Source organism: Cebidichthys violaceus, unplaced genomic scaffold, assembly GCF_023349555.1.
Source record: "Cebidichthys violaceus isolate CVI_PGR_0920_01 unplaced genomic scaffold, fCebVio1.0.p SCAF_35, whole genome shotgun sequence".
Taxonomy (NCBI): Eukaryota; Metazoa; Chordata; class Actinopteri; order Perciformes; family Stichaeidae; genus Cebidichthys; species Cebidichthys violaceus.
In genome coordinates this window covers 765,427-837,515 of record NW_027176539.1, presented here as the reverse complement: position 1 = coordinate 837,515, position 72,089 = coordinate 765,427, and the positions used below count along the sequence as shown (strand labels likewise).

The 72,089-nt window shown below is 39.9% G+C and overlaps 4 protein-coding genes across 8 annotated transcripts in view; 1 reads left to right on the top strand and 3 right to left on the bottom strand.

Moving 5' to 3' along the window:
* Positions 1-25,432: 25,432 nt before the first annotated feature.
* Positions 25,433-26,870, bottom strand: slc10a4 (solute carrier family 10 member 4). Its single transcript, XM_068725274.1, has 3 exons — positions 26,208-26,870; positions 25,723-25,933; positions 25,433-25,486 (listed from the first exon to the last, which is right to left on the bottom strand). Exons 1-3 carry the CDS (start codon positions 26,723-26,725, stop codon positions 25,433-25,435), a joined length of 783 nt encoding a protein of 260 aa, XP_068581375.1. The 5' UTR covers positions 26,726-26,870.
* A 1,609-nt stretch (positions 26,871-28,479) lies between these two features.
* On the bottom strand, positions 28,480-46,148 carry slain2 (SLAIN motif family, member 2). 4 transcript variants are annotated; one of them, XM_068725319.1, is made up of 9 exons: positions 45,419-46,148; positions 42,012-42,154; positions 35,118-35,285; positions 34,853-35,026; positions 33,799-34,155; positions 33,552-33,707; positions 32,536-32,637; positions 30,569-30,812; positions 28,480-30,274 (listed from the first exon to the last, which is right to left on the bottom strand). In XM_068725319.1, exons 1-9 carry the CDS (start codon positions 45,862-45,864, stop codon positions 30,211-30,213), a joined length of 1,854 nt encoding a protein of 617 aa, XP_068581420.1. In that variant the 5' UTR covers positions 45,865-46,148; the 3' UTR covers positions 28,480-30,210. The 4 variants fall into 4 exon arrangements, with proteins under 4 accessions (XP_068581420.1, XP_068581421.1, XP_068581422.1 ...); XM_068725320.1 differs by having other exon boundaries at positions 32,536-32,634; XM_068725321.1 differs by lacking the exon at positions 32,536-32,637 and adding an exon at positions 31,230-31,268.
* A 913-nt stretch (positions 46,149-47,061) lies between these two features.
* On the bottom strand, positions 47,062-56,831 carry anapc4 (anaphase promoting complex subunit 4). Of its 2 annotated transcripts, none has more exons than XM_068725440.1 (28): positions 56,575-56,831; positions 55,402-55,517; positions 55,212-55,317; positions 54,979-55,111; positions 54,816-54,890; positions 54,705-54,731; positions 54,562-54,606; positions 54,400-54,484; positions 53,519-53,626; positions 53,264-53,434; positions 52,620-52,684; positions 52,442-52,484; positions 52,254-52,330; positions 52,061-52,161; positions 51,918-51,969; positions 51,188-51,243; positions 51,016-51,062; positions 50,886-50,942; positions 50,712-50,768; positions 50,535-50,628; positions 50,347-50,444; positions 49,530-49,591; positions 49,402-49,440; positions 49,193-49,294; positions 49,032-49,109; positions 48,768-48,935; positions 48,517-48,640; positions 47,062-47,382 (listed from the first exon to the last, which is right to left on the bottom strand). In XM_068725440.1, the coding sequence occupies exons 2-28, from the start codon at positions 55,507-55,509 to the stop codon at positions 47,155-47,157; spliced, it is 2,406 nt and encodes an 801-aa protein (XP_068581541.1). In that variant the 5' UTR covers positions 55,510-55,517; positions 56,575-56,831; the 3' UTR covers positions 47,062-47,154. The 2 variants fall into 2 exon arrangements, with proteins under 2 accessions (XP_068581541.1, XP_068581542.1); XM_068725441.1 differs by having other exon boundaries at positions 56,727-56,831.
* Positions 56,832-60,056: 3,225 nt separating this feature from the next.
* palld (palladin, cytoskeletal associated protein) overlaps positions 60,057-72,089 on the top strand; it is a 54,716-nt gene continuing 42,683 nt past the window's right edge. The window contains 2 exon segments of the mRNA XM_068725273.1: positions 60,057-60,356; positions 62,145-63,128. Of these exon segments, the coding sequence (XP_068581374.1) occupies positions 62,146-63,128 (983 nt within the window). The 5' untranslated portion in view covers positions 60,057-60,356; position 62,145.

The following is a 72,089-nucleotide window of genomic DNA, read 5'->3' as shown; positions in this document are numbered from 1 at the left end:
TTTTCGACATGCTATACTATGACTTTTTTCGACATGCTATACTATGACTTTTTTCGACATGCTATACTATGACTTTTTTCGACATACTATACTATGACTTTTTTCGACATGCTATACTATGACTTTTTTCAACATGCTTTACCAAGAGTCTTTTTCAACAAGCTATCCTATGACTTTTTTCGACATGCTATATTATGACTTTTTTTAACAAACTATACTATGACTTTTTTCGACATACTATACTATGACTTTTCAACATTCTATATATTATGACTTTTTTCGACATGCTATACTATGACTTTTCAACATTCTATATATTATGACTTTTTTCGACATACTATACTATGACTTTTTTCGACATGCTAGACTTAGACTTTTTTCAACATGCTATACCATGACTCTTTTTCAACATGCTATACTATGACTTTTTTCAACATTCTATATACTATGACTTTTTCGACATGCTATACGATGACTTCAAAATTCTATACTATGACTTTTTTCGACATGCTATACTATGACTTTTCAACATTCTATATATTATGACTTTTTTCGACATGCTATACTAAGACTTTTTTCGACATGCTATACTATGACTTTTTTCAACATGCTATACTATGACTTTTTTCAACATTCTATATACTATGACGTTTTTCGACATGCTATACTATGACTTTTTTCAACATGCTATACTATGACTTTTTTCAACATTCTATATACTATGACTTTTTTCGACATGCTATACTATGACTTATCAAAATGCTATACTATGACTTTTTTCAACATGCTTTACCAAGACTCTTTTTCAACAAGCTATACTATGACTTTTTTCGACATACTATACTATGACTTTTCAACATTCTATATATTATGACTTTTTTCGACATACTATACTATGACTTTTTTCGACATGCTATACTATGACTTTTTTCGACATGCTATACTATGACTTTTTTCAACATGCTATACTATGACTTTTTTTGACATGCTATACTATGACTTTTTTTGACATGCTATACTATGACTTTTTTTGACATGCTATACTATGACTTTTTTCGACATGCTATACTATGACTTTTTTCGACATGCTATACTATGACTTTTTTCGACATGCTATACTATGACTTTTTTCGACATACTATACTATGACTTTTTTCGACATGCTATACTATGACTTTTTTCAACATGCTTTACCAAGAGTCTTTTTCAACAAGCTATCCTATGACTTTTTTCGACATGCTATATTATGACTTTTTTTAACAAACTATACTATGACTTTTTTCGACATACTATACTATGACTTTTCAACATTCTATATATTATGACTTTTTTCGACATGCTATACTATGACTTTTCAACATTCTATATATTATGACTTTTTTCGACATACTATACTATGACTTTTTTCGACATGCTAGACTTAGACTTTTTTCAACATGCTATACCATGACTCTTTTTCAACATGCTATACTATGACTTTTTTCAACATTCTATATACTATGACTTTTTTCGACATGCTATACGATGACTTCAAAATTCTATACTATGACTTTTTTCGACATGCTATACTATGACTTTTCAACATTCTATATATTATGACTTTTTTCGACATGCTATACTAAGACTTTTTTCGACATGCTATACTATGACTTTTTTCAACATGCTATACTATGACTTTTTTCAACATTCTATATACTATGACGTTTTTCGACATGCTATACTATGACTTTTTTCAACATGCTATACTATGACTTTTTTCAACATTCTATATACTATGACTTTTTTCGACATGCTATACTATGACTTATCAAAATGCTATACTATGACTTTTTTCAACATGCTTTACCAAGACTCTTTTTCAACAAGCTATACTATGACTTTTTTCGACATACTATACTATGACTTTTCAACATTCTATATATTATGACTTTTTTCGACATACTATACTATGACTTTTTTCGACATGCTATACTATGACTTTTTTCGACATGCTATACTATGACTTTTTTCAACATGCTATACTATGACTTTTTTTGACATGCTATACTATGACTTTTTTTGACATGCTATACTATGACTTTTTTTGACATGCTATACTATGACTTTTTTCGACATGCTATACTATGACTTTTTTCGACATGCTATACTATGACTTTTTTCGACATGCTATACTATGACTTTTTTCGACATACTATACTATGACTTTTTTCGACATGCTATACTATGACTTTTTTCAACATGCTTTACCAAGACTCTTTTTCAACAAGCTATCCTATGACTTTTTTCGACATGCTATATTATGACTTTTTTTAACAAACTATACTATGACTTTTTTCGACATACTATACTATGACTTTTCAACATTCTATATATTATGACTTTTTTCGACATGCTATACTATGACTTTTCAACATTCTATATATTATGACTTTTTTCGACATACTATACTATGACTTTTTTCGACATGCTATAGTATTACTTTTTTCGACATGCTATACTATGACTTTTTTCGACATACTATGCTATGACTTTTTTTGACATGCTATACTATGACTTTTTTCGACATGCTATAGTATTACTTTTTTTGACATACTACACTCATGCTATACTATGACTTTTTTCGACATGCTATAGTATTACTTTTTTCGACATGCTATACTATGACTTTTTTCAACATGCTATACTATGACTTTTTTCGACATGCTATAGTATTACTTTTTTCAACATGCTATACTATGACTTTTTTCAACATGCTATACTATGACTTTTTTCGACATACTATACTATGACTTTTTTCGACATACTATACTATGACTTTTTTCGACATGCTATAGTATTACTTTTTTCGACATGCTATACTATGACTTTTTTCGACATACTATACTATGACTTTTTTCGACATGCTATAGTATTACTTTTTTTGACATACTACACTCATGCTATACTATGACTTTTTTCGACATGCTATATTATGACTTTTTTCGACATGCTATACTATGACTTTTTTCGACATGCTATACTATGACTTTTCAACATACTATACTGTGACTTTTTTCGACATACTATACTATGACTTTTTTTGACATGCTATACTATGACTTTTTTCGACATGCTATACTATGACTTTTTTTGACATACTACACTCATGCTATACGATGACTTTTTTCGACATGCTATAGTATTACTTTTTTCGACATGCTATACTATGACTTTTTTCGACATACTATACTATGACTTTTTTTGACATGCTATACTATGACTTTTTTCGACATGCTATAGTATTACTTTTTTGACATACTACACTCATGCTATACTATGACTTTTTTCGACATGCTATAGTATTACTTTTTTCGACATGCTATACTATGACTTTTTTCGACATACTATACTATGACTTTTCGACATGCTATACTATGACTTTTTTCAACATGCTATACTATGACTTTTTTCGACATGCTATACTATGACTTTTTTTGACATACTACACTCATGCTATACTATGACTTTTTTCGACATGCTATAGTATTACATTTTTCGACATGCTATACTATGACTTTTTTCGACATACTATACTATGACTTTTTTCGACATGCTATAGTATTACATTTTTCGACATGCTATACTATGACTTTTTTTGACATACTACACTCATGCTATACTATGACTTTTTTCGACATGCTATAGTATTACATTTTTCGACATGCTATACTATGACTTTTTTCGACATACTATACTATGACTTTTTTCGACATGCTATAGTATTACATTTTTCGACATGCTATACTATGACTTTTTTCGACATGCTATACTATTACTTTTTTCGACATGCTATACTATTACTTTTTTCGACATGCTATACTATGACTTTTTTCGACATGCTATACTATGACGTTTTTCGACATACTATACTATGACTTTTTTTGACATGCTATAGTATTACATTTTTCGACATGCTATACTATGACTTTTTTCAACATGCTATACTATGACTTTTTTCAACATTCTATATACTATGACGTTTTTCGACATGCTATACTATGACTTTTTTCAACATGCTATACTATGACTTTTTTCAACATTCTATATACTATGACTTTTTTCGACATGCTATACTATGACTTATCAAAATGCTATACTATGACTTTTTTCAACATGCTTTACCAAGACTCTTTTTCAACAAGCTATACTATGACTTTTTTCGACATACTATACTATGACTTTTCAACATTCTATATATTATGACTTTTTTCGACATACTATACTATGACTTTTTTCGACATGCTATACTATGACTTTTTTCGACATGCTATACTATGACTTTTTTCAACATGCTATACTATGACTTTTTTTGACATGCTATACTATGACTTTTTTTGACATGCTATACTATGACTTTTTTTGACATGCTATACTATGACTTTTTTCGACATGCTATACTATGACTTTTTTCGACATGCTATACTATGACTTTTTTCGACATGCTATACTATGACTTTTTTCGACATACTATACTATGACTTTTTTCGACATGCTATACTATGACTTTTTTCAACATGCTTTACCAAGACTCTTTTTCAACAAGCTATCCTATGACTTTTTTCGACATGCTATATTATGACTTTTTTTAACAAACTATACTATGACTTTTTTCGACATACTATACTATGACTTTTCAACATTCTATATATTATGACTTTTTTCGACATGCTATACTATGACTTTTCAACATTCTATATATTATGACTTTTTTCGACATACTATACTATGACTTTTTTCGACATGCTATAGTATTACTTTTTTCGACATGCTATACTATGACTTTTTTCGACATACTATGCTATGACTTTTTTTGACATGCTATACTATGACTTTTTTCGACATGCTATAGTATTACTTTTTTTGACATACTACACTCATGCTATACTATGACTTTTTTCGACATGCTATAGTATTACTTTTTTCGACATGCTATACTATGACTTTTTTCAACATGCTATACTATGACTTTTTTCGACATGCTATAGTATTACTTTTTTCAACATGCTATACTATGACTTTTTTCAACATGCTATACTATGACTTTTTTCGACATACTATACTATGACTTTTTTCGACATACTATACTATGACTTTTTTCGACATGCTATAGTATTACTTTTTTCGACATGCTATACTATGACTTTTTTCGACATACTATACTATGACTTTTTTCGACATGCTATAGTATTACTTTTTTTGACATACTACACTCATGCTATACTATGACTTTTTTCGACATGCTATATTATGACTTTTTTCGACATGCTATACTATGACTTTTTTCGACATGCTATACTATGACTTTTCAACATACTATACTGTGACTTTTTTCGACATACTATACTATGACTTTTTTTGACATGCTATACTATGACTTTTTTCGACATGCTATACTATGACTTTTTTTGACATACTACACTCATGCTATACGATGACTTTTTTCGACATGCTATAGTATTACTTTTTTCGACATGCTATACTATGACTTTTTTCGACATACTATACTATGACTTTTTTTGACATGCTATACTATGACTTTTTTCGACATGCTATAGTATTACTTTTTTGACATACTACACTCATGCTATACTATGACTTTTTTCGACATGCTATAGTATTACTTTTTTCGACATGCTATACTATGACTTTTTTCGACATACTATACTATGACTTTTCGACATGCTATACTATGACTTTTTTCAACATGCTATACTATGACTTTTTTCGACATGCTATACTATGACTTTTTTTGACATACTACACTCATGCTATACTATGACTTTTTTCGACATGCTATAGTATTACATTTTTCGACATGCTATACTATGACTTTTTTCGACATACTATACTATGACTTTTTTCGACATGCTATAGTATTACATTTTTCGACATGCTATACTATGACTTTTTTTGACATACTACACTCATGCTATACTATGACTTTTTTCGACATGCTATAGTATTACATTTTTCGACATGCTATACTATGACTTTTTTCGACATACTATACTATGACTTTTTTCGACATGCTATAGTATTACATTTTTCGACATGCTATACTATGACTTTTTTCGACATGCTATACTATTACTTTTTTCGACATGCTATACTATTACTTTTTTCGACATGCTATACTATGACTTTTTTCGACATGCTATACTATGACGTTTTTCGACATACTATACTATGACTTTTTTTGACATGCTATAGTATTACATTTTTCGACATGCTATACTATGACTTTTTTCAACATGCTATACTATGACTTTTTTCAACATTCTATATACTATGACGTTTTTCGACATGCTATACTATGACTTTTTTCAACATGCTATACTATGACTTTTTTCAACATTCTATATACTATGACTTTTTTCGACATGCTATACTATGACTTATCAAAATGCTATACTATGACTTTTTTCAACATGCTTTACCAAGACTCTTTTTCAACAAGCTATACTATGACTTTTTTCGACATACTATACTATGACTTTTCAACATTCTATATATTATGACTTTTTTCGACATACTATACTATGACTTTTTTCGACATGCTATACTATGACTTTTTTCGACATGCTATACTATGACTTTTTTCAACATGCTATACTATGACTTTTTTTGACATGCTATACTATGACTTTTTTTGACATGCTATACTATGACTTTTTTTGACATGCTATACTATGACTTTTTTCGACATGCTATACTATGACTTTTTTCGACATGCTATACTATGACTTTTTTCGACATGCTATACTATGACTTTTTTCGACATACTATACTATGACTTTTTTCGACATGCTATACTATGACTTTTTTCAACATGCTTTACCAAGACTCTTTTTCAACAAGCTATCCTATGACTTTTTTCGACATGCTATATTATGACTTTTTTTAACAAACTATACTATGACTTTTTTCGACATACTATACTATGACTTTTCAACATTCTATATATTATGACTTTTTTTGACATGCTATACTATGACTTTTCAACATTCTATATATTATGACTTTTTTCGACATACTATACTATGACTTTTTTCGACATGCTATAGTATTACTTTTTTCGACATGCTATACTATGACTTTTTTCGACATACTATGCTATGACTTTTTTTGACATGCTATACTATGACTTTTTTCGACATGCTATAGTATTACTTTTTTTGACATACTACACTCATGCTATACTATGACTTTTTTCGACATGCTATAGTATTACTTTTTTCGACATGCTATACTATGACTTTTTTCAACATGCTATACTATGACTTTTTTCGACATGCTATAGTATTACTTTTTTCGACATGCTATAGTATTACTTTTTTCAACATGCTATACTATGACTTTTTTCAACATGCTATACTATGACTTTTTTCGACATACTATACTATGACTTTTTTCGACATGCTATAGTATTACTTTTTTCGACATGCTATACTATGACTTTTTTCGACATACTATACTATGACTTTTTTTGACATGCTATACTATGACTTTTTTCGACATGCTATAGTATTACTTTTTTTGACATACTACACTCATGCTGTACTATGACTTTTTTCGACATGCTATATTATGACTTTTTTCGACATGCTATACTATGACTTTTTTCGACATGCTATACTATGACTTTTCAACATACTATACTGTGACTTTTTTCGGCATACTATACTATGACTTTTTTTGACATGCTATACTATGACTTTTTTCGACATGCTATACTATGACTTTTTTTGACATACTACACTCATGCTATACGATGACTTTTTTCGACATGCTATAGTATTACTTTTTTCGACATGCTATACTATGACTTTTTTCGACATACTATACTATGACTTTTTTTGACATGCTATACTATGACTTTTTTCGACATGCTATAGTATTACTTTTTTGACATACTACACTCATGCTATACTATGACTTTTTTCGACATGCTATAGTATTACTTTTTTCGACATGCTATACTATGACTTTTTTCGACATACTATACTATGACTTTTCGACATGCTATACTATGACTTTTTTCAACATGCTATACTATGACTTTTTTCGACATGCTATACTATGACTTTTTTTGACATACTACACTCATGCTATACTATGACTTTTTTCGACATGCTATAGTATTACATTTTTCGACATGCTATACTATGACTTTTTTCGACATACTATACTATGACTTTTTTCGACATGCTATACTATGACTTTTTTCGACATGCTATACTATGACTTTTTTCAACATGCTATAGTATTACTTTTTTCGACATGCTATACTATGACTTTTTTCAACATGCTATAGTATTACTTTTTTCGACATACTATGACTTTTCTCGACATGCTATACTATGACTTTTCTCGACATGCTATAGTATGACTTTTTTCGACATGCTATACTATGACTTTTTTCGACATGCTATACTATGACTTTTTTCAACATGCTATAGTATTACTTTTTTCGACATGCTATACTATGACTTTTTTCAACATGCTATAGTATTACTTTTTTCGACATACTATGACTTTTCTCGACATGCTATACTATGACTTTTCTCGACATGCTATAGTATGACTTTTTTCGACATGCTATACTATGACTTTTTTCGACATGCTATAGTATTACATTTTTCGACATGCTATACTATGACTTTTTTCGACATACTATACTATGACTTTTTTCGACATGCTATAGTATTACATTTTTCGACATGCTATACTATGACTTTTTTCGACATGCTATACTATTACTTTTTTCGACATGCTATACTATTACTTTTTTCGACATGCTATACTATGACTTTTTTCGACATGCTATACTATGACGTTTTTCGACATACTATACTATGACTTTTTTTGACATGCTATAGTATTACATTTTTCGACATGCTATACTATGACTTTTTTCAACATGCTATACTATGACTTTTTTCGACATACTATACTATGACTTTTTTCGACATGCTATACTATGACTTTTTTCGACATGCTATAGTATTACTTTTTTCGACATACTATATTATGACTTTTTTCGACATACTATACTATGACTTTTTTCGACATGCTATACTATGACGTTTTTCGACATGCTATACTATGACGTTTTTCGACATACTATACTATGACTTTTTTCGACATACTATACTATGACTTTTTTCGACATTCTATACTATGACTTTTTTTGACATACTATACTATGACTTTTTTCGACATTCTATACTATGACTTTTTTCGACATACTATACTATGACTTTTTTTGACATGCTATAGTATTACTTTTTTCGACATACTATATTATGACTTTTTTCGACATGCTATACTATGACTTTTTTCGACATGCTATACTATGACTTTTTTCGACATGCTATACTATGACTTTTTTCGACATGCTATACTATGACGTTTTTCGACATACTATACTATGACTTTTTTTGACATACTATGACTTTTTTCGACATACTATACTATGACTTTTTTTGACATACTATACTATGACTTTTTTCGACATACTATATTATGACTTTTTTTGACATACTATACTATGACTTTTTTCGACATACTATATTATGACTTTTTTCGACATGCTATACTATGACTTTTTTCGACATACTATACTATGACTTTTTTCGACATGCTATACTCTGACTTTTTTCGACACGCTATACTATGACTTTTTTCGACATGCTATATTAGGACTTTTTTCTGATCTGAAATTAGACAAATTGTCTCATGAATGTGATTTGAAGTTAGCTCATGCATGTGATTTTGAAGGGCTTTAATTTTGAAATGCTACATCAGAATGTCCTGGTTCTCTCTGAGTGACACCTTGATGACCCTAGGCGGTCTGTCCATTATTTTAACAGTTCAGCATTGTATGCAAGATAACAGGTATGTTTATGCATGGAAGTGGTGCTAATAGGCCATCACTCATTTTCGTTTCCATATTCATGTTAAAAATAAAAACATGAATTTGAATAGCTTGTATGCATGTATGCATGACCGAGCTACTGTTCCTCCCGGGGAAGGGTTGCCTGCACCGGGACCTGTCCATCACCATTGATGATACCGTGGTGACGCCCACTCGGACTGCGAGGAACCTGGGTGTGACCCTGGATGACCAACTGTCATTCTCGGCAAACATTTCATCCGTTACACGCTCCTGCAGATTCCTGCTCTACAACATCAGGAGGATTCGTCCCTTCCTCACTGACGAGACGGCGCAGGTTCTCATCCAGGCTCTTGTCATCTCCCGCCTGGACTACTGCAACTCTCTACTCGCCGGAGCCCCGGCGTCGGCCATCAGACTTTTGGAGCTTGTCCAGAAAGCCGCAGCTCGCCTGGTGTTCAATCGCCCCAAGTTCTCCCACACAACTTCCTTTCTCCGTTCTCTACACTGGCTACCTGTAAGAGCTCATCCAGTTTAAGACTCTGGTGCTAGCCTACAGGGCAGTGAAAGGAACAGCTCCTTCCTATCTCCAGGCCATGGTGAAGCCTTACACCCCCGCCCGACCACTTCGCTCTGCTGCCTCGGGGCGATCGGTGGCCCCGTCGCTCAGAGGTCCCTGCGGCCGATCGACCCGGTCACGTCTGTTTTCTGTCCTGGCCCCACAGTGGTGGAATGAACTCCCCACTGACGTCAGGACAGCGGAGTCGCTGCCCATCTTTCATCAGGCTGAAAACCCACCTCTTCAGGAAGTGCTACCCTGAGCCTTCCACTCAGCACTTATTGTTTTCATACTAGTTTGTTGCACTTATTGTATTCATATTACTTATAGCACTAACTGTTTTTCTTGTTTCTGTACTTTGGCTCTGAGTTATGCTCTGCTTCATGCTCTTAGATGCTTGTTTGGAAAAGGAAATGTACTTATGACTTCTGGTGACTAGTAGTTCTTTTGATTACCAATGTTGATGCACTTATTGTAAGTCGCTTTGGATAAAAGCGTCTGCTAAATGACTGTAATGTAATGATTATCATGCAAGGTGTGTTTCTAAATGGCAGTGGAACGGCCACCCTACTCACTGTACCTTGCACGTTTGAAATAAAAACATGAAGATATGAACCTGTGTATTATTTGAATAGCTTAGTATTGAATGCACAATAACAAGGTATGTTTATACATGGCACTAGCCCCAGTTTAATATGAAACACAAATTTATACAAAATATATAGTCGGAGGTCCCTGCTCCATCTTTCTATCAGTTTGGGGGTCCTTGGCCTGAAAAACGCTGAACACCCCTGTGCTATACCATGACTTTTTTCAATATTCTATATACTGTGACTTTTTTCGACATGCTATACTATGACTTTTTTCAACATACTATATTCTGACTTTTTTCAGCATACTATACTATGACTTTTTTCGACACGCTATACTATGACTTTTTTCAACATGCTATACTATGACTTTTTCGACATTCTATATACTGTGACTTTTTTCGACATGCTATATTATGACTTTTTCAACATGCTATACTATGACTTTTTTCAACATACTATATTCTGAGTTTTTTCAGCATACTATACTATGACTTTTTTCGACATGCTATACTATGACTTTTTTCGACATGCTATACTATGACTTTTTTCGACTTGCTATACTATGACTTTTTTCAACATTCTATATACTGTGACTTTTTTCGACATGCTATACCATGGCTCTTTTTCGACAAGCTATACTATGACTTTTTTCAACATGCTATACTATGACTTTTTCGACATTCTATGTTTTCTGACTTTTTTCGACATACCATATTATGACTTTTTTCGACATGCAATACTATGACTTTTTTCGACATGCTATATTATGACTTTTTTTACAAACTATACTATGACTTTTTTCGACATGCTATATTATGACTTTATTCAACAAACTGTACTATGACTTTTTTCAACATACTATATTATGACTTTTTTGTAACAAACTATACTATGACTTTTTTCGACATGCTATATTATGACTGTATTCAACAAACTATACTATGACTTTTTTCAACATTCTCTTTACTATGACTTTTTTCAAAATGCTATACTATGACTTTTTTCAACATTCTATATACTATGACTTTTTTCGACATGCTATACTATGACTTTTTTCGACATTCTATATATTATGACTTTTTTCGACATGCTATACTATGACTTTTTTCGACATGCTATATTATGATTTTTTTTCAACAAACTATACTATGACTATTTTCAACATTCTATATACTATGACTTTTCGACATGCTATACTATGACTTTTTTCAACATACTATATTATGACTTTTTTCAACATGCTATACTATGACTTTTTTCAACATTCTATATATTATGACTTTTTTCGACATACCATATTATGACTTTTTTCAACATGCTATACTATGACTTTTTTCGACATGCTATATTATGACTTTTTTTAACAAACTATACTATGACTTTTTTCGACATACTATACTATGACTTTTTTCAAAATGCTATACTATGACTTTTTTCAACATTCTATATACTATGACTTTTTTCGACATGCTATACTATGACTTTTTTCGACATGCTATACTATGACTTTTTTCAACATTTTATATACTACGACTTTTTTTGACATGCTATAGTATGACTTTTTTCAACATTCTATATACTATGACTTTTTTCGATAACCTATATTATCACTTTTTCAACATGCTATACTATGACTTTTTCAACATGCTATACTATGACTTTTTTCGACATACTATATTCTGACTTTTTTCAACATGCTATACTATGACTTTTTTCGACATGCTATATATTATGACTTTTTTCGACATACTATACTATGACTTTTTTCAAAAAGCTATATTATGACTTTTTTCGACATTCTATATATTATGACTTTTTTCAACATACTATACTATGACTTTTTCGAAAGGCTATATTATGACTTTTTTCGACATGTTATACTATCACTTTTTTCGACATGCTATATATTATGACTTTTTTCGACATACTATACTATGACTTTTTTCGACATACTATACTATGACTTTTTTCGACATGCTATAGTATGACGTTTTTCGACATTCTATATATTAGGACTTTTTTCAACATACTATACTATGACCTTTTTCAACATTCTATATACTATGACTTTTCGACATGCTATACTATAACTTTTTTCGACATGCTATACTATGACTTTGTTCAACATGCTTTACCATGACTTTTTCAACATTCTATATATTATGACTTTTTTCGACATACCATAATATGACTTTTTTCGACATGCAATACTATGACTTTTTTCGACATGCAATACTATGACTTTTCAACATTCTATATATTATGACTTTTTTCGACATGCTATACTATGACTTTTCAACATTCTATATATTATGACTTTTTTCGACATACTATACTATGACTTTTTTCGACATGCTAGACTAAGACTTTTTTCAACATGCTATACCATGACTCTTTTTCAACATGCTATACTATGACTTTTTTCGACATGCTATACCATGACACTTTTTCGACATACTATACTATGACTTTTTTCGACATGCTATACTATGACTTTCTTCGACATGCTATACTATGACTTTTTTCGACATGCTATACTATGACTTTTTTCAACATGCTATAGTATTACTTTTTTCGACATGCTATACTATGACTTTTCAACATTCTAAACATTATGACTTTTTTCGACATACCATACTATGACTTTTTTCGACATGCTAGACTAAGACTTTTTTCAACATGCTATACCATGACTCTTTTTCAACATGCTATACTATGACTTTTTTCGACATGCTATACCATGACATTTTTTCGACATGCTATACTATGACTTTTTTTGACATGCTATAGTATGACTTTTCGACATGCTATACTGTGACTTTTTTCAACATTCTATATACTATGACTTTTTTCGACATGCTATACTGCGACTTTTTTCAACATTCTATATACTATGACTTTTTTCGACATGCTATACTATGACTTTTTTCGACATGCTATACTATGACTTTTTTCGACATGCTATATTATGACTTTTTTCAACATTCTATATACTATGACTTTTTTCGAAATGCTATACTATGACTTTTTTCAACATGCTATACTCTGACTTTTTTAAACATGCTATACTATGACTTATCAAAATGCTATACTATGACTTTTTTCGACATGCTATACTATGACTTTTTTCGACATACTATATTATGACTTTTTTCGACATGCTATACTATGACTTTTTTCGACATGCTATACTATGACTTTTTTCGACATGCTATACTATGACTTTTTTCGACATACTCTACTATGACTTTTTTCGACATGCTAGACTAAGACTTTTTTCAACATGCTATACCATGACTCTTTTTCAACATGCTATACTATGACTTTTTTCAACATTCTATATACTATGACTTTTTTCGACATGCTATACAATGAATTCAAAATTCTATACTATGACTTTTTTCGACATACTATACTATGACTTTTTTCATCATGTTATACTATGATTTTTTTCAACATACTATATTATGATTTTTTTCAACATGCTATACTATGATTTTTTTCAACATGCTATATTATGACTTTTTTTACAAACTATACTATGACTTTTTTCGACATGCTATATTATGACTTTATTCAACAAACTGTACTATGACTTTTTTCAACATACTATATTATGACTTTTTTGTAACAAACTATACTATGACTTTTTTCGACATGCTATATTATGACTGTATTCAACAAACTATACTATGACTTTTTTCAACATTCTCTTTACTATGACTTTTTTCAAAATGCTATACTATGACTTTTTTCAACATTCTATATACTATGACTTTTTTCGACATGCTATACTATGACTTTTTTCGACATTCTATATATTATGACTTTTTTCGACATGCTATACTATGACTTTTTTCGACATGCTATATTATGATTTTTTTTCAACAAACTATACTATGACTATTTTCAACATTCTATATACTATGACTTTTCGACATGCTATACTATGACTTTTTTCAACATACTATATTATGACTTTTTTCAACATGCTATACTATGACTTTTTTCAACATTCTATATATTATGACTTTTTTCGACATACCATATTATGACTTTTTTCAACATGCTATACTATGACTTTTTTCGACATGCTATATTATGACTTTTTTTAACAAACTATACTATGACTTTTTTCGACATACTATACTATGACTTTTTTCAAAATGCTATACTATGACTTTTTTCAACATTCTATATACTATGACTTTTTTCGACATGCTATACTATGACTTTTTTCGACATGCTATACTATGACTTTTTTCAACATTTTATATACTACGACTTTTTTTGACATGCTATAGTATGACTTTTTTCAACATTCTATATACTATGACTTTTTTCGATAACCTATATTATCACTTTTTCAACATGCTATACTATGACTTTTTCAACATGCTATACTATGACTTTTTTCGACATACTATATTCTGACTTTTTTCAACATGCTATACTATGACTTTTTTCGACATGCTATATATTATGACTTTTTTCGACATACTATACTATGACTTTTTTCAAAAAGCTATATTATGACTTTTTTCGACATTCTATATATTATGACTTTTTTCAACATACTATACTATGACTTTTTCGAAAGGCTATATTATGACTTTTTTCGACATGTTATACTATCACTTTTTTCGACATGCTATATATTATGACTTTTTTCGACATACTATACTATGACTTTTTTCGACATACTATACTATGACTTTTTTCGACATGCTATAGTATGACGTTTTTCGACATTCTATATATTAGGACTTTTTTCAACATACTATACTATGACCTTTTTCAACATTCTATATACTATGACTTTTCGACATGCTATACTATAACTTTTTTCGACATGCTATACTATGACTTTGTTCAACATGCTTTACCATGACTTTTTCAACATTCTATATATTATGACTTTTTTCGACATACCATAATATGACTTTTTTCGACATGCAATACTATGACTTTTTTCGACATGCAATACTATGACTTTTCAACATTCTATATATTATGACTTTTTTCGACATGCTATACTATGACTTTTCAACATTCTATATATTATGACTTTTTTCGACATACTATACTATGACTTTTTTCGACATGCTAGACTAAGACTTTTTTCAACATGCTATACCATGACTCTTTTTCAACATGCTATACTATGACTTTTTTCGACATGCTATACCATGACACTTTTTCGACATACTATACTATGACTTTTTTCGACATGCTATACTATGACTTTCTTCGACATGCTATACTATGACTTTTTTCGACATGCTATACTATGACTTTTTTCAACATGCTATAGTATTACTTTTTTCGACATGCTATACTATGACTTTTCAACATTCTAAACATTATGACTTTTTTCGACATACCATACTATGACTTTTTTCGACATGCTAGACTAAGACTTTTTTCAACATGCTATACCATGACTCTTTTTCAACATGCTATACTATGACTTTTTTCGACATGCTATACCATGACATTTTTTCGACATGCTATACTATGACTTTTTTTGACATGCTATAGTATGACTTTTCGACATGCTATACTGTGACTTTTTTCAACATTCTATATACTATGACTTTTTTCGACATGCTATACTGCGACTTTTTTCAACATTCTATATACTATGACTTTTTTCGACATGCTATACTATGACTTTTTTCGACATGCTATACTATGACTTTTTTCGACATGCTATATTATGACTTTTTTCAACATTCTATATACTATGACTTTTTTCGAAATGCTATACTATGACTTTTTTCAACATGCTATACTCTGACTTTTTTAAACATGCTATACTATGACTTATCAAAATGCTATACTATGACTTTTTTCGACATGCTATACTATGACTTTTTTCGACATACTATATTATGACTTTTTTCGACATGCTATACTATGACTTTTTTCGACATGCTATACTATGACTTTTTTCGACATGCTATACTATGACTTTTTTCGACATACTCTACTATGACTTTTTTCGACATGCTAGACTAAGACTTTTTTCAACATGCTATACCATGACTCTTTTTCAACATGCTATACTATGACTTTTTTCAACATTCTATATACTATGACTTTTTTCGACATGCTATACAATGAATTCAAAATTCTATACTATGACTTTTTTCGACATACTATACTATGACTTTTTTCATCATGTTATACTATGATTTTTTTCAACATACTATATTATGATTTTTTTCAACATGCTATACTATGATTTTTTTCAACATACTATATTATGACTTTTTTCAACATGCTATACTATGACTTTTTTCGACATGCTATATTATGACTTAAAAATTCTATACTATGACTTTTTTCGACATGCTATACTATGACTCTTTTTCAACATGCTATACTATGACTTTTTTCAACATGCTATACCATGACTCTTTTTCAACATGCTATACTAAGACTTTTTTCAACATACTATATTCTGACTTTTTTCAGCATACTATACTATGACTTTTTTCGACACGCTATACTATGACTTTTTTCAACATACTATATTCTGACTTTTTTCAGCATACTATACTATGACTTTTTTCGACACGCTATACTATGACTTTTTTCAACATGCTATACTATGACTTTTTTTGACATGCTATACTATGACTTTTCGACATGCTATACTGTGACTTTTTTCAACATTCTATATACTATGACTTTTTTCGACATGCTATACTGTGACTTTTTTCAACATTCTATATACTATGACTTTTTTCGACATGCTATACTATGACTTTTCAACATTCTATATACTATGACTTTTTTCGACATGCTATAGTATTACTTTTTTCGACATGCTATACTATGACTTTTTTCGACATACTATGCTATGACTTTTTTTGACATGCTATACTATGACTTTTTTCGACATGCTATAGTATTACTTTTTTTGACATACTACACTCATGCTATACTATGACTTTTTTCGACATGCTATAGTATTACTTTTTTCGACATGCTATACTATGACTTTTTTCAACATGCTATACTATGACTTTTTTCGACATGCTATAGTATTACTTTTTTCGACATGCTATAGTATTACTTTTTTCAACATGCTATACTATGACTTTTTTCAACATGCTATACTATGACTTTTTTCGACATACTATACTATGACTTTTTTCGACATGCTATACTATGACTTTTTTCGACATGCTATATATTATGACTTTTTTCGACACACTATACTATGACTTTTTTCGACATACCATATTATGACTTTTTTCGACATGCTATACTATGACTTTTTTCAACATTTTATATACTACGACTTTTTTTGACATGCTATACTATGACTTTTTTCAACATTCTATATACTATGACTTTTTTCGATAACCTATATTATCACTTTTTCAACATGCTATACTATGACTTTTTCAACATGCTATACTATGACTTTTTTCGACATACTATATTCTGACTTTTTTCAACATGCTATACTATGACTTTTTTCGACATGCTATATATTATGACTTTTTTCGACATACTATACTATGACTTTTTTCAAAAAGCTATATTATGACTTTTTTCGACATTCTATATATTATGACTTTTTTCAACATACTATACTATGACTTTTTCGAAAGGCTATATTATGACTTTTTTCGACATGTTATACTATCACTTTTTTCGACATGCTATATATTATGACTTTTTTCGACATACTATACTATGACTTTTTTCGACATACTATACTATGACTTTTTTCGACATGCTATAGTATGACGTTTTTCGACATTCTATATATTAGGACTTTTTTCAACATACTATACTATGACCTTTTTCAACATTCTATATACTATGACTTTTCGACATGCTATACTATGACTTTTTTCAACATTCTATATACTATGACTTTTCGACATGCTATACTATAACTTTTTTCGACATGCAATACTATGACTTTTTTCGACATGCAATACTATGACTTTTCAACATTCTATATATTATGACTTTTTTCGACATGCTATACTATGACTTTTCAACATTCTATATATTATGACTTTTTTCGACATACTATACTATGACTTTTTTCGACATGCTAGACTAAGACTTTTTTCAACATGCTATACCATGACTCTTTTTCAACATGCTATACTATGACTTTTTTCGACATGCTATACCATGACACTTTTTCGACATACTATACTATGACTTTTTTCGACATGCTATACTATGACTTTTTTCGACATGCTATACTATGACTTTTTTCGACATGCTATACTATGACTTTTTTCAACATGCTATAGTATTACTTTTTTCGACATGCTATACTATGACTTTTCAACATTCTAAACATTATGACTTTTTTCGACATACCATACTATGACTTTTTTCGACATGCTAGACTAAGACTTTTTTCAACATGCTATACCATGACTCTTTTTCAACATGCTATACTATGACTTTTTTCGACATGCTATACCATGACATTTTTTCGACATGCTATACTATGACTTTTTTTGACATGCTATAGTATGACTTTTCGACATGCTATACTGTGACTTTTTTCAACATTCTATATACTATGACTTTTTTCGACATGCTATACTGCGACTTTTTTCAACATTCTATATACTATGACTTTTTTCAACATGCTATACTATGACTTTTTTCGACATGCTATACTATGACTTTTTTCGACATGCTATATTATGACTTTTTTCAACATTCTATATACTATGACTTTTTTCGAAATGCTATACTATGACTTTTTTCAACATGCTATACTCTGACTTTTTTAAACATGCTATACTATGACTTATCAAAATGCTATACTATGACTTTTTTCGACATGCTATACTATGACTTTTTTCGACATACTATATTATGACTTTTTTCAACATGCTATACTATGACTTTTTTCGACATGCTATACTATGACTTTTTTCGACATGCTATACTATGACTTTTTTCGACATACTCTACTATGACTTTTTTCGACATGCTAGACTAAGACTTTTTTCAACATGCTATACCATGACTCTTTTTCAACATGCTATACTATGACTTTTTTCGACATGCTATATTATGACTTTTTTCAACATGCTATACTATGACTTTTTTCGACATGCTATACTATGACTTTTTTCGACATGCTATACTATGACTTTTTTCGACATACTCTACTATGACTTTTTTCAACATGCTAGACTAAGACTTTTTTCAACATGCTATACCATGACTCTTTTTCAACATGCTATACTATGACTTTTTTCAACATTCTATATACTATGACTTTTTTCGACATGCTATACAATGAATTCAAAATTCTATACTATGACTTTTTTCGACATACTATACTATGACTTTTTTCATCATGCTATACTATGATTTTTTTCAACATACTATATTATGATTTTTTTCAACATGCTATACTATGATTTTTTTCAACATACTATATTATGACTTTTTTCAACATGCTATACTATGACTTTTTTCGACATGCTATATTATGACTTAAAAATTCTATACTATGACTTTTTTCGACATGCTATACTATGACTCTTTTTCAACATGCTATACTATGACTTTTTTCAACATGCTATACCATGACTCTTTTTCAACATGCTATACTAAGACTTTTTTCAACATGCTATACCATGACTCTTTTTCAACAAGTTATACTATGACTTTTATCGACATGCTATACTATGACTTTTTTCGACATGCTATACTATGACTTTTTTCGACATACTATACTATGACTTTTTTCGACATGCTATACTATGACTTTTTTTGACATGCTATACTATGACTTTTTTCGACATGCTATACTGTGACTTTTTTCAACATTCTATATACTATGACTTTTTTCGACATGCTATACTGTGACTTTTTTCAACAATCTATATACTATGACTTTTTTCAACATGCTATACTATGACTTTTCAACATTCTATATACTATGACTTTTTTCGACATGCTATACTATGACTTTTTTCAACATGCTATACTATGACTTTTTTCGACATACTATACTATGACTTTTTTCGACATGCTATATTATGACTTTTTTTGACATGCTATACTGACTTTTTCGACATGCTCTACTGTGACTTTTTTCAACATTCTATATACTATGACTTTTTTTGACATGCTATACTGACTTTTTCGACATGCTCTACTGTGACTTTTTTCAACATTCTATATACTATGACTTTTTTCGACATGCTATACTGTGACTTTTTTCAACATTCTATATATTATGACTTTTTTCGACATACTATACTATGACTTTTTTCGACATGCTATACTATGACTTTTTTCAACATGCTATACTCTGACTTTTTTTGACATACTATATTATGACTTTTTTCAACATGCTATACTATGACTTTTTTCGACATGCTATACTATGACTTTTTTCGACATGCTATACTATGACTTTTTTCGACATGCTATACTATGACTTTTTTCGACATACTCTACTATGACTTTTTTCGACATGCTAGACTAAGACTTTTTTCAACATGCTATACCATGACTCTTTTTCAACATGCTATACTATGACTTTTTTCAACATTCTATATACTATGACTTTTTTCGACATGCTATACGATGACTTCAAAATTCTATACTATGACTTTTTTCGACATGCTATACTATGACTTTTTTCATCATGTTATACTATGATTTTTTTCAACATACTATATTATGACTTTTTTCAACATGCTATACCATGACTCTTTTTCAACATGCTATACTATGACTTTTTTCAACATGCTATACCATGACTCTTTTTCAACAAGTTATACTATGACTTTTTTCGACATGCTATACTATGACTTTTTTCGACATGCTATACTATGACTTTTTTCGACATACTATACTATGACTTTTTTCGACATGCTATACTATGACTTTTTTCATCATGCTATACTATGATTTTTTTCAACATACTATATTATGATTTTTTCAACATGCTATACTATGATTTTTTTCAACATACTATATTATGACTTTTTTCGACATGCTATACTATGACTTTTTTCAACAAGTTATACTATGACTTTTTTCGACATGCTATACTATGACTTTTTTCGACATGCTATACTATGACTTTTTTCGACATGCTATACTATGACTTTTTTTGACACGCTATACTATGACTTTTTTCGACATGCTATACTATGACTTTTTTCAACATACTATACTATGACTTTTTTCGACATGCTATACTATGACTTTTTTCAACATACTATATTATGACTTTTTTCGACATGCTATACTATGACTTTTTTCAACAAGTTATACTATGACTTTTTTCGACACGCTATACTATGACTTTTTTCGACATGCTATACTATGACTTTTTTCAACATACTATACTATGACTTTTTTCGACATGCTATACTATGACTTTTTTCAACATACTATATTATGACTTTTTTCGACATGCTATACTATGACTTTTTTCAACAAGTTATACTATGACTTTTTTCGACATGCTATACTATGACTTTTTTCGACATGCTATACTATGACTTTTTTCGACATACTCTACTATGACTTTTTTCGACATGCTAGACTAAGACTTTTTTCAACATGCTATACCATGACTCTTTTTCAACATGCTATACTATGACTTTTTTCAACATTCTATATACTATGACTTTTTTCGACATGCTATACGATGACTTCAAAATTCTATACTATGACTTTTTTCGACATGCTATACTATGACTTTTTTCATCATGTTATACTATGATTTTTTTCAACATACTATATTATGACTTTTTTCAACATGCTATACCATGACTCTTTTTCAACATGCTATACTATGACTTTTTTCAACATGCTATACCATGACTCTTTTTCAACAAGTTATACTATGACTTTTTTCGACATGCTATACTATGACTTTTTTCGACATGCTATACTATGACTTTTTTCGACATACTATACTATGACTTTTTTCGACATGCTATACTATGACTTTTTTCATCATGCTATACTATGATTTTTTTCAACATACTATATTATGATTTTTTCAACATGCTATACTATGATTTTTTTCAACATACTATATTATGACTTTTTTCGACATGCTATACTATGACTTTTTTCAACAAGTTATACTATGACTTTTTTCGACATGCTATACTATGACTTTTTTCGACATGCTATACTATGACTTTTTTCGACATGCTATACTATGACTTTTTTTGACACGCTATACTATGACTTTTTTCGACATGCTATACTATGACTTTTTTCAACATACTATACTATGACTTTTTTCGACATGCTATACTATGACTTTTTTCAACATACTATATTATGACTTTTTTCGACATGCTATACTATGACTTTTTTCAACAAGTTATACTATGACTTTTTTCGACATGCTATACTATGACTTTTTTCGACATGCTATACTATGACTTTTTTTGACACGCTATACTATGATTTTTTTCAACATACTATATTATGATTTTTTTCAACATGCTATACTATGATTTTTTTCAACATAATATATTATGACTTTTTTCAATATGCTATACTATGACTTTTTTCGACATGCTATACTATGACTTTTTTGACATGCTATACTATGACTTTTTTCAACATACTATATTATGACTTTTTCAACAAACTATACTATGACTTTTTTCAACATGCTATACTATGACTTTTTTCAACATTCTATATACTATGACTTTTTTCGACATGCTATACTATGACTTTTTTCGACTTGCTATACTATGACTTTTTTCGACATGCTATACTATGACTTTTTTCAACATGCTATACTATGACTTTTTTCAACATGCTATACTATGACTTTTTTCTACATGCTATATTATGTCTTTTTTCAACAAACTATACTATGACTTTTTTCGACAAACTATACTATGACTTTTTTCGACATGCTATACCATGACTCTTTTTCAACATGCTATATTATGTCTTTTTTCAACAAACTATACTATGACTTTTTTCGACATGCTATACTATGACTTTTTTCAACATGCTATACTATGATTTTTTTCAACATACTATATTATGACTTTTTTTAACATGCTATACTATGACTTTTTTCAACATGCTATACTATGACTTTTTTCAACATACTATACTATGACTTTTTTCGACATGCTATACTTTAACTTTTTTTGACATTCTATATACTATGACTTTTCAACATGCTATACTATGACTTTTTTCAACATTCTATATATTATGACTTTTTTCGACATACTATACTGTGACTGTTTTTTGACATATTATACTATGACTTTTTTTGACATATTATACTATGACTTTTTTTGACATACTATACTGTGTATACACGCTATTTAGTGCCTTAAATATATATATTCAAGAAGCCTAGTAGTAGTAACAATGTTGTAGTAACAACTTCGTAGTAACAACATCTCTGTATAGGCAACAACTGTCAAATCAAATAAAGAAAGTACACACCAATTATACTTTAACAATTATTATTCTCAGTTTTCAAATTTAACTGGATGGATTATAAATAATACATAGCAATACATAAATACATGTTCTTCTCATTTCAAGTAAAATGAGGACTGGATTTAAAGAATAACTCAAATAACAGAAAGCTTTTGAAAAATGTGCATCTTAAAATTAAGTAATTCATTTTAGAAAAATGAATTTCACTGAAATGCTTTGCAGTCTCTCTGACGTCATGTGAAATAACTTCTCTGACTCACGTAATAATACTCCTCGTTCCCTTTCCTCGTCTCCCCCGTGTGTCTACGTCTCACTCGAGTCAGGAAACTTGTCAAAATACCCAAATTTGATTGGCTGAGCTGCATCACGTGATGTGATTTAATGCCGCTGAACAAGTGCCGTAAAGGCTGAAAAAGCTGTGCCGGTTAAAATAAAAGCGCTCCGTCAAAATGTAATAATTCTCAATTATCTATCGGTTTTAGGTCCTGGGTCCGGATACAACGGCGTCTGGGTCCGGATCCGGACCGTGGTTTAACTATCATTTTTTTCGACATAGTATACTATGACTTCTTTATGACTTCTTTCGACATATTTTACACTTTATTTTTCTTTATTTTTCTCATGGCATACAATGCTATGACTTTGAGTGATGTACATTTTTTTATTTTACTATAATTTTTTACTTTTTAAGAAATAATAGAATATGATCTCTTATGACAGTGTTTATACTAGGGGTTTTTATTCATACTATGCCATTTCTTGACTCTTTATGACTTTTTATGACATATTTGGGAACGTGATTATAATATGCAAATACAATTCAAATGTAACCCTTTTAAAATGGGGATGGAGTCTGCATCAAGGCATCACTGCTGCCCAGCGTTACAGCCTGTTGTCTCCATGGTTGAAGATGATGCGGCCCTCCCTCATATGTGGCTTTTATCAAATAGGGGGGAGGAGCTCTTCCGGACACAGTGCCTCTGATGTCACTGTTCCTGTAGTCAGCATCCCCCTCTACTTATGACAGGAAAATTACGCAGTGCGCTTTTGGGCAAAGGTGCCTCCTTAACCGAAAGCACACACGGTCTAAAATAACCTCAGTTTAATTATTGAACTAATTCAACTCATTGATTACATGGAAAAGTAACTTTGAGAGACTTCTCTTAAATTACCTTTAGAACAATGTCGGCCACGCGCGTGTAGCGGTACCTCAGGATAACTCCCAAACCAATGGGGATGAGAGTGCTGCACAGGGTAAGGATGATGGCCCCGAAGGGCATGAGGTTGACCACGGGTGTGTTGATCCAGGCCCGGCTGTAGATCCACAGACACAGCGGCATCAGCACGAGCGCCAGCAGAGTGGAAGAGATGGTCATGACGATGCTGGGGAGGAGGAGAGCAAAGACGCACCGTTTAAACCACGAATGTGGTGTTTGGTCACAATGTTGAATCTTTTTTAAAGTTTGATAGAAAAAAAACCTCATTGAATTCAGGAAGCGTGTAGAACGTGTATGTCGTGCGTAATGTTGTTCCAACGTCCCCGTTACTTCAGTGCGTAATTTGCGGAATAAGACGCGCAAAACGTAGATCAACGTTTTGTTCGTCACCGTTCCACTTCATAACTCACTGTTTCTGGAGATGAGTACAGTTTACCTACCTCAGATTCATCTCCCCGTTCACCAGCAGAGACATGATATTTGATAAGTTTCCTCCCGGGCAGCAGCCACAGAGGAGAACAGCCATGGCCGCCACATCGTCCAGAGAGAAGGCTAAAGCCAACAGAAAGGCCACCAAGGGCATGATAACAAACTGACACACCAGTGCCAGCAGCACCCCGACGGGTCTGCGGATATGCTCCCCGAGCTGGCTAACCTCCACCGTGCAGCCCAGCCCCAGCATGGTGAAGCAAAGCACAAGTCCCACAAAGACATTGATTCCGTGGCTGAGCGGGGAATCCCAAAAGGCGGGCATCAGGTGAGGGGATTCCGTCGGCGGAGCGGCCATAAACTCAGCTCCGGCGGCAGTCCCGAATGCGCTGCCTTCGCGGAAGATGGCCACTAATCCCGCCACGACAGCGTCTTTTGGAGAATCCACAACTTGCTTCAAAGTGCCCGACATAAAGTCCATCATACCAGCATTCCGTGCGTCGCCGCCCAACAGGCTGGAGTTCTCCATGGCGCAACAGGAGAGGCAGAGGCTCGCGCGTAAAATGATTCCCCTAGTGGCGCACTGGCACGAATAATACGAATCAGCGCTCAGTGGTCGGAGGACGTGATGGTGCCATGGCACTGATAGCCTTACAGTGACTCTCAGAAACAGACTGGTGCCACGGATTGGCTCCCACCTATAGACGCACACAGCTGGAGGGAGCACACGGGCTAAAGCCTCAGAGAGAGAGAGAGTGGGTGGGCCAATCACTAACGCACAGGCTGCCTTTTTATAGCGCGCTCCGCTCCGTAATAAGGAGAACAGGTCCCCGGAATATCAATCCAATTATTACATATTCACAGTTTTTCATTTGGGGTATAAAACCCAGCCCAATAGAGATCGTCCTCTCTCTCTTCTGTAGAATTATAAAGACTAGAATGTAGACACATGGGACATGGAGCCGTAGTGAAGCGGTTGAGTAAACACAGTCTACTTGAATGAAAAAGTGTGCTGCTCTTTCTACACTAGTGCAGCAAACTGTGACCATCTGCGGCTGTGTGAGTCATGAAGTGTGCGCTTTTTTACGCACGAGACGCTCGTCTCCAACTTTACCGGGGCGCGAGGCTCGCGTTTAGTTTCAGTAAAGCTCGTGACGGGTTGGCGGTCCGCAGTAACGCATCCTGATGCACGCTTTGGGGTCTCTGCTCTCTGTCTGCAGTCCGCAGATCCTCCGAGATGAAACTGACGTCATATGTCTTCATGGCACCGGGGCGGTGACTCAGTCTTCCATCTAACCCCCCCCCCCCCACCACCACCATTAACCAATGGGGGACTCCATGCTACGTAATGCAACCACTGTGTGTGCAGAATATCAACGTGTCACCTTCCTCTTAAAAGCTGCTTTATGACTCTGAAACAACGACAAGACGGATATGAAGTCTGTCATTGTCGTGACGTCACTTTCATCCGGCGGGTCAGATGTTTTAATTCAATCAAACGCGACGTGACGCTGCGCTATAAATAGACTGAAGCTGGTCATTTCATCACTGACTTTAAGGATACGGAACCAGCGTAACAAAAGTTATTTCATGTTTATTAAGAGACTCAGTAAGATTTATTTTACATTTATTTGTATATTTTTTTCATTCATATTTACTTTTTTGTATATATACATGTATTTATTCTATATATTTAAGTTTTTATTTTAGTTTTTGTTTATTCTTTACATTACATTATTTATATTTTACATTTATGTATTTATTTGCATATTTTTCATTTATATTTACATTTATATGTATTCATATATTCTATACATTTACCTTTGTTATATTTATATGCATTTAGTATTGTGTATACATATATATATATATATATATATACACATATTTATTTTATATATTTTTCAATAGTTACATTTATGTTTATATTTACATCTCTTATATATATATATATATATATATATATATATATGTTATTTTTTTTGTATGTTTATACATCGACTTTATTCCTGTTTAGTTCTGTTTACTCATTTGAAACACTGTTTACCACAAACGTATATCACGTTTATTTTTTAATTGAACTCATAACTCATTTAATTTGATTAAAGGTAGTTTTCTCTTCATACGTGTTTCATGGCGTAGAAGTGAAGCGTCACACCTGCAGACCGTCGTCTTTCTAGTAACAGAAATATAACTGACCTGCCGTCTCACAATAATCCAAACCTGTTGTGTCCTTGTTCAGGATCCTGCTGAGGATCTAAAGAAAGTTGAAAACAAGAGGAGAACTTTTCATCTTTTATTTGAAATGTGACTTTACACGAGGGACTGGATGTCATGGTGGTGGATATAAAAAAAAGGTTCAATAACAAAAACGTTTCACACAAAATGTGTGCTTTTGTCTCTTTGTTTTTTTTTTTGCAACATTCGTTTCGAGCTTCCCCACAGAATCTGAGCTTTGACAGAGGCACCTCTCTTCAATAAATAGTTTCATTTACACAATGACTTATTTGATATAAATATGAAGGCGCTTTTTTAAACATTTCCTTTTTCTTTTTTTTTAAAGCAATTATAAATGCATTGATTCAATTACAAAAAACAAAAAACAAAAAGGCAAATCAAAGGAGCAGAAATGCAAAAGAAATTGGCACAAAATGATAAAGGAACAAACGAGTGAATCTTTAAATTATAGGCACTAGTTTGAGAACATCCATGTTCAGAGTTCATGAGTTTCATCAACGGCGGACATGAAACCTGTTTTCTTGGGTTAACTTGCCGAATGGGGAGCAGAGACTAAACGGGTCTGAGCTGGTTCTAAAGCGACCGGACTCCCTCTAGTGGTGAGAGCGGAGGAGTCGGTCATCACCACCGAAGAAGAACAGAATGCTTTGGAGAGTTAGCTTACAGGTATCTCTTTTCTTTAACAATTGAAATCTTCAAAACTAAACAAATACTGATAAGGATGTTTTGGACACATTGCTTAAATAATTTGAATAAATATTTCTTTTCCCAAAAAAGCAAACAAACACATTGTGCATACATTCTGGCTGAGGACAGATTTCTCTTTAAAAACATCACTACTCACACAAAGAGGTGCTTTCACTGTCCCAAGACATCCACCGTTCTCCCTATCATCATCATCATCATCATCATCATCATCATCATCATCATCATAGAGATCTCACCGACGTCTGTTGAACACAGAGCATAAAGAGAGAAATGTGTGGAGACATTTCGACCTGAGCGAGGTGAAATAAGAAGAGGAGTGGGAGGGAAGTGATGAAGAACCAAAAGGCAGGAGGCGTGTCCTCTTGATGAAGTGATGAAGAACCAAAAAGGCAGGAGGCGTGTCCTCTTGATGAAGTGATGAAGAACCAAAAGGCAGGAGGCGTGTCCTCTTGATGAAGTGATGAAGAACCAAAAAGGCAGGAGGCGTGTCCTCTTGATGAAGCGATGAAGGAGGTGTGTCCTCTGATGAAGCAATGAAGAACCAAAAGGCAGGAGGCGTGTCCTCTTGATGAAGAACCAAAAGGCAGGAGGCGTGTCCTCTTGATGAAGAACCAAAAGGGCGGAGACGTGTCCTCTTGATGAAGAACCAAAAGGGCGGAGACGTGTCCTCTTGATGAAGCCATGAAGAAGGAGGCGTGTCCTCTTGATGAAGAACCAAAAGGCAGGAGGCGTGTCCTCTTGATGAAGCGATGAAGAAGGAGGCGTGTCCTCTGCTGGAGCTGAGCTGGTTTCTTTGGCATTCTCCTGGGCTCTCTGCTCTACATGCCGGACCCCTCCAGAGCCAGAGGGACACGATGGGAGGTCCTCTTTGACGCCATGCGGACACTCCTCCACTTTGTATTAAAAAAATTCTGACTATATATATATATATATTTATATTTGTGGGACATAGTCTCTCTCTCTCTCGTCACTGTCAAAAGGTATCTGGGTAGATAAAGTGCCATCATGTTGTAAAGTCTTCCTCCTGGTGGTGATGCTTTGATTGGAGCGCCCCCTGCTGGGCCCGGATCAGTAACAACCTTCTCTCCAGTTCTCTCCGGCACCGCTGTAGGACCGAGGAGCAGGAAGAGACCTGAGGAGGAGGAAAAGGAGGAGGAGAAAGAGGAAGAGGAGGAGGAGGAGGAGGAGGGGTCAATGTGTTGAACTGATCAAATGAGCAGTATTTAAATATCATTATTGCAACAAACATTAAATATAGATATATTTATTTTGGGGTGAAACAACGAGCTGGTGAATGAATGAATGAATGAATGAATGAATGAATGAATGAATGCTCCTTCCTCTGATACAACACCATCCTTTCATCATTTACTCACCATGACAACGTGTAACGGGTTAAAGACTCTTGGTGTGTCGGTCTACATACCTGCGCACAGGTTGGGCCAGTTTGCTGCGAGGCAGAGGGATCCCCCCTCCTCCCCCCCCTCCTCCTCCTCCTCCCGCAGACGCACTGGGACGGGGGAGGCCGCTGCGCGGGGGGGCCAGGGAGCGGGTGGGGGTGGAGCTGGAGGAGGAGGTGGCCGAGCCGGGGTTGGACGTGGCCTTCACCGGCTGCCTCAGGGCCAGCGGGGACGGGGTGACCGGAGTCCGCAGCTTACTGGGAGACGGGACTGGAGACGCAGACGGCGTGTTAGAGAGCGCCACGCTTCTTAATGTTTCAAACACTCAACGATCACAACGGCGTGAGATGATAATAATAATACTAATACTAATAATAATAATACGATGACGATCCCAACGATGCGAGACAGAAATAACACGATGCACAGAACAAACAAGACACAGAAACATACGCAGGTCATCTGAAATGATATCAAACGATGCAAGTTTAGAATCTACTGAATAAACTTGACGGAATGAGGAGAGACAGACACACACACACACACACACACACACACACACACACACACACACACACACACGGTATTAACTAGAACCAGAAGCACTAATAGAAGACGACATCAATGCAACCACGGCGAGGAGACCACAACCACAATATGTAGGACGAGCGCTCAGTGAATACTCACTGAAATCACCTTCTTCTCCAAAGCAACAGGAGAGCGGGACTAGACAAAAGACGAAGACAACAGAGACTTAATGCAGAGCTCCAGTGAGCTGCAGCCCGGGACCACGGAGACACACGGAGGGGGGGGGGGGGGGGGCGTGTGCTTCCACCGTCTGTCCACGGCTTCATCACATTAGCACAACATTAGCATGCGGACCGTTGACTTTTGTGAGTCTGTGTCGGATGAACTTCCTTCAAGTCGTTGCTGAGACCGGCGTAAAGTCACGGCGACCTTTGACCCGTTCGTCGTCGAGTCCACGAGGACGCTTGCGTTCCTGAGACATCGCGTTGACGCCGACGGACCAAACTTTGCTGAAATGTGTCTCCAGCTCCATGAAGGAATATTTGATATTTAGATTATTAAAATGTTAAAATGTGTCTCATGTTGGGAGCCTGACATCCGTCTCTCTCACAGCTCAGAACGTTGGACTTTCGTAATAACGGAATCCTGAACATGTTCGTCCATCTCCAAGACTAACATCTGTTTTGTGGACAGCCTTAATATTTGTACAGAACCGTGTCGCCACGACGCTCGTGTGAATATTAACATCTGTTATCTCGAGCTCCTCTCTGACGGACATCCGGCTCCACCTCTCGCTGCTTTTATCTCACAAAGAACGAAAGAAAAACAGAGAAACCTGAACTCAGAGACTCGTCACAGTCTGAAGACAAACCTCTGATCCACGTCAGCTCTATAGCTCTATAGATCTATAGCTCTATAGATCTATAGAGCTATAGATCTATTATCACTTCAGATTTACTCTCCATGAGCGTCAGTCTGTTCCAGTGGCTCCCAACCTGTGTCTACTTATTTTATCCCACTTTACATTTAAAGCAGAACAACTGATAATTAACACAAATAAGGACGTCATAACTGCAGGACGTTTGTGTAAAACAAGCGATCAGTGACTTTTGAGATTATCTGAATCATCAGAGTCGAGTTTTTCTATTATTTTCAGAAACTTTTAAAACAATTCTCTGTATTTTGTATCTTTTATGTTGTTTTCTAACATTTTAAATCTGACAAAATAATACAAACTTTAAAAATAACTATTTCTTAAGTTTTCTGCACTGAAATGAATAAAAACAGTATATTTAGATAAAAGCTCAAGAAGGCCTCGCAACCCCCCCCAGTGAGGCCTTAGTGCCCCCCCCCCCCCCCCCAGGTTGGGAACCAGTGGTCTGACCCTCCACAGTGCACAGCCGGCAGACTGAGTGTGAGACGGATCTCACGGTCTCCGGCTGGTTCTGAGGGATCGGGCCGTTACCTCGCAGGGCGGTCGGGCTCTGGAGGTGCTGTTTGGGTTTCGGGGAGGAGCGAGAGGGGGTCGAGTATCTCGGGAGTTGAGCTGCTGCTGCTGCTGCTGCTGCTGAGGACACAGGGACATTTCATCACGGGATGTCACACTTCAGGAGGAAGAGCAGAAGGGGGGCTGCAGCCTGGAGGTGCTAGTTTGAGGCCACTAGGGGGCTCCACAGCCAAAAACATCCAGAGGAGCAGCGGGTTCAGAGTGCCGACAGTTCATCAGCCAGTCCAGCAGAGAAACGGAGGCCGGTGATGTTACTCATGCTTTAGAGAAGCCAGCGAGAGAGGCAGGAGTGCTGGTGTCTCACATGCCCACAGCAGCCAAAGCTCAAAGACAGAAGAGGACGGTAGAGCGTCTAGAATCTGAACGGACTCAGCAGAACCACATAAAGTACCTGCTGTAACGCGTGAAGGGCCGCGTGAACGCTCAGCCGAGAGAAGATTAAGACAGGAAACCTGCCTTTCTCTCGCCTCTAGTAAAAGAGAGGGATTACCGTTATCTCTATCCTCCATTACAGGATCACTCCATGGATCGTCTTAAGAGCCTCTTAAAGCTCTCAACGAACGTTAAACCTTTAGGACACCGAGTGTTAAACAGCGTCAGCGTAGCCGGGTGTGTCGCAGTGCTCTAACTCTGCAGGACGAGCGCGTCGCTTTGAAGTGGAAGGTTGTGTCGAGGCGGAGAGAGAGAGAGAGAGAGAGAGAGAGAGAGAGAGAGAGAGAGAGAGAGAGAGAGAGAGAGAGAGAGAGAGAGAGAGAGAGAGAGAGAGAATTAAAAAGATATCACAGCTGAGAAAGATCAAAGACAAAGGAGGACTCCAGGAAACGTGAAAGCAGCAGAGTGGAGGACGACGAACGCTGCTGAATGTTCAGGGTAGCAGAGCGAGACAAATGTGTCAGCTGACCACACTGTGAGTCACTTACAACTTTAGAGGGTTTCTTTGCAGTGAAATGGATTAAAAAGGTCTCAAGACTCACTGGCCGACTGATTCTGGTGTCGAGGAGAACCTCCGTTTGGCACCTGCAGGTTGGACTCGCAGCTGCGGCTGTTCTTGACGGGTTCAGGGTTCTGGACCGCCGCCGCCGCCGCCGCCGAGGCCCGCGTGAGGTTGGGAAGACTGCGACGCAGCTTTTCTGCAAAACGGCAAACAACGACGGTAGAGGTTAAGCAAAAGTGGCAGAAATCGCGCGTCGTCTTCGTCTTCGTCTTCGGCGTCCCGCTCACCCTCGTTCTTCACCACGTTGGTCTGCAGGTCGTGGCCGTGGCCCTGCAGCGAGTGGCGAGGCTGCTGCAGGCGGCTGATGACGGGCTGAGGCGAGCCGCGGCTGTGGCTGTAGTCGATGGAGCGCGCCGGCGAGCGGGAGCGGGGCGAGTTCCTCGGGGAGGCGCGGGGGGAGTGCCGGGGGGAGGGGCTGAAGCGGCTGGAGGGCAGGTGGAAGGCCGGGTGCAGCACCGCCTCCTCCTCGTCCTCCAGGCTGTGGGCGTCCAGCTCCTGGTCGCTGAAGGTGCTGCGTCGCAGAGAGTGACAGGACGACCCGGAGCTCCTCCTGGACGCTGTGGCGGCGTAGTCTTGTCTCAAACCTGAGAGACACGGACACGATCACAGTTAGGTCACTACGAAGCACCGCTGTGTGGTCACAGAACAACAGCGCTGAGGAGGATGCTGCTACAGAGGGATGTTCACCGGAACCTGGTTCTACATGAGCAGAAGTCCAGAGTTACATCCTCTCTTTGTTTCTCTGTCTTTCTGTCTCTTTGTTTCTGTCTCTGTCTCTTTGTTTCTCTGTATTTCTGTCTCTGTCTCTTTGTTTCTCTGTCTTTCTGTCTCTCTGTTTCTCTGTCTTTCTGTCTCTCTGTCTCTTTGTTTCTGTCTGTGTTTCTCTGTCTCTGTTTCTCTCTCTTTCTGTCTCTCTGTTTCTGTCTCTGTCTCTCTGCCTCTGTTTCTTTGTCTCTCTGTCTCTGTCTCTCTGTCTTTCTGTCTTTGTCTCTCTGTCTCCTCTCAGTACAGCGTGAGACTCACATCATGATCAGAGAGAAGGAAACGTTGTAGAACTCTGGTCGTCTCAAACACAATAAAACCCTCAGGAGTGAGTTCATCCCAACATGTGACCAACGAGCAGAACACCAGTCTGTTTGAGGAGCAGCCGTCAGGTAGCGGTGGTGACGTCATACGGTGGTGATGTCATACGGTGGTGACGTCATACGGTGGTGATGTCATACGGTGGTGATGTCATACGGTAGTGACGTCATACAGACACACACTGCTACAGGTACGTACTCTCTTCCTGCATGCGGGCCAGGATCTGGACATCGGTGACATCGTTGAGCTTGTAGGTGTTGGAGGAGCCCACCGAGTCCTCGTCCATCTCAGAGGTGCTCAGCTCGCTGTCCACGGAGGACTGCGGACTCACCGCCGGAGGGTTCCTCTCCGCCGCCGTGTTCCGCTGGTGCGCTGGTGAGAAAAGGAATCCTCTGTGAACTCTTTTAGTGACACATCGTGAGATGTTCTGTAGTCGGTTAGTGAACCACAGAGAGCTGCGTACCTGCGTTCCCGGGCATGAGCTGCTGCCTGACGGTGGGCACCTTGCTGGGGGTGGAGGAGGGCGAGTTGAAGCCACTGCTGTAGGGGCTGTTGGCTGCGTTTGTGCTGTACGGGCTTCCGTAGCTCTGCTGGTTGTAGGGGCTTCCATACAGGCTCCTGCGCTTGTTGGCTGCAGAGTCACAGAACAGAAGACATCTGAAGTCATCGCATCACGAAGTGAAAGCGTTTCTAATTCTGCCGGAGGGGTTTTGAAAAGCATGTTTCCTTTTCAAAAAAGGCATTTATCAGAGACGGAACCATATTATCACACGTTCTCGTCGGATTAGAACATTTTCAACGGCCCTTGGGCGGATCATATGTGACGAACGGTTCCTTCAGGAAAAAAAAAAAATCAAAGTTTAAAATAGAGATATTTCATCAAAATCATTTTATTACATTTCTCATTGAAAATTCAGCCAAAAATAAACCGTTTGCTTTCATCAGATCCTGTAAAACAACATTAAAACTCTGAGCTCACAACTATGAAGCCATGACATCAGAGACCAGCGGTCATGTGACATGTTGAACAGAGCAGAGGTTGTACAAATGTAAACAGTTCAACATGTAAAGCCTCAATTTATTTTTTCCCCAAATGTTTAACACTTGTGGGCACTTAAAAGGTTATTTATAAATATAAATATATATATATATATATATATGTGTATAAATATATATATATATATATATATATATATATATATATATATATATGTGTATAAATATAAATATATATATATAAATATATAATTTATTCCAATTTTTATAAAATAAATGATCAAAAAAATTCAACACCAGTGTTTTTATTTTATAAATAAATGTGGTAAAATAATTTAGTAAAAGCAATGAATAAAAATAAAAGAGAAAAGCGTTGACGTCACATAAAAGCCAGTGTGTAAAAATGTGATTTAAAAGAGAATACTGACGACTGTATAATAAGAGAATATAAAGGTCAACATGCGGCTCGTTTGAGAGGAGGAACCAGCGACGTGTTCGTCATCAGTGAGTTAACAGACGACATCTATACACTCTCACCCAGACAGGCTCTCTGTGAAGCCGGTCCCTCGTGAAAGCCCCTCAGTGTGCTGCGCAGTCTGCTGGAGTCTCTCAAACCGTATGCTGAGTGTGGGCCTGATACGGACTCATAGAGACTCATAGAGACTCGCAGAGACCACATCAGCACACACTCAACAATACGTTCATTCAATAGAGACGCACACAGTGGAGCAGCACAATGAGACGCTCTGTGAGGATCCAGCGGTCAGAGGCTCCGAGGTCTCAGTCATGAGGTCAGACTGTGGACCGGCTGCTGGTCACTGGGATGGTTTGATGGTTGGATGGTTGGATGGTTTGATGGTTTTGATGGTTTTGATGGTTTGATGGTTCACGTCTGTGAGTCTCTCTCTGATTGGATGTGTTTACACAGCTGGGTGGTGACTGGAGGGAAGTCTTTTTTTAACATCAGAGACCTCCTCTCTGCTCGCACTCTGTCCTCCTGCATTATTTAGGAAATACCATGAAGTCCGTCCTCTACTGAGGAATGTCAACGGCGCACATGTAGACATGTAGGTCTGTGACGCTGAGCGCTCTGAAACAACAGATGCTTTGTTTTTCCCTTTGTTAACCCCCGACATGAAGAGTCAAGATTAAAGTGAGTCCGCTGTACTAAACAATAAGCAGCACAAACCTTTCTGTGAGTGCTTACAAACACTAATCCTCTGACGTAGAAGAGTCTCACTGATTTAGGAATATCTTCCCCCTGATGAAACGGACTGAAGCGTCTGAGGGGAGACCTCAGTCCACATGAACCGATGCTTTACAGCACTGCAGGGATTATGTAGTTCTGTAGTCCAACGGCAAGTCAGCATCACACTGGTTCCCTCGACAAAAAATTAAATGAACATTTATGACACTTGCAGGTGTTGTTCAGCACGTTAATCTCCACAAATGAAGTCCACTTTTATGATTTATGAAGCATGAATACAATCAGCAGAAGAATTTAAAAAGTTTAAGTTAAAAAGCAAAGGCAATACGCTCTAGTGAGGAAGGTCTAGTGAGGACGGTCTAGTGAAGACAGTCTATTGAAGACGCTCTAGTGAAGACGCTCTCGTGAGGACGCTCTAGTGAGGACGGTCTAGTGAGGACGGTCTAGTGAAGACGCTCTTGTGAGGACGCTCTCGTGAGGACGCTCTCGTGAGGACGCTCTCGTGAGGACGCTCTCGTGAGGACGCTCTAGTGAAGACGCTCTAGTGAAGACGCTCTAGTGAGGACGCTCTGGTGAGGACGCTCTGGTGAGGACGCTCTAGTGAGGACGCCATAGTTAAGACGTTCTAGTGAGGACATTCTAGTGAGGACATTCTAGTGAGGACGTTCTAGTGAGGACACCATAGTGAAGACGCTCTAGTTAAGACGTTCTAGTGAGGACGTTCTAGTGAGGACGCCATAGTGAAGACGCTCTAGTGAGGACGGTCTAGTGAGGACGGTCTAGTGAAGGCGCTCTAGTGAGAGCGCTCTAGTGAGGACGCTCTAGTGAGGACGGTCTAGTGAGGACGGTCTAGTGAGGACGATCTAGTGAAGACGCTCTAGTGAGGGCGCTCTAGTGAGGACGCTCTAGTGAGGACGCTCTAGTGAGGACGCTCTAGTGAAGACGGTCTAGTGAAGACGCTCTAGTGAGGACGCTCTAGTGAGGACGCTCTAGTGAGGACGCTCTAGTGAGGACTATGGGACCGGAAGTGTAAAAGCGCTGACTCATGTCCTGGTTTTAGGTCAGTAGGGGACGACGTGTCTGATCACAGAGACTCTAACAGCCTCGTTCACCAACATGTTCCAGACTTGATTCTTACATGTGTTGTTGAGAAAGGTCTTAAGATTCATGACGTGCAGAACTGTTCACACCTTTGTTCTCAAAACAAACGAATCACACAATTTCCTGGTACATTTCTGTCTGCAGACTGTTGCAGAGCTCCATGAGGACGGCTCCTCATAGCCTCAAGCGTCCCCAGAGGTTCTCCTCACTCTCTGTAAACAGATCTGTTTGGAAGAGGAGTTCCCTCCTCAGGGCTCCATCTACAACATGCAGCAGCAGCAGAGACATGAGAATGTGTGAGGAGACCGAGGGGTGCAGAAACAGGCCTACTTTGAGCCTATAAACAGAATAATCTATCACTAAGTATTGGATATCGGTGGTATTCATTCACATGACTGATGTGAAGTGTTAGTGTAGTGTTCTGTTCTTACCTAAGAAACAAATTCTAAATAAGAAAACGTTGGTGAGAACTGAATGAGTGGGTTTGAAGAAAGAAAGATTAATCTGAAGGGACCAACCGAAATAGAGCGTCCTCAAATCCTCAAACAAGAGGTCAGAAGAACAGACATTAGAGGATATTTTCCATTGTGGCTTTTTTAAACGGTGGAACGTTCAGGGGCAAGAAGAAAGAAAACCCACTAAAAGAAGCCAGCCCAGAACAGCCTGATGTGGAGTAAAAGGACCGGAGGGCAAACGTTGAGAGCGAACTGAAAGCTTGACAATAAGGTCGACTATATATTTAAAGAGCTTCGAGGAAGATCACAAGAAACAGAGCAAACAGAGAAGCTTTGATACGCGAGACACCACAGTGTGTGCCGTCCGGGGTAGAAGCAGGAGTAAAGCAGCTCAGCTGTGTGACTGCGGCTCTTTTTTTAATTTTTTTTTTTTTTTTATGTGCGCTGGATCAACAGTGCAGGACAGCTGTTAGAGCAGCAGTATGGAACATAAAAAAAGACCGTTTAATCGTTCAGTGACACGTGTTTGGACTTCTTATCGGGATTGTCTGACATCTCCTCCCTGTTGGTTACGTAACGGAGTCATCTGGGGATGTGATTTAAATCTGGGCGAGGACAGAAGCAACGCTCGGTCACTTTAAACTCACTAACTTCAGAGAAAATGACTCTACTTCTCTCTTGATTTATTCCCTCAGTAAACATTGTAAACATGAGTTTATGGTCTCAATCTCTAGTTTACAGTCTTCTTCAATACAGCATGATGTTCATTTAGTACATTATGCTCCATTTAGAGTCAAACACACCATAAAGCAGGGGATGCTTTAGGGGCGGGGCTACACGCTGATTGACAGGTCGACACCAGAGACGTATATACGGCGTCTCTACGTCACTCCTCCTCAGTCCTAATGTGGTCACTTCCTGTTCACTGGTTGCAAAAAAAACAAGATGGCGACGGCCAAATCGGCGAACCCGAGGCTTCAAAACATCGGTCCACAAACAGATAGTTGACCAGGACCACGTCCACTTCTTATATACAGTCTGTGGGCTTAACTAGAACGTCTGTGTGTGTCTCCTATGTAGGAGAGGAGGAGACAACATGGGTGTCAGATGAGGAGAGGAGTGAAGGGAGTGAAGGGAGTGAGACGTTGGTGTCAGTGACTGGAGAGATATTTTCAGGACTGAGTAGGATGACGTTATCCTTCTACCACACAATCAATGATGAGATCACCACAGATCACCACACAGCCCTGAACACAGTCAGGTGGAGAGTTCTCTACGGTTCCCTATCAGTCAGCTGTTACACAGATAGTGTGAAGTGTTCACTCAGGCTCCTCTAATCAGTAAAGCTGCCATCACAATGAATGAATACATACTTCCTCCTGAGCCAAAGCCACCCAATAAATCCTTTAAAATAATAAATAAGACAGAAAATAAGACAGAAATTTAAAAAGAAATCCATAAACTGATCTGTGAAGAATAAAAACAGAACTGTGCTCCACTACAGTCTTTTATTTTGACAGCTACTACAATCAGACCTCAGTGTTCTCCTTTGAGGAGCTGAGAAGATCAAAATCCACCACAGTGGGACAACCTTCAGCGGCCTGTTGCTCAACATGATCCGCCGGTCACATGGACATACCGCTGTCAAAATGGAAATGACCCCCCCCCCCCCCCCCAGTTTAGCTGAGGGACCGGCTATAATTAGTGTCAGTCAGAAGCTCAGAAAACAACACCAGAGACGAGCAGAAGGGACCGAACATGAAGCTCACGTGGGTGAGATGTTGTAGATTAAATCACCACGAAATTCTGGGTTGATTAGACAATTTCATTTTAATTTCTCTCTGAGTGACACCTTGAGGTGGTCTGCTATCAACCTGAAGTGAAATGATTTTGTAACTATGCACCGTTTGCTCTAAAATCAAATCTGAAACAAGACAAATTGGCTCGTGAATGAGATTTTGAAGGGCTTTTATTTTGAAATGCTACATCAGAATGTCCTGGTTCTCTCCGAGTGACACCTTGAGGTGGTCTGCTATCAACCTGAGGGGAAATGATGTTGAAAAACGTTGACGACCCCTGGTTCAGAGTGTAAAGGAGAAGGAAAGTGAATAATAATAAAAAGAATCCAGTTACCCTTCGATTTTAAACTTGAACAGCAGCACTACACGACTCCAACGGCACACTGAGGAGTCCAGATGTTATTCTATTCCACTAGGTCACATCCACTCTGGTGCTTTATAGGATCAATAAACATGGACCGATTTAAAAGGATGGTTCTGATTCTAAATGGGGTCATATGAGGTTCTTCTACATGGTCAGGAGGAATTAATCCAAAGAGCTGAATCCAAACAAACCACTTTAAAAACCCCAAAGTCCTCACACTGAACATCAGTACTGTCTCTTTAACGTCTCTCTGTGACCGTTGAGGAGAAATGTTTCAACAGATGTGAACATGAATGAATAAATACCGAAGATGCTCTCAGCACCTCGGTGAGATCATTCGGGACAAAACGATAAATATTCTGCACAGCCCATCGCTGAAGTATGAATGAAACATTATTTTTTTCCCCACATGCTTGTGTTGCCAAAGGAGGAACAAAAAGAGGACTGAATCCCCTCCACACCACCAGCTCTCCAAAACACGGTTCACTGTGCAGACTGCAGCGTTAAACCTCCCAAGAAGAGACTCCCAACACACACACACATGTATTCTGCTGATTTGATTCTCAAACGATGTCACCTTATCTGCATCTGCCAGGTGATAAAACTACATTCTCCAGCATTCACGAGTCAATGATTGACCGAACACGTTGTTCATCTAACCCACACAAAGGAACCGCCTTTAACAAACCAATACGTCCGCCTGTGCTTCTGTTTGTTGTTGCTGTTGCACTGAGCTAGAATTGCTTTTAAGATACAGATTGAAGAGCTCCAACGACGTTATGAAATTATTAAAATGGATCGACACGCAAACTGACAGCAAGAAGACGGACGACACAGAGACGGACAGACGTATGGAGACTTTCTGCAAAACAACCGTCAAGACGACGAAGACAACCAAAAAAAAAAAAACAGGGGTTCGTTCATCTCGTATCAAGTCTAACTTCAGTGGATCTCAACACATCGACTGTGGAACTAATCCGCAGATGGTCTGGTTCAAAATGAGACAAAACTTTTCTATTAAAATGTCAGATTTTTAGCCCCGACAGTTGGCGGTAACGTCCTCTTTTTGCTCCTGAAGCGGTCGTTGATCACTTGTGGCCCCTGAAGGCCGGTTAAGAGGAGTGAAGCTGAGTGCGTTCTCATGGCTCGCGCTACGATGAGTAGAAACAAAAGCAACGGCGTAAATCTGTCAAGAAAATATGTTTTTCAAACCCTAAAACTATGAGAGGTCCTTGGGTATACGGTCATAAATGAGCACAGAACATTTTAGAGTGATGGAATCCAGCAGTCTGCAAGATTAGCCGTGGACAGACAAGACAGACGCACTAACGGCTGTGCGCATGATCTCCCCACAAGCTTGCAGCCTGGCAAGAGTGGATCACTGATGCTGTTCTGTTGAGACTCCACGTCTCACGTCTCTCTGGCGGCGGTTTACCTGACATGGTGAGGTCCAGCCTGTGGATGAGGGAGCGCTTGGCCGACTCCATCTCTGGACTGGGGTTGTCCAGAGCTTGGCGGCACCACACGATCGGACTCAGGGCTTTCTGCATGGGGCTGTCCAACTTCGCCTCGTATAGCCTGGGAGGGGGGGGGGGGGAGATACACACAGTTGACACGTTATATTTCACGCTCATAAAAGCAATACAAGCGAAGCATCACTACGTCAACGGTGACCGACTCACAGGCGGCTCTCGGAGGACATTGAGAGTGTTTGTTGGACCACAGAAGGCTGCAATGACCGATAAGAGCTTGTGTCCACGAAGCGTCTTTATTCAATTGTTCCCAACGAGGACGGAGCGTCTGGACGCCTAGAGAGAACGTCGCTGCACCGACTGTCTATACCTGAACTTTAGATTTTGGACACACACACCATCATAACAAAGACGGAAACGGTCTGTATCGATTGGAACTATGAGCCCCTCTTGATACAGACGAAAACGCATGACGGGTTTAAGAATAAGGCGACAAAACCGACTGAATTCACTACTTCCTGTTCGTCGGCTACACGAGTAACCCGAGTTCATCCTGAAGCGTTGAGGAGAGGAGACAGCAGAGGAGCTTCCACTCAGGAGAGAAACGTGAGTCAGCAGCTGTCAGCTCTGTCTGCAGCCGGTAAAGGAAGCGTTTCATGATGAAAGCAGGAACATCACGGGCAAAAAAGAAACACAAGGATGAAACACGGGTCTGCACCGCTTCAAGGTCTATCAACACGTTCATGAACCCCCCCCCACCACCCCCACCACCACCCCCCGAGCTTGTGTGTCATGTCCACATGCGGCACCGAGAGTGTGACAAGCATCTATTGATAGTCAAGAGGCAGGCGGCATTCTGGGATTTACAGGAGTCTGTGACAAGGAGCTACTACCGGGTAATCCCACGATATCACATCTGATCCGAAAGGACACAACGGGAGCGGCTCTGTTGGGCACGAATGAGCAACGTCTGAACGTAGTCCGACGTCGAGCGACCTGGTTTGCTCTGACGATAAGTAGAGCAAATCGTCTGAACCTCTTTTTACTTGGAAGGAAACACGCCCACTGGTCAGCAGCATCCATGTCCGATCCAGTTATACCGTACGTGTCATATTCCAGTGGGTCTGCGTTCAGTGCGAGCTCCTCTTTGTTGATATAAGCTCATTGCTTTAGAGACACCTACGACTTGGACACAGATGCTAAGCGCCGACTGCCAGGAGCTCTTTCACTGCAGTCAGCTGGCTTTCAACCAAATGTGATCTACCTTTGGAAGAGCTTTAGTAGCCGTCCTCACGTTACGCCCCAATGCTGCTTATTATAGCGTCATTATAATAGAAGACGCCAAGAGAACAAACCCGTCCCGACGAGATGGACATCAAGGATCCTCTTCTGAGGACGGACCATCATTACAGCCGTGTGTAGTCAGTATCTGAAGCCTTAAAAATAGCTTTTCCACCTCAACAACCCTTCTGTAAACACAGGAGGCAACCTCCGCTTCTGACGAGAGAAGGCGATGCTGAAGTGTCTTTAAAGCTGCATTCTCTCTAGTGTCCACCAGGGGGCGACTCCTCTGGTTGTATAGAAGTCTAGTCTAAAATGACTCTACTTCTCTCTTGATTTATTCAATCAGTAAACATTGTAAACATGAGTTTATGGTCTCAATCTCTAGTTTACAGTCTTCTTCAATACAGCATGATGTTCATTTAGTACATTATGCTCCATTTAGAGTCAAACAGACCATAAAGAGGGGATGATTTTGGGGCGGGGCTACACGCTGATTGACAGGTCTCTACCAGAGACGTATACGGCGTCTCTACGTCACTCCTCCTCAGTCCAGTTGTGGTCACTTCCTGTTCACTGGTTGCAAAAAAACCAAGATGGCGACGGCCAAATCTCTGAACTCAAGGCTTCATAACATCAGTCTACAAACCCCTCTACCAAGTCTACATGTCGGCCAGTACAGGTTGCCAGGTTGCATATAAAAATTAGCATCTACAACATCTTCATTATTAAAAAGGGACATATAGACACAATATGAAGGCTAACATCTAAACAGCTAATATCTCCAATAGAGGCAATCTAGAATGATAAATAGCTCTACAGGTAAGAGGACAAATGCGTATTTTTGATTTTGGAGTGAACTGTCTCTTTAAGTGGACTTACTCAAAACATGACAAAGAGATATTAAACCATATTTTTTTTGTCTGTTAAAAGCAACCGAAAGCTGATGTAACCAGTCAGGCAACAAGATTTAGACAGCAGCACAAATCCAATCATATTGTGGAGTTTCAAGGATTACACTTCTAGAGAGAGTATCTATGTAAATACCATAAATACTCATCGCTGGGACACACACACACACACACACACACACACACACACACACACACACACACACACACAATGAGTTGGGTAGAGGATTAAGAACCAGGAGTATTAGATGATAACAGCAGACCAAACACTGCTCCTTCTCCACGTTTTGAAAAGTCCCTGGTTGTAAACACAACGCTCATGAGCAGCTTTTTGTTTTGGTGACACAGCATCTCTTCCTTTAAGGTGCTGCAGAGCTCTGGTGGCGGGATGCCAAATGGTGTGCTAAAGGGGAAATTCAGAGGACTATATAACCATGACTGCTGCTGCTGCTGCTGCCACACACACACACACACACACACACACACACACACACACACACACACACACACACACACACACACACACTAAAACGATTGCAACAGTTGATGGAGGGCTTTCAGAGTCCAGACAGCTGAGAGAGGGCCTTCCTAAAAAAAAAAACCTGCACTGAAGGTATGAGGTCATGACTCCGAATGTATGACGAAGCTATGTCTATTATGATCACACAGTCCGAGAATGGGGCTTGGCAACACCCACGTGACTTGCCAAACAACACCCTTTTTTTTTCCAGCGAGAGATCCACAATGAATCCTCCAGTTGCATTGATTAATATGACTTCATATTTTAGAGCACAGGGAAGACGGAAGAGGGTGTGTTTTGGGTTTTTTTTGGTGTCGTGGTAGCTAACATGTTTTTAGAGCAGCTGTCACTCAGATTACGTGTGTTATGACAACCACACAACACACATAATCTGTGCAATAAAAATACACTGTGCAATACTACAAGTACTCTGTCTGTAGATATAATACCTTAGTCACTGTGGATTTTGTACTTATTTAATATTCTTTACTGTTTTATTACTTATTTATAATTGTTTTGATCTTGTTTTTTCTTGTCTTGTCTCTTGTTTGCACTATCCACTCTGCTGCTGTAATCCTGTACATTAATAAAGGATTATTTTATCATATCTCATAGCTGTCACCACCACCTCCACCCTAAAAAGACTGTTGTCACTCACCAGCTGTCCTCGTCCTCGTTTAGACAATCCATGTCCTCGAGATCTAAGATGTCCACTTCGTCCAGGATCGACGTCTCCGCCTCGTCCGTGAAACCCCCGATGCCGTCCGAGAAAAGTGACACGGAGGAGACGGAGGAGGTTGCGGCCGTCGCTCCCTCGTACTCGTACGGCCTCCTGAAGCCGACTCCTCCGTCGTAGGAGAGTCTGGAGCTCAGACAGCGGCTGTTCTCCAGCAGGTCGCCGTAGCCGCACGTGCCGGCGAACGACGGTTGGTAGCCGTCGCTGAGCGGTCTGCTGCTGCTGTGGTGGTTGGTCCCGGACGAGGACGACAGCATCGTGGTGGACCGGCTCCGGAGCTGCTCGTTCTGCTGCTCGAGCTTCTTCACCAAGTCCTGGAGCTTCCGCACCTCCAAGTCCGCGTTGATGTTTGAGTTGATATCCTCCATAGCGGCTCCTCCTGAGAGCCAGCCAGCGCTACGGAGAGAAAAAAATGAATAATAAAAATACGCGGTGGTTTGTGGATGTTTTTTTTCTTCTAGTCGTTTCTCTGCCGTAAAGTGTTCTTTGTTTTCCCGGTTAAGTTCTCGCTGTTGTCTATTACGTGTTCAAAGACGACGCTTTGGTGTTCAACTGACTTAGAAATCTCAACACCGACATCTTCTACCGGTTAGTCGTGGCTACGGGAAGAAGTCGAGGCCATTTTTTCATAATACTCGTCACCAACTGTGTATGTGTGCGAGTGAAAGACCAACAGGCGGCGGCTGGCGCGCGCGTCACCGCGTTAGGTAAGCGGGAGCGAGCACGTAACCAACACCTATTTTGCTCGTGCACGGACGACAACGGGGAAAAATTCACGTCATGTTTATTTTTGTCGCACATTTTAAACATGAACTGAAAGAAAGAAAGTTATCATATTATAAAGTTATATATGATATTATTTTGTTACGGAAAGGTCGTATTCACAAATGAATTAAAGAATGAGATAAATTAAATAACCATTTGGGCAGCCAAATAGTTATTTATTAATTAACTATTTATTTAATTATATTTCAATTAACTAATTTTACAATTTTTCAAGAGGTCAGAGGTCAGTTAATAAACAACTTTTCATATTTATCAGATACAAAAATACATATTAAAAGTTCCATAACTAATTAAACTCGTAGATTTGATTATTTCTTACAGGGGATCCTTCTATACCATTCGATATTATTAGGATATTCGTTTTTTAATGCTTTTTATGCACTCTGGCACCTTATTTACATTCAAAATATAAATATATATTTTTATAAATACATTTTTATTGCAAATTATCACAAATCTGTAACTTGAGAATTATTTTGAACAACAGGAATACAGTGCTCATTCATCCCTACAGGAACAGGACAGTACTACAAATTACTGTTGTATTCCTCCATCAACCAGTCTAGTTAAAGTTTACATCCATGTGTCCAAAAAGTCATCATTTCATCCTATTAGACATTTGTGTGAAATTATTATAATTTCACACAAATGTTTTTTTGTTTAAAGTGTTTTTGTCTAATCAGTTCATCTTTGAATCCTCGATTCCCTCCAGGTGTTCCTGAAATATCGCGTACGGACGGACAAACCCGAAAACATAATCAACCGCTTCAACAAATATGAACACAAACCTGTTTATCTGTGTTTATTGTCAGATACAAAAACAAATGTCATGTGTTCGTAGCTCGTTTCTGTGTCGCAGTCTTTTAACGGAGTTAAAGAGCTTCCTCTGACTCCAGTTGCTCCTCAGTTTTCCTAAAGGCGTCGCCTCCTCTCTCTCCACCTTTAGCCTCCACGCTGCTCTCCTCCTCCGGCCCCTCGCTGGTCATCGTGGTGTCCAGTCCGTCCTGGTCGGCGCTGGCGTTCTGAGACTCGACTCCCTCGTCGTCTTCGTCCTCGACGTCCATCTCAAACACACGGATGTGCCTGAGGTTGGCACTTAGCTGCCAGGAGGGAAAACGTTTACTGTTAAGAGACGAAGTTCATTCACAGGAATCAATGGATCAGCTGATCTTACTGATGCCTGGAACAAATATAGGAAGATTACAGCACAGTTCATTCAACAATGTCCCCACACACATAACTTAAACTCCCCTTTTTTTCCTCCAGTTCAGTTCAGACTTTTGTGACAGTTAGTCGGAATGAGTCCTGGGAATGAAGACAATAACTTCCCCTACTTTTGTTTGTAGTTTGTAGCTCCAGGAACAGCCTTATAAATCAGAATATTTTATGTCAACGGGTGGAAGAGGCAGTAAGGGCTTTTCTCACTGCTCCATGGAGGGTTTCAACATGTTAAATTATGACTTTTTAAGACTAAGAGGCTAAACAAGAGGCTAGATGAGAGGCTAGACGAGAGGCTAGACTAGAGGCTAAACCAGAGGCTAAACCAGAGGCTAGACTAGAGGCTAAACCAGAGGCTAAACCAGAGGCTAGACTAGAGGCTAAACCAGAGGCTAAACTAGAGGCTAGACTAGAGGCTAAACTAGAGGCTAATAACTAGAGGCTAGACTAGAGGCTAAACCAGAAGCTAAACCAGAGGCGAGACGAGAGACTAGACTAGAGGCTAAGCTAGAGGCTAAACTAGAAGCTAAACTAGAGGCTAATAACTAGAGGCTAAACTAGAGGCTAATAACTAGAGGCTAAACTAGAGGCTAATAACTAGAGGCTAAACTAGAGGCTAATAACTAGAGGCTAAACTAGAGGCTAGTGGTTGTGTCTAGGTGGTGACATTTGTAAAAACTCTTGTGAAACTCGCCGCCTGAAGGACAATCCTAACCTTCGGACCTCCCCGAACAATACTGAGAGACGGCCCGGCGTCTGTTGCCGACTTGTGTGCGGTCGTAACGCTTTGATTCCTAATGTCCCAAATTTCATTAGAAACATTGTAAATCATGTTTACAATGTTTACTGAGGGAATAAATCAAGAGAGAAGTAGAGTCATTTTAGACTAGACTTCTATACGACCAGAGGAGTCGCCCCCTGGTGGTCACTAGAGAGAATGCAGCTTTAACAGAACTTGAGGTTGCCGTCTGGTAAAAATATAAAAGAGAAATCCTCGATATATAACGTTAACTTACCACACAGGCCACTTTGCGGATCCCATTGACGGCGACGAACTGAGCCTTCATGTTCTCCAGTTCACGCCACTGATTCCCCAAAACCAGACCTTGACCCGGGATGGCGCTGCTCTGCTGGTCCAACCTGACAACACGAGTGACATTATGCAGCATCTCGTGCCTCACCTCTGCCGTCCGTTTAGAGGACGACCCACACTAAATAACAGAAGGACACTTTTAAAGACACTTTTCATCCACTGATCCTGACTCACCTCAGGTTCGGCTCCCAGCTGAACTCCGTCTCACAGCTCAGCGCTGAAGCCAGAGGAAGCTGAGCCAGCACACGCCTTCTGTTCTCCTCTTCTGATCCTTGCAAGACCACAGTCAGCATTTCATCGTCATAAAAACGGGCATCCAGACAGCTGTAGAGGTAGTTGGTCCTAAAAGAAAAAAAAAGAGAGAAAGTCATGGAAGCATCACCTCCAGGAGCTCAGGAAGTACTTTGCACTTATTGAGATGACTAGAGAGGCACTGACTGGGCTGCAGCGTTGTCTTCATCTGCGTTGTCGAGATGGTGTCTGAGGTCAATGGACATCACACTGTTGGGGATACGTCTGTGTAAAACAAAACAAGCGTTGTTAAAAAAAAACAACACAGATTAAATTCAAACACAAAGAATCTCCACGATCACACGGACCTGTTTGGGTCGGTTCCTCTCCGTAACAGGTAGAGCTTGCAGGGTGAAATCTCCGGCATGCAGAACACGACATGGTGCATTTTGGCTTTCTTGTCGTTCCACCTGCAGAAATCCAACCAAAGACATATTCATATACAAATAATAATAATAATAATAATAATAATAATAATAATAATAAAGGACACCAGGACGTTTGTGTGTTTACGTACAAAGACGGGAGTTCAAAAAGTCGAGGAGTGCTTTCAGAGCTGGAAAGATGATGACAAATAAAAGAAGTTAATCACATTAATTAATTTAGTCATATTTCAAATAATGCACGTTGTTAACAGAGACGCACCTCTCTGGTACGGTGTACAGGGGCAAGAACACGGCCTGTTTTACAGACTTCCCAATGACTTCCTGCAGACAAATTACAAACAATAAATAAACGTTGAACGAATCACATGAAACATCTGAAGCATGTTCAGTTATCGTTCACTGAAGACAGCAGTGCCGTCAACAATCAATATTATGAGAGAAAGCCCAGAATGTCGGAGATTTAAGTCGTACATTAAGGAGACAAAAATCTAATATTCTCAAAGATTATTTAGTGATAAATTTGCAAGAAAAAAAAGTGAGAAACCACATCGCTTTGGCTCAACGTCATCACACCACAGGTGCCTGTAATGAACGTGTTAGTGAGGAAGATGGTGCTCTTCTTCATCCTTCCATTGTGTTGATTATCTGGTGCACAGAAGACTTCTCCTCATCCTCGTCGGCTCGTCGCTTCTTCTTCTGAACGGACCAAAGTCACGACAGCATCTCTTCAGAGACGGCTGCTGATGATAACGTGTTGATTTCTGGTACTTATACTTTATCTGATAAATCTGATAAAGTATAACTTGATGAGCCATGTGTTTCCTTGACAAAATACATGTAAATTTGCAACTTAAATCTTAAGAGAATTTTTATATTTTTTCCCTCAAATTTATGATTTTATAATCTTAGAGAACAGAAGTTTTATTTGTGTAAATCTACTATTTTAATGTCAGAAATGTACCACCATCCCCGGGTACATGACCATAACACGCTGTCCTAAGTCCCATCGCATTTGTAATTGAAGGTTTGAATCGTTCTGGTGCAGAAGAGGAAGGAGGACAGAACACTCAACTCACTGCAGGTTTCTGGAGACACTGCTCGATCACGTTCTCCATCATCCTCTTCACGAAGTGCAAAGACTTTTGGGGAAATGAAGGGAACAGCAAAGGGCTCTCTGGAGACACAGGTCAAACATTTTAGTCCAAACCAAGTATTCAACGTCGTTCCATCACTCTGACACTGATGATTCAAGACGGTGGTTCACCCTTCAGGTGCGCGCTCTCCTGCAAGAACTTGAGCCACTGGTTCCCCTTGGTGTTGGGAGGAGACACCAGGTCCTCGTCCTCGTCCTTCAGGTACTGAACATGAGACAAAACCCCGGATGTTGTAAAGTCACCGGCTCCGTTTAAAAAGAACACTTGAACAACGGAAAAGCTCTCACCTGACCAACTCGTTCTACGTTGAAGTACTTCCCTTTACGGTCAAAGAGTTCTTCATTCTGTTACAACCAGACAGAATATTATATATTATATATTATATATATATATATATATATATATATATATATAGAAGACAGAATAAATGGATTTCATCATCATCATCAGGCTGATCTCACCTCGCTGAAATGCTCCGACAGGAAGTCAGCGACGAAGGCGATGTCCTTCTGAGTCATCTGAAGGATCAGCAGCGCGTTAAAATGATTCATCCGTCAGAAATCGAACAGAGCAGAACCTTTGATGACTCACCTTGTTGAGTTCTGGTGGAACGTGCTCCTCACACATTCTGAGCATGGCTGTGAAGAAAACAAAACGAACGTCTGAGAATTAAAAACAAGAATAAAAACCGACAACATAAATGTCTGGATATCGACGAATCAAACCCACACGTGTTGTTTGACAAAATAACTTTTATTCTTACCGACATACAACCAACGGAAAAAGGCTTTAAAGTTTTTCATACTCTTGTCGATCACCCTAAACGACAAAATACACAGCAGTGATATACATATATATAGATATAGATATAGATATATACACAATATACATTCGTTTAACAGCTGCTCACATTCTCAGATATAGACATATTGAGGAACCCTGGTCACTCTATTATTAAGATGAGTCATAAAGATGTTACTGTTTATTCATAAAGCAATGATGAACCTCATGATCCTGCTTGTTGAGTTTCAAACACACAAATATAAATTTGCCAAGTCATCCCCCTCTCTTAAGCTTTTCTGATACATTTTATTATTTTAAGGCCTTCGTTGCAACATGTAAATAATAAGAAAACATCATCATAACCAATTATTTGGTGAGTTTTTCTAGTGTAGAACATTTTTCTAATATATCTGATATAATTTTTTCCTCTCCCTCGGTTTCTTTTCTCCATCTGCCTCATGTTTATTGAGTCTGTCTTTTGTCTTTCTTGATGATAAGTGATGTCTGACTTTGTTCCATTCATTTTCTAATTAAATATATATATATTTATATATTTATATAAGATTGTAGCATCTAAACACAATGAGACGAAGCAGAATAAGTAGAGACGTCTCTCATAAAGACATGAATTATTTGACCAGATTACTCTTAAACAGACAGATTGAAATGTGGACAAGAGAAGTTAGTTAATTAAAGATAGTTGGACTCACTGCAGAAGCTCGTTGGCCTTCAGAGAAAAGGAGCCCACGGCGGTGATGGCGCCTGAGAACATAAAGCACGCATCTCATGGCTGTGGATGATCAGGGAGATGATTGTGTTGGTGCAGGTTGGGGGGGGGGGAGACACACGGTACCTTCTATAGCTGCTGAATCCAGACCGAGGGGCTCGAACTTCTGCTTCCACAGAGACATGCCTTTCACCTCACTCAGGTGGTACAGCAGAGCCTCAGAGCCGCTGCAGCGGAAACAAAAAGAGGAAGGAGACGTGTTCAACAGAGATCAGGGATCCAGCAGCTGTGAGGAGAAGCGAGAGGATGGAAAACGTACCTCTGCAGGTGGCTGATCACCAGCTTCTGGATGCTGGAGTAAGACGACTCGATGGACTGGCCGAGCTTCTTCAGGCCCTGTGATGAAGACGGGACACACACAAAACCTTCAAACCTGATCTGGGCCGCAGATTAAAAAAGGAACGTAGGAACACTTGAGAGGAGCATCTACACCTCCTACTCTCTCACCTTGACGGTCAGCTGGTTCATGAGGAGAGCCTGGAGTTCAGGGCTACATGACAGCAGAGAAACATTACAATCACACAATCAAAAGAGCTGATTAACCAGACAAACATATTATTTCGCCGCCACCTGCAGGACACTCTGAACATTACAACATGACAACTACTTAATCCTCTTTTCTCACCTGGATTGTCCCCACAGCAACAGCTCCAGAAACTCATCCTGAACTTGAGTGCTCGTGTTCTTTTCCTGAAAACAGAAGAAATAAGATATTTGAACCGATTCAGACAAGAAACCAGATTCTGATCCACTCTTTGGACGACGGTGTCCTCAAAGCTGCATTCTCTCTAGTGTCCACCAGGGGGCAACTCCTCTGGTCGTATAGAAGTCTAGTCTAAAATGACTCTACTTCTCTCTTGATTTATTCCCTCAGTAAACATTGTAAACATGAGTTTATGGTCTCAGTCTCTAGTTTACAGTCTTCTTCAATACAGCATGATGTTCATTTAGTACATTATGGAACATTTAGAGTCAAACAGACCATAAAGCAGGGGATGATTTAGGGGCGGAGCAATTTGGAGTTTAGACACTACGACGCCGCGCTGTCGCACAGCGACGCAACTCAGAAATATGGCTCTTATTAAAACACCGTCATTCATAAAGAATCGGCACCAATAGAATGTGACATTGTACCGTTTCCAATGAGGTTCTGCGATACCAATACAAAGGGACCCAGAACGCAGCCCTGGGGGCCTCCGGTGTCGACTGGTATTGACGGAGGACGCGGTCTCCACCCTGACTTGCCTGGTTTCTGTCACAACCACTGACCTGAACAAACTTCGTGAGTCGGAGATCCATCTGCATGAGGATGTCCTCCCAGGCTTCACACATGCATGTGAGTGAGAGGTGCAGGTACTGCAGCAGCGTAGAGATGTGGGTGAACTTGCGCGCCATCCTGGTCACCTCGGGCAGACAGTCCGACAACAACCTCGTGTCCAGCTGGGAAAATCAAATAAATCAAAAAAAAGCATGTTAGAGCGGAGATGACGAAGGACGTGAAGAGACAGAAATCCTCTTCCTCACCTGGATGTAGCAGATCTGTGGGTTGCTGTCAGCGGACCGGACTTCTGTGATGACGGACAGAGACTTGAGATCGCTGGACAGGCTCAGGCTGCGACAGGTTCCTGACACCTATGACGAGTCGTTACAGTAAAAGAAGAAGAGTTAGAAGCACTGAAAGGATCGCCGTCGTCTTCACATGTGATTTGCGGAGGTTTAATATTCAAGATCTAAAAAAACATTAACATTTTTTTGCTTTAGAATTCTTATCTAAAAACATTTGATTTGATTAATGTAACCAATAAGAAAACAAAACAAGAGCAATACAGTAAATTATAAATGAACTATATAAATTAATAAATATTATATTTCTGAAAAGAAGTATAATAACCATCTTTGTCCCCAAAAATCACATTTCCTTTAATTGATTTATATTTGTACTTTTGTTAATTTCATCCTCTAAACTGTTCCATAACTTCGCCCCACTAATTGAAATACATATGCTCTTTTTTTGTATTATTATTTAATTTTCCTTTTATAACCTTCCATAATATGCAGCTGATAATAATTCTCTCTAGTCGTCATTTTCCAGGACTTTTCTGGGACAGTTTTGTTGACGACACGACAAGATTTTCCAGAACATTTTGGCTTTTTTTCTCTCCTTTCCATGAGTTTAAATAAAGTTTCCAGTTCAAAAACCGTTTTGAAGGTTTTTCAGGACGCGTCTGAACTCTGTGTTTGCGTTGCGATCGACCTGATCCTTTAAACTTTGTGTCAGAGAAGTGATGATTCAACTCCACCGTGGAGAACTTCATTGCAAGATGTTTCTACGGTGCAATCCACGTTAAGTTACATTTCTGGCTAACATCCTATTAACGACGTAACGGAGAAGAAAAGCCTCTCACCCCTGACAGAGTAGCGATCTTGTACATCCCGTAGGCATAAAGCTCCACGAAGCCGGAGTCTCCTCCGAGAACCAGAACGTTCAGTCTGCAGGGAAACAAAGACGAGCTGGAGAAACATTCTCCACAGCAAGAAAGCCGCATTAAAGAGAATCTGAACTTTACCTGACTTCTCCCATGAGATTTAAAATCTCATCAGACTTCTCCTCACTGTAACACACACAGAGAAACACAGAAGGTTAGCAGTAGACAGCTGATGTCAGACTAATTATTAGTAATAAAGTTATGCATTTAAAAAACAGCCTCACCTGAAGATCTTTGAAGTCGTGCTGTAGCTGAGGAGAAAACAAAGGTTTGGATAGATGTGACTCAGTCTTACTTTCTCATGATCTGATGTGACGTTCGTGTGTCAGCGTTACCTCTTGGGGAGTGTCGGCAATTTGGGAAGAAAGAGTTTGGATTCATCCTCTGAGTTGTAGAAGGAGCTGAGGGCACTGAAACAGCAAAAACAGCAAAAACGTTATTCTAGACTGAACCAGACGTCCGTTGTGCCACTGGTTTGATGCCGAGCCTGGCGCACACCTGCTCTCCTCCGTCACCTCCATCCAGTGCATGCAGGTCACTGAGCTCTGCATCGGGAACACGTGGAGGATCTCGGCTTTCTCGACGCCGCACAGGACCACCTGCTTCGTGTCCCCGAGGCTGAAGGCCAGAACTGGAGATGAAAGAGAGAGAGAGAGTGAAAGTTTAACATCTTCAACAACAACTGTGGACCTCAGCGGTACTCGGGCATACTCGGGTATATCATTCCTTACTTTTGCCATCAGGTCTCCAGGCCAGTGCCGTGATCTCCTTCCCTGTATACTCACTGGGCGGTAAGCTCCAAACACGCTGGAAACTAGCCAAGCGATGTAGCAGCAACTACGGACAAAACTTGAACCATGAATTACAAAAGCATAAAAAGATACAAACACACGTTTCAGGTTGGGTTTTTTTTAAGCCCACCTCTCCAGTTGTGTTGGCCAGAGCAATGAGATCCCTTTTAGGAGACCAAGCCATACACAGCACCGGGTTGGGAAGCTGCTTCTCTCCAACCTGCCGGAAGGCCGGCATGTTGTGGGCTGGAAAAAAAACAAAACATAAATAACATGAATTTGGACGGATAAACTAAAAAAGTAATGCTCCGACGTGAAGAAGGAATTCTGTTATTAGTGCTTGAGGAAGACGACGCAGCTACTCTTTGTCGTTGTGTCTCTACATCCTAGTTATGATGATGATAATAATAACAACAGGTTCTACGTCACAGATCTAAAAGAGGTCTGAGGAGTTAGAAGCTTCAAAGTCCACATTACAAAGGACCGGCAGCCAGTGAGGAGGAGCTAGATAGAGGAGGAGGAGCTTTTAGGATTTGGTCACATGTCTCGCAGATTCATTTAGGAACCGTAGAACTGGATGACCTGTGATTGTATTTTGAAATCGACAGAAAATTGAACCCAGAACTATTTTGATGATTTATTGACAATTTATTAATTGTCGCTGGTTTTCTTTGTCTTGTATGATTTTTTTTTAAATTGACTATTTCGGGGTTTTGGACGATGCACGTTCATCTAGGAGATAAATGTAAAGCGTGCAGCAGATGGGTTTCCTATGTTCCTTTGAATGTCACCCAGCTCTCTATTCCCTGAATATAACATAAACACACTGTACATTTGTCTCCCTAGCTATTTAAAAATAAAATTAAAATCACTTTTTCTTTCATTTTCTGTCTTTTTTTTCCCGTCTCCAAGTAGCCAAACAAATATGCAATAAGTGGTATATTACCGTTTTGTCTGATTGAATGACGTATTGATACATTGCAGCTTGTTTTTAACCACAACTGTTGAACTAATTAAAATAAGTTTGCCACTTCTGACTACACACTTCTCTCTTCTGTTTAGCGAATGACACGTGAGCCTTGAAGAGTTAAATATTATAAAGTATACGTAAAAATCCGTGCAGCAACTGAGGCGATAACAATGTATAAAGTATAACATCAATAAGCTGGAGGTGATTTCGACACACTGACCCAGAGAAGCACCACTGAACACCACTGAGAACATGAAACCATAAAGGCGTCCTTACGGTGTCACACTAAGAGGATACTGCGTAACGCTGAACGTTAATTATCAGCCTCCTCACCTTAAAGGGTTGACAGATCTTCTGTTCCCACGTTAGCTGTGATGCTAGCAGGCTTGTTAGCTAAGCGAACACAAAGCTACTGTAGGGAACTCTTCGTGTCTTATTTCACCGCGCTGGACACAACAGACGAAGACATTATAACTGAAACAAACCGTCGTTTTATCTGAACACGTCGAACACTCTTTAATCCGCCCTGCGAAACACTTGATTTACGTTTTACTTCATGATGTTTTTCACAATTACGCGGACGGCGCCATTTTTTTTTCCAAATCGACCAATCACTGAGGAGCAACGGGAAGCGTGAGAGGACAAACGTATTTAGAGGGGGAAACCGCAATTCGTAAATGGCTTGGTGATATTAGCAGCCTGCAAACAGGACGTAGGTGGCAGAATGTGTGACGGGCGAAACGAGGCATTTCTTAACAGCCCTGTGTGGAAGCGATTGTTGTTGTGACAGTTTATTGTTGTTGATGGTTTGGAAGCATTTGGCGTTCACAATAGCGACCTCTGCTGGCCAAACGGTGGTATTGCGTTTGTACAGAAAGTTAAATGCAAACTGTCACAGGGAGTCTAAGATAAGATAAGATAAGATAAGATAAGATATAACTGTATTAATCCTGAAGGAAATTCTTGCGCCAGAGTTTCATTAAAGATTACAACAGAAGAATAACAAAAAAACAATAGAATAAAATATAAACATACGAACAATATAAATAATACTGACACCATTGCAAAATAGAATACACTAGCAAAAAGAGTAAGGTAAATAAATAACGAGAACACACACACACAGTGTTTCTATGATTACTGTTTGACCCTTTTCTCTTTTTTTTAAAAAAGTTACAAAATAAAGAGTAAACAATTGTGTGGAATAATTTTAGCACTCCTTAAAAGCCATCAAGATAAAAGGGCCAGGTCACTGTGGGAGAATGTCCTCTTTCAGGAGACGTGAACGAGGAGGACAGACGTACGACTGCACATCAAGACGAAGAGGAAATAAAGTAATCACAACGATTTTAACAACATTTCTGCTCCACGTTTCTGTGCAGGAATTCTCTCAATCCAAGATACTTCCTCCTTAGGAGACAATAAAAAAGAAAACCCTTGACCTTTATGACTCTTTGACATGATGTACTATACTAATATATATATATATATATATATATATATATATATATATATATATATATATATACTGTATATAAATATATGAATCAGCTGCACAGCCCACGTTGTCTTTACTGCTGAAACAACACAGACTATCACATATATTCTTTTTGTGATCCACTCATATTGTGTGTCATGCCAGCAGCCACAGGTCCAATATGAGAATAAAAAGTCTCCGGGGGACGTCCAGTAATCGTGTGAAACACTGAAGATAAGTCCTGTTAACACAGTCTGTGCTGTGAGGAATAGAGCTGGAAACGCTCCAGTTCTATTCCTACTCTATTCCTGATCACAGCACAGACACAAAGTCTTTACGTTAGAGAAGTCACCACTGAATAATGCAGTTATTTTTAAGTGATACTTCGGTATCAGGTATTAATAATAGGGGAGTGGTGACGAACACGTAGAATATTTAGAGGTGTGTGTGTGTGTGTGTGTGTGTGTGTGTGTGTGTGTGTGTGTGTGTGTGTGTGGAGCAGATACATTCCATCCGAACTTATCACTGGCACTTCACTGTAATCAGTAGATTGATGAAGAGCCAGAATAGCTGTGACAGCACAAAGTGTGATAGTGGACTAGAAATAGACCAAGTGAGGCTGCCGGGTCCTTGAGGGTCTTTTGTCCTGACACACAGTTTGGTCTTCAAGTCTGGTCCAAGTCAGAGAGAAATCTGTGACTTAGTGGAACAGTCCTGAAACAAACCCAGCGGTGAACCTTAAAGCAGCACTAGTCTTTGCTAAAATCTCCCCCCCAGATCCATTTTAAAGGGCAACACCACCGACATTAAGAAATCAGATATGTCGTCTTTATGGCCGAGTTAAGTTTAACAGATCTCTGTGAACACGAGCTTCTCTCTTTCAAAGCCAGAAACCAGACTTGAGTGTCCAGACCACAGAAGTGGACGCAGTCGTCGTGACGTCACTCATTGGTTTGTGGACTGATGTTATGAAGCCTTGAATTCGGTGATTTTGGCCGTCGCCATGTTGTTTTTGCCAGTGAACAGGAAGTGACCATATCTTGACTGAGGAGGAGCGACATAGTGACGGCGTATACGTCTATATATATATTTAATTATATATAACAATCATAGACTGTATAGAACTATAAGAAGTGGATGTAATCATCGTGATGTCACCCATTGGTGTGTGGACTGAAGTTTTAAAGCCTCGAGTTCGGTGATTTCGCCGTCGCCATCTTGGAATACGGCCGTCGCCATGTTGTTTTTTTGCAACCGATAAATGGAGGTGATCATATCTGGACTGAGGAGGAGTGACGTAGAGACGCCGTATACGTCTCTGGTGTCTTTATGAATGACGGTGTTTTAATAAGAGCCATATTTCTGAGTTGCGTCGCTGTGCGACAGCGCGGCGTCGTAGTGTCTAAACTCCAAATTGCTCCGCCCCTAAAGCATCCCCTGCTTTATGGTGTGTTTGACTCTAAATGTTCCATAATGTACTAAATGAACATCATGCTGTATTGAAGAAGACTGTAAACTAGAGATTGAGACCATAAACTCATGTTTACAATGTTTACTGAGGGAATAAATCAAGAGAGAAGTAGAGTCAGTTTAGACTAGACTTCTATACAACCAGAGGAGTCGCCCCCTGGTGGACACTAGAGAGAATGCAGTTTGCATCCTCCACTTCTTCTTCTACTCTACAACCAAACTATCCAAACCAGTTGATTGAAACGCACCTAATTTGTTTTCCTTTTGTTCTTTTGCCACGTTTCAAAAATAAACTTGACAATTACATGACATGAGTGTCATCTATGACATCTTTCACAATCCATTGTCTAACATCACATATTTGAGTTTTATCACTTCAGTTTTGGGATTTGGGAGAGTTGTTCATGTTTACTGCTACTTTGAGACTGTCTCAGATTAAAGGAATAACATGTATGGACTGTGAATTAAATGGGCGTAGTTCCCCTTTAAGATAACTTACCGTGGGGAGAGAGACGGACCGGTGGGTGGTCTGGGGTCACGGCGTCCACTCAGTGGACAAGCTGCCGTCCCTCCATTGTGTCGCTTTAAAACGTCTTCATTAGACAAATAATAAGGTGTCCAGTTACTGACTTATTCAGCAGGATGCTTGGTATCATTATCCAAAACTCAACAGGGGGCCGATGCACATTGAGAGCCTCTGAATGCCTAAAAGCACAATTGTAAAAATGTATAAAAGCATATTGTGTGTGTGTGTGTGTGTGTGTGTGTGTGTGTGTGTGTGTGTGTGTGTGTGTCAAACATAACGCTTATCGCGGTTCATTAATGAAGACTTGTTTCTGTACAAATGTCCCCGCTACCTTCTGTTCCCCCCGGACTAACCTTAACACTCTCTCTTCTTGCCAATATTCTGGCGGTGAAACCCGAGCCGCGGGCCAAATATAGCCCCCACACAGTGAGCCGTCAGGGACCGGGGGACAGATGGGACGGCAGGCCACACTGCAGAGGCAGTACGCAATTGGACCCTGAACCGGAGAGATCCTGCCGACCAGTCCCTCCAACAAGGCTGCTCTTCTGGAACGCTTTTCTCTCTTTTTCCGGCTCCACAGACGGGACGAACCTGGACCCCACAACCAGGAGGACGCGTTTGGACAAACAGATCAACTTTAAGGTTGGTTTTTATTGATTTATTTGGTTCTTGAGTGTTTATGAAGAAGAGTGTGGTCTGAATTATTTAGAGTAACAGTGGAGCTGTTCATAGACAGGTTCAGTCACTGAAGACACGGCGTCTACAGTTTCCTCTCTCATGGTCATTCTCTCTCAATTTAAACTATTTATTTGTATTAAATATAACAAATACTATGAAAGTAGATTCATAAGATACAACAGATTTTGAAGTTAACCTAGTAAGACGTGAGAAATGTTGGAAATAATGACAGGTAGTGGAAACTTTGACAGCACAGACGGACGATCAGTCGCAATGTTTTCCACATTAGTATTTAATAAGCAGCGTGTTGACGTCGCGTCGGTTCGTCCGTTTAATGCTTTCTCTGTGAGCGTTCGATGCCGTCGTACCTGTGCGAGAGGTTCAAGGACCTGTCCTCTCTAAGCCCCGGATGGGTGGGGTCTGAGCTCGCTGCTGCTGCTGCTGCTGCTGCTGCTGCTGAAACACCAACCGGGGGATTAAAAATAACAACAGCCGGTCTCCGGGACGCCATGAGGCTCCGAGTGTCACTCCGCGTCACGCGTGTGTCTTCACCCACCGGATCACAACACGCCGCTACGTCTGGAGGAGCTGAGGAGACGTTCACACAGCGTGACCTGATTCTACATCTGAGACCGTTGTGTTACGAGTGGACCAACACATGAGGTCCACATTACAGATTCAGTCCACGTCACGTCAGCATAAAGATGTCTTGATTTTAGTCTGGAATGTATTTTATGGATTTATGGTATAAACAGATGGACGATCAGGTGATTTTAAAAGTTCAAAGAATGAACAGAAAACAACACATACTGTATAAATACAGTACATGTAGAGTACATACAGTACATGTAGAGTACATGTAGAGTACATACAGTATATGTAGAGTACATACAGTACATGTAGAGTACATACAGTACATGTACAGTACATGTAGAGTACATACAGTATATGTAGAGTACATACAGTACATGTAGAGTACATACAGTACATGTACAGTACATAGTGATTATAGTGATTAAATTCATTCAGTGTGACACAACAATACTTTTGAATTTAAGGTCCAGTATTTTTCGGATCATCTGATAAATAATCTCGTTACGTTTGTTTGTTTTTAAAAGAAGATGAAGGAATAAAATATTTAAATATTAACAGTTTTTATATATATATATATATATATATATATATATATATATATATATATATATATATATATTAAGGGGTAAATGAGTTGTTGGATTAATCCAAAAATTATCTTTAGAATAATCAATAAGTTATTAGTCGTTAAAATAATCGGCTGATCAAAATAACAATCGTTAGATTAATCAATATTTAAAAAAAAAATTGTTAGGTACAGGCGTAACATATATAAAATAATTTAAGAGGTGCTGGACTGTTTACACGATATTATCATATGTGTATTATTAACATGATATTATTATTCCATTACATAATTACATCCAAGCTGAGAGGATTCCCATTATTTTTGTTGCAAAAAAATGGTAAACAACCTTAAAACTAATTCAAAAAATACAACTTAAATCTCTTATTCTCTGTTAATGTGGAGTCAAACACAGAACAGATTGATGGGATCAAATGGAGGAAGTGTTCACTCCGACCTCAGTGAAAGGTCAGAAAACGCCGAGTCATCCTGACGTCTCTATCTGAAGCTCGTTTGTCCTTTGACCGTGACCTCGTGTGCTACTCTATAAACTGTGACGTTCCGGTGAAATGACGGTCCGTGTGTGTTTTCAGGATGCAGGACGGGAGTCGGAATCCGCCGCTCCCCATCTCTCAGCTGCTGAAGGACCCGGCGGGAGGCGGGACCTTGGAGGGCGATGGGGGGGTGTTTTCCGAGGCGTCCTCCGACGGGGAGCTCTACCTGGACTCGGTGACAGAGCTGGATTGTGGAGACGGGGACTTTGCAGATCTCACTGCCTTCTTGAGTGCGGAGGAGATACACCGCAGCCTGGACCTGGCCCTGGAGGCCTTTGGCGACACGTTGGAGTCTGAAGATCCAGGACCCCCTTCTAATCCCACATCCCAGGAGCGGGTTCTCCAACCTGTCCCCTCCCATCCTACTGAAAACCTCTACACAAGCCCAAACGTGCAGCACCAGACCAAAGCCCCCTTGTCTGTGCCCCCCGAGGGTGCTGCAGTTGAAGTCTCCTCCACCCAGAACGCCCCCCTAAACAGACCCCTACAGGTGTCCGCTGAGGCTCCGGCCTCCGCCGAGAAGGTCGCCCGCCGCAAACCGATGCAGCCGGTTTACAAGCAGGACAAACCTCGGCTGCTCCACGAAGGCCTGGAGCTGAACGACCGGGCCGGTTCCGCCACAGAGTTCTGCAGCCGAGCCGCCACGTTCATCGAGGAGCTGTCGTCCATCTTCAAAGGCTCTGCTCACCTGGAGCAGCAGCAGCAGCAGGCGGAGGAGGACTCGTCGTCTCCCGACAGCGGCTACCTGACTCCGAGGAGTCGGCGACCGGCCCCTCAGGGCTCGGCCTCCGCTCCCGCCCCGCCTCCCTGCCAGAAAGCGGAGGCCGTGAGCCCGGAGCCTCGGCCCGGAGGCCCGACGGGTCCGCCGGCTGACGCTGGGTCGCAGCCCTCCGGAGCTCCGGCGGCACACGGATCGCTGTCTCCTCCCTGCTTCCTCCAGAAGCTGAAGAGCCAGGAGGTGGCGGAGGGAAGCCCCATTCGTCTGGAGTGCAGAGTCACAGGAAACCCCCTGCCGCTCGTCAGGTAAGCTTCTGATCTTCAGTCTGAAGTAGCTGTTCTGGAGCTTTCAGTGGTGTCGCACGGTCTTCCTCAGCAGATGGTGTTTTTCCCCTGTTGTGATGGAACTTCACATTTTTCACTGAAGCTGATGACTCACCATGGCTGTGGGTAATTCCTTCCTTAGAGTTACTACAAGGAACCTACATGTAGTGTTGGTTCTGTTGGTCCCTGTGGACTAAAGCTGTAGTGTCTCTGAGCACCAGAGTCCCTTTAGAAAACCTCTCATTCTACTGCAGCAGGGTCTGACAGTCTGCCCCGCTCAGTCATGGTTCTGGTTCTCCCGTTGCCTCCCTTCCCTCCAGCGGGTCCAGCAATATGTCCTGGGTCTGCTCCTGGAGGAGGAGGAGGAGGAGGAGGAGGAGGAGGAGGAGACGCTGCTGCTCATTTGATTTAGAAATACACAATCTTCTCGCTGATCGTCTTGTTAACTTATGGAGGTTATTTAGAGGTATTATAGTCAGTGTTTGATTGAGACTGTGTCATAACCAGTTAAAAGTTCCTCACAGTAACTTTAACTAATTTAGACAGTGTCAGCATCTACGTCTCTACATCACTCCTCCTCGGTCCAGATATGGTCACTTCCTGTTCACTGGTCCACTTCCTATATCCAGTCTGTGGATGAGGTGCAGTGCATGAACGGACCTTCATATCTCAGCGTCAGTAATGTTGAGCAGACCAGGCCTGGCTGACCTGGCCGTTAGAGATAAGGTGAGTGAGTGGTGGGGGGGGGGGGGGGGGGGGGTTACCCATGTGTTGACAAGCGGAGCACCTGGTTTCGGGTTTGCGGGGACTTCCACTCTGTGTCCGTCGGTACCTGTGCCAGATTAAAAGCAGGGATGATCTGGTACGCCTCCTGGTTATGAGCACCCGTTCATCAGCAAACTATAAATACCCTCCTCTCTTGTTTCTGGATGTGTCAAACTCACAGCTCAGTCAACATGCCTGCTGTTTACTATAGACACATACCTGTGCTCATTACGGTGGAGCTCCATAGACCCCCCTTTTACAGCCGACGTCGTCAAAAATAGGCATTTGCATGTTGGCAACGGACAAGACGAGTTAGAGTTAAACTCGTTGGCAGCATCAAAATGTCTCGCTGTTGCACCGTCGGTTCTCAGAATCGATACCCCAACACTCAGCGGGTCACGACCGTCTCAGAGCAACAGGTGTTTCAGTTGAACGAGTCAACTTCATCGCATTGAACGTTTCAGTCAATCTAGTCGAGCCGAAACAATCATTTTTTGTAATTTTAGTCAAACTTATTTAGAAAAATACGATTCGATATTCACTCATTATTCAAAGAAACTCAGTCTCCGTGTTCGTCTGCGACCACTGGACTCTTTGTAGCTCCTGTTTTAAAGCAGAATCAAATGAAACCTCTGAGGAGCCAGTTGAGGTGGTTCGGATGCCACCTGGGCACCTCCCTAGAGAGGTGTTCCAGGCACGACCAGCTGGTAGGAGACCCCTAGAGGGAGGCCCAGGACCAGGTGGAGGGACTATATCTCCAAACTGGTCCAGTCAGAGCTGGCTGATGTGGCACCAGGAAAGGGAAGTTTGGGGGTCCACCTGCTGGAGCTGTTGCCCCCGCGACCCAATCCCAGATAAGCGGTTGAAGATGAGATGAGAGATGAGACCTCTGAGTGTCTTCATGGTGTCTGACGTTCTGTTCATGAACTCAAGAGAACAGAGTTGATCATCCGGTGACTTGTAGCTCATAATGTCTCTCTGGTGGAACGTTACACGCTGGGTTTCTCCTCCAAATGTTTATACCTGAACTGTGAAGTCACTTTGTTTAGCGTCAAGTCGATCAGATGAGCGGTAATCGAAGGACAGACGTACGGAGACTCCCTTGGTTCTAACACTGGACCCTCCAAAGGGGTCCGGTGGAGTTAAAGCAGGTCTCAAGTCTTGAGCTGCCGATGTGTTTCTAGGCGTTTGGTGTAATCAGCAGCCATAAAGCCGGCGGACCAGGACGAGGGGGGCCCTCTTGTATAAATAGTCTTCAGGCCAACAGGAGCCAGGCACAAGAATGCAGGCAATGCAATGACTCGGCGTTTTTTTTCCACACCTTCTTGGGGAACATGAAGGTAGCGTGGAGCACGTTGAACCACGAGGGTTCAGCACCAGGCGCTGTGGACAGACTGGTGTTTTATGACAGAGGAAGTGAACTAAAAATAGTTGCAAGATTATGATCTTTATGCTGAAGTGAGTTCAGCTGCAGCAGAATGAGATGGAAAGATTTCGTCTTTTTTCAAACAGATGCAGTTTGTGTCGCTCTCTCAACGACACGCTCTCATTGTTGTCTGTGCACTGTGAAAAAAGAAAAAGGTGGCGTCACTTCCTGTGCTGGCCTTTGATGGTGGACACTAGATGGCGGCAAATTATTCAAAACTGAGCATCTTCTGGAAGTTCTAGATGTGTAAAAAGGAATCCGCACAGCAGACGTCTTCAGAAGGACGCTTTAATGTTTAGATGAATATTCAGAATGAATAAACACGAGGCCTGCAGCTTCTGAGGACAATCCACTCAGCTGGATAATAACCACAGCCTCCTCAACTAGGGTTAACGTTGAACTGTGTAAGTAATCTGAGGTTCACACATGTGCTGAACCGTGAGTCTGGTTTGACGGATCCACAACGGTCCGATACACCACTAGTGTAAGTGTGTGTGCGGTTGAATCAAAATGCCCTTTTTCAATTAATTTCCAACCGGCAGCGCCTCTGAAGCCGACGAACCTCCTCACCTCCTCGTTAAGCGCGGGCTAACGAGCCGCCGATGTCGGCATTTTGCACGGCCCGGGGTGAAAAAGAGAGGCATTCTTTGCGGTTTGGGCGGCTGGGCGCGGTCCTCCGCGGTCAACTACAATTTGTCTCGTCCGGAGAGAGAGAGAGTCTCAGGGTGCCGAGCGCCTGGTATTCTTCAGCGTGTCCTCACGCACGCTTTACGCAACGCTCTGTTCATAACGATGCGTCTCTGGTGGTGGGATGCGTGAGCGTGTCATCCTTCTGGGAACCACTTTGTGCATTTTCTCCGTCTGAGGTCATTTTGGCCTTTCTTTACATCTTCAAGGGGCTAGTTTGGGGTTAAGATTAGCAGTTGACATGAGAGAATAGGGAATGTATACAGCCAGCATAAGACCCGCTCATGTGTGTGTGTGTGTGTGTGTGTGTTGTCAAAGGGAGCGTTTCTAAACAAAATTGATGGTGTGAGGTCTGGTTGTGCAGAACACCAAACACGCTGCGGGAGCCTGAAGACTGTTGCAATGCATCTCAGAGCAGACAGAGAAAAAAACCCTCCTCCGATCGTGGCGCGCCCGGCACGCTATTTTAAGACACTTCGTCTGATGCTCTTCCATGTCATTACACTAAATGCCTGCTGTGCAAACAAGGCATTTCAAGACTCGACTTGGAGATGAATGAAGGGAGACGGGCAGTTACGTTAGAGAGCAGCCTTCGGCTTACTGGTTTCAACCCAATACACAAAAGAAAAACCACGGGGGGGGGGGGGGTTGGCAGATGAGAGGAGATCTACACGAGGCGGCGACATCAGTTAGGAGACGACGTTCCAGAGGTCGATGATGGAATTAGTACGGACCTTGTTCACACTGTACACCTGAGACTCTCTTGTGAAGTTTGCAGATCACACCGGATTACAAACTTCAGAAAGAGAGGAGCTCAGAGGACAACCTGCTGCTCGACGGAAGGAAGACCAAGGAGCAAATTGTTGACTTTAGGAGGCGAAGACGCATCGATTGGAGCTGAGGAGGAGCAAGTTAGTCAGCTTCAAGTTCCTGTGAATCAGCATCACGAACGACCCGACGTGGTCCTCACACCATCTCCGTCAACGTTTTACGGAGGAGCAACAGAAAGCGTCCTGACTGGAGACATCACAAACTGACATGATGAAGGCTGAAGAGCTCCACAGGTGGTGATTAAAAGCTCCCAGAACATCACTGGTTCTCATCTCCTGAGCGTCGGTTATATTGGCGACAAGAGGAGCCTGAGAAGGTCTCAGAAGACAAAACCTGTCAATCAGCGTGTAGCCCCGCCCTTAAAGCATCCCCTGCTTTATGGTCTGTTTGACTCTAAATGGAGCATAATGTACTAAATGAACATCATGCTGTATTGAAGAAGACTTGAAACTAGAGATTGAGACCATAAACTCATGTTTACAATGTTTACTGAGGGAATAAATCAAGAGAGAAGTAGAGTCATTTTAGACTAGACTTCTATACAACCAGAGGAGTCGCCCCCTGGTGGACACTAGAGAGAATGCAGCTTTAACACATGAAGCTTTGGCTTCACTTTAAACAAGAGGTTGCCGCCTGGAAACACATCGTGTCAGCTGCTGTTTATTTACCTCCTCATACTTTACACCACCTACTATTTTATACCAAACAATCACAGTTACAGTATTTTCTGACCTGTTTTACACATGAAGCCTGTTGTTTCAGAGTCCGTTACTCCACCAGCGATCAGCTCCAGTAGCTCTTCCTCCTACATTGTGTGAAACAAGACTTCGTATGAGGTCATAGCAGGTGACCCACTGCTGACTCATGACGCAGCCCGACTGTAATGCTGACTGTTTGGCCCGTTTCAGGAAGGCCATAATTTTTAACTTCTCCCTCATGGGCTCATTTGATCTCTGCAGGAGGAGGGAAAAACGCTGGTATGTTCATACCTGCTTTAATTTTGCAAGCGTGATGTCATTTCATATTTAAGCTCCAAGTAATGAGGGAGCACTGGAATGACTGTGTGTGTGTGTGTGTGTGGGGGGGGGCACTTCCAATTAATTCTATACGCGGACTATTTGACAGGAAGTTAACATTCCTGAAACATGAAAACATTCACACTAACTTTTAACTGTACGGAGATCTTGCAGGTTGGTGTGAGGCAGTCAGCTTGACGTGTTACTCGGTTCTCACCGTGCTGAAAACTCTGTTCACGGACCATGTGTGTGTGTGTGTGTGTGTGTGTGTGTGTGTGTGTGTGTGTGTTTCACATTCAAGCATGTTCGCCGCACGCCGCCAAAGAAACTTTTTCGTGAGGGTAACCATAAACGCATATATATATATATATATATATATATATATATATATATATATATATATCGTCACCGAACGGACGACAATCGCCGTTAACTCCTCATCCTGCTGCAGATACGTGCACGGTAAAGATACGTGCACGGCAAAGACACGTGCACGGCAAAGACACGTGCACGGCAAAGATCCACGTCAGTGCTTTTCCTCAGCGGGACGTTAACGGCACGTTGTGACGAGCGGAGCCGTCCTGGAGACGGAGTGTGAAAGTTTCACCCGACGAGGTGAGACTTTTCCTGCCCCTCTCTCCTGAAAGGCTCCCGACGTTGACCTCTTATCGCGTACAGCGACTACATTCACACTAATCCACTTATCCGATTTGCGAAACTGAACTATTTTACACATGCCCGCTTCCACTGTGGACATTTATTAAACAAGACAGCTCTGGCACACTAGCTTGAATTATTAGTCGGTTGAAGACATCGTAGGCTGACGGGCCCAAAGCAAATTCACGGCCTCCCGTTTACTCGCAGTGGAGGCCCCGGAGAGAAGGGGCCCAGATAACCACTATGGCTGCTTTGTACATGTTGTGGAAGTCCCACATAAACCGAACATCTTCACGTCCGAGCGCCATATTCACCGTAGCTAGCAAACCACGCGGCAGCTCGTTCACTACGAAGCTGAAAAAAACAGAATTTTGCTGTTTTAATCACAATAAAGAGATTAAAAGGATGCCGTGATAACGACATCATGACGGCCCGATTTGTAAAAAGTCTGAATTCACGCTTCGTCAGGTCACGCAAACAACTCGATTTCTGAATGCGACGTTGGTTTGATCGGCGCTAGGCTAAGCTAACACTTTAGCTGCTCCATCAACGCTCAAAATGACGTCATCTTAACGTAAATACAGCAGTGACATTACTGTCTATATCACAGACAGTCTATGGTTTATATACATAGTTTCGTCCAATCTCTGTATAAATATGAGGTACTGTCGTAGAGACATTATACCTTAAACTGCATGGACTTCAGTGTGAGTGTATTATCCATGCAGCTGTTAATCAAGAGAATAAACCTCTAATAACGTTAGCTTTGGCCACGGACCGAACTCACAGCCAAACAGATTATGGGCTCACTGACAGCACCATGTTGAAATCCCATTTAGTGCTTAGTGGGCGAGTCTCGTAGACCGTGAAAAAGGATTTGCCACCGCTTCTTGTTTTTTATGTCCGAATACATTCCCGACAATGTCTTTCAGACTTGAGTTGACACAATAATGTTCTGTTCAACCCGGACATGATCGACTACACCAAACCACCGGGCGAGAAAGAGTTAAAGAGGAAAGGCAGCAGTGAAAGAGAAGAGGGATTTGTAGAGAGTTATATAAGCGGATCAGTGACAGTTGAGGAAGTGGAATACCAGATTTAATACGAAGCATGTCTGTTGTGGACAAAGGCGGCAGTCATGCAGGCCTAGGGCGTACCCCGGGAGGACCTCCATAATCGCGTCCCGCGCGACGCGTCAGGCCGCTTGACCTCAGCGGCCGAAGGACTCTCCAGATCTCGCAGCGCCGCGACCGACTCGCTCGACCGCTTCTCCTCGGCCTCTCCCGAACAGGAACCGGTCGGCCCTCACGGCAGGCTCCTGGCACGCCGCAGCTGAACGCCGCAGAACGCTTCCAGTCAGACCGCAACGGATCCACTTACACGGGCCTCACGGCAAACATGTGACCAAAAAGCTTCAGGACTTAAAAAATAAGTCAGAGCTGCAGTCAAGGCGGACTTAGACGAGTCCAAGTCTAAGACCAGGTCCAGTCGAGTCACAGTAGAGATGTTTTAATGCCATTTTGTCCTACCCTACACCGACTACCGATCCCATACTAGTGCATTAAAAGTTAAACAGGTCATAATTCTCTCTCCAGTATCTCTTTCATATTGTCATGAAAACATCCTGCTAAAAACTACATGACATACGAGAAGACATTTGATCACAACATGAGGTCTTGCTCATCAATGTTGGCCCAGGCAGCCAATCAAATCAAGTGAAAAGGCGGGCTTTATTGCTTTACCGCCTGCATTCTCTCTAGTGTCCACCAGGGGGCGACTCCTCTGGTCGTATAGAAGTCTAGTCTAAAATGACTCTACTTCTCTCTTGATTTATTCCCTCAGTAAACATTGTAAACATGAGTTTATGGTCTCAATCTCTAGTTTACAGTCTTCTTCAATACAGCATGATGTTCATTTAGTACATTATGCTCCATTTAGAGTCAAACAGACCATAAAGCAGGGGATGCTTTAGGGGCGGGGCTACACGCTGATTGACAGGTCGACACCAGAGACGTATACTGCGTCTCTACGTCAATCCTCCTCAGTCCAAATATGGTCACTTCCTGTTCATCGGGTTACAAAAAAAGTCAAAATGGCGACGGTGAAAATGCCAAACTCAAGGCTTCATAACATCAGTCCACAAACCAACGAGTGAGTCCACTTCTTACATACAGACTATACTGCTGATGAAAACCCAACATTTCCTGATTGTTCTGCTTAAAAATAAAAGCTTTTAAATAACAACTTATATTGTTAAAAATTTATAGGAAAATGTGTGTATCGACGAATTAGCGTAGCATTGTTAGCTTCTTCAATAAAAACAAAGTCTACTAATACTGCAGGGTTGGAAGAATAAGCAGCTAAAGTCACAGGTGGACTATTATCATCCACCGTTTTACAGCCATTAAATATACATCCGATCACCGTCCGATCAGGCAGGTTGTATCGACACATGTGACACACGTGTGCTGACACGGCGGGTTTCCTGATCTGGGTCATCCCAACCCAAAAGGTCTCTCTGAAGAGACCGGTGGGACCGCCTCGTCCTCCGGTGGTCCTCTGCTCTTCGTTCAGGTTTTGTAGTGTTTGAGTCTGCTCCACAAGCTGGGGCTGTGAACAGTAAGCAGCGGGTCACGTTCCTCCGTTCACCTGTTTAATGGCCGCCCCGGCTGTTCATCGCGCTCGATAAGGCACGGCCATTAGATCGAGCTTACGGTAATCTGCCTTTTGATGAGATATTTTAGGCCGTTATTTTTCTCCTTCTTCCTGGATTCGTTGGATTCCTGCGCGGCTGCCAAAAAAAAAAAAGAGCTGCGTTTGATGTCGGGCCCCCGATTCAATTACGTATCTTTGACAACACACGAAGTGGAGGAATTTCAGTGCGTGTTGTTGTGTGTGTGTTTTTCTGCTTCTGCGTTGACTCTAGAACTGTAAAAATGCGCGTACGTGCGCCGTGCACTCCGGCTGTGCGGGGGATGCTTGTTTTACGAGCAGACGAGAGGTCAAATGGGACTCGTAAAAAACAAGCTGGAGTCTTCCTTCCCGTGTACATGTGACAGGATAACAGCTGTGTGAACGTCTTACATGGAAACTGAAGATCTTTGTTCCTCGTTGTTTGTCTTCTGCATATCACTTGAATTAAATACGCCTGCGTTTTCAAACCCCCCCCCGCCCGCCCCCTCTTTTCAGTTCACTTCTCCTGATATCATGGGGAGACAATTAAGAGCGGGGGGGGGGGGGGGGGGGGGTCTGCAGGATCTGGTTTCATATAGTGTGTCGGATGAGAGCTCAGATCTTAGTCCATAAAGTGTGGAGGAGAGGTGGTTGAGTTCAATCCCAGAGTGCAGCAGTTTATCTGCTCCAGTAGTGTTTTGCTGGCAGTCGTTTCACAGGCAGAATCACAGGGTGCTGCTGAGTTCACTAAACATCCAGTCTGTGCAGTTATCTTATCAGCGTGTTTGCTCACAGACGATCACACTCTAGAACCGACACGGACATTCAGAGACATCGAGCTGCGCGGCTCACCGCCCACACACACACACACACACACACACACACACA

Bases quoted from the DNA above. Each gene is read 5' to 3' on its own strand.
- slc10a4 (XM_068725274.1), bottom strand. From the start codon at position 26,725: ATGGAGAACTCCAGCCTGTTGGGCGGCGACGCACGGAATGCTGGTATG. The intron at 25,934-26,207 runs GTAGGTAAACTG...CCTCCTCCCCAG, and splicing joins AACGGGGAGATGAATCTGAG to CATCGTCATGACCATCTCTT. The intron at 25,487-25,722 runs GTAATTTAAGAG...ATTTGATAAAAG, and splicing joins TGGCCGACATTGTTCTAAAG to CCACATATGAGGGAGGGCCG.
- slain2 (XM_068725319.1), bottom strand. From the start codon at position 45,864: ATGGAGGATATCAACTCAAACATCAACGCGGACTTGGAGGTGCGGAAG. The intron at 35,027-35,117 runs GTACGCAGCTCT...TTTTCTCACCAG, and splicing joins GCTCATGCCCGGGAACGCAG to CGCACCAGCGGAACACGGCG. The intron at 30,813-32,535 runs GTAACGGCCCGA...CTGCGTCTCCAG, and splicing joins GAGCCCGACCGCCCTGCGAG to TCCCGTCTCCCAGTAAGCTG.
- anapc4 (XM_068725440.1), bottom strand. From the start codon at position 55,509: ATGCCGGCCTTCCGGCAGGTTGGAGAGAAGCAGCTTCCCAACCCGGTG. The intron at 52,331-52,441 runs GTGAGAGAGTAG...TCTTCATCACAG, and splicing joins TGAACCAGCTGACCGTCAAG to GGCCTGAAGAAGCTCGGCCA. The intron at 48,641-48,767 runs GTGAGTCAGGAT...TCGTGTTGTCAG, and splicing joins AGCTGGGAGCCGAACCTGAG to GTTGGACCAGCAGAGCAGCG.